Consider the following 72,089-nt stretch of genomic DNA (forward strand, 5'->3'; position numbering starts at 1 on the left):
TCCCTTCTTGGACTTGATTCTTTCTGTCTTGGTTTCAGCTCCAACTGTGCTTTGGATATTATTATTTTGATAGATTCTAACTCTAACTGCCTGATTTTAAAATTTATTGTTTGCTGAACTTTCTATGTACGCATCCTTCAAATTTTATTTTTCCACCTTACCAAATCTAGATTTTCCAATTATTTTCTTATTGCACACAAATGAAAACTTTATACTTGCTTAATCAATACACACATACATTTGTATTATATTCAAATATGTATAAAAACGTGAATAGATATTGTTGAGAATGTATGTATTCCTTCTGACTATATAACCATATGACAGCCATTTACAAATAAGACGTATTTTAAAATTGCCAATTTCCTGTCACTTTTCATTTGATGATATTTTTGTCTACAACAACAGAAATAATTACTGAAAACAATATCATTCATAAAAAGTAGCATCTTAAATTCCTTCAATCTTCACATAGTATAAGTTCTTCATAATACTATTATAGTGGTTTGAATAATAATAAGCTGTCTTCCATAAGTTAGGCATTTGAATACTCTGTCCCCAATTGGTAGCTCCTTGGGAAGGATTAGGGAAAGGCTTGTTGGAGAAGTTGTGTCACTAGGGAAGGGCTTAAAGTTCAGAAGCTTCCCACCATCATCTGCAGTGCACCTTCTGCTTCCTGTTTGTGGGCAGTGATTTGAGCTCTCAGCTGCTGCTTCAAGGCTATGACTGACTGCCTGCACTCATACTCTGGACCATGACATATCTCTGGAATGGTAAGCTTCAAATAAATCCTTCTTTCTAATAAATTCCCTTGGTCATTTTGCTTTATTGCAACAGAAAAGTAATTAAGGCTACAAAATATTATTTTAATGAATTTTATGTATTTATTAATCAAAATAATTAGCATACTTCTAACAAAAAATCTTATCACATCGCATTGCATGTTTCCTCACTTCATATTATCCTTTAAGATACAAATATGTGCAACCACTGTAGAAAATATAATAGTAACAGTCTGTTGTCTTGTTACTTTTCTATTGCTGTGACATTGCTGAGTACCGAGTAGGCAAAGTTTATCTGTATCGCTGCATATTATTATACTTCACTACTGCAGTATACTCTAGTATTTCATTGTGTGAATATTCAACAATTTATTACATAGTCGCCATTTTAAGAAAACCAAGTTTCTCTTAGGCTTTTTCACAGTTGAAAAAATGTTTTTCTTACACATGAGTGTGAGAGTTTCCATAAGATATTGGTTGCTCACAGATGCAATTTATAAATTATGAATTTACAAATTCTGACAGTTGTTCATAATTGAAGATTTACTTTACCTAGAAAGGAAACTTACTCCCATTTTTCTAGTGGACTGTCAGATATTATTGTCAAATTTTACTGCTTGCTTTACTTAAAGTGGATGAGTTACCTATTAATAAAATAATTCAACATAACAAAACTGTGACTAATCCTAGCATCTTAAAACATTACTCCTACTTATTCATTCTTGATAAACTATGGTCAAGGTGTCAAGGCTCAGCCCATTTATATGACTTTACTCTAGAGGTAGGGTCCAGTGGATTCTCCACATCTCTCATCCTTGAGTTAGCAGGCTAGCTTTGATCATTTGACTTTGTTTGATTCATGTTTTTAGGGCATGTTAGTTATGTATAGTCTAGGTATGCTGCTTACAGAACTTGTCTTTTTCACACATTTTCTACACCACTGACTTGAATTGCTCATAACATTCATTGAAGTGCACTCTAAAAGATCTGCCTGCCATTACCTGTTCTCATTTTCCCATGTTAATATTGAATAACTCGAACTGCTTTCCTTTTTAATTGATACAGTTTTTTATAATTGTCTATTTGATTACACTGTAGATTCAGATCTTGGTATTGCTCTTATCATTTCTTTGTTTTATATTTAATCAACTTATGTTCCTGTCTTTGTTATCTCCATTCACTATCCCATTGGGATTTGTTCTATTATTCTTTTACTTATTTCTTAAGACAAATGCTTCATTTCTCTTCCAATAATTGCCATTTATAGTTATATATTTTTCTCTAAGAATCCCAGCATTCCATTCTTCATGTTTTCTATGTGTTTTCCATTATTGTTTCTACTTTGACCGTGGTACATTGAAACAGGGTGTATTTCCTTCACTTGTTTTGATGTTTGCTTTGAACTTCATTGCGTAAATATCAGAGAACGTAGTTTATATAATGATTTTGTGTAAGTTCTGAAAACCTGATTTTTATTTGATTTGTGTTTACTGTTTGAAAAATACGATACTCTATGCCTCAGTTAAAGGTCAGTTCTCTAGTTTGAGAGTTTTATGCTTTTTAAATATCTATTAAAATAGATTTTTATTTTTACTGTTTAGATTTTTGATACTTTGATTCTTCACCATTGTCCCACCTGTGCATGGAAGTTTGTCTACCAGTAGTTGAGAAAGGCAGACTGAAGTCTCTGAATAATAACCACTTTTTCCTGTAGTTACATCTGCTATCTCTTAATTTTTTTACTGTGATAAAATACATAGCATAAAATTAACCACTAAATCATTTTCATGTATGTGATTCAATTGTGTTAGTGACATTTACAGGATTGTGCAGCCATCATGAACATCTCTGTGAAACATTTTCATGCTCTAAACACACTCATATAACCACTAAGCAATTACCGTCTCTTCTCTTCCTCAATTCCTACATTCTATCTCTATAAGATTTTTCAATTCTGTGTACAATGTATGTCCTTTTGTGACTGGCTTGTTTTATTTAGCACGTTTTTCATTCATTCATGTCATAGCATAGCCAGAATTTTATTATCAGTGTAGTTTAATAATTTTCCATTGGATGTAGACAGCACAATTTTTAATTGTTTCATTTTTTAATCTGGCCACTTGAATTGTTTCCATTTTTGGAATCAATCACTGTCAACATGGACAGTGACTGCAAGAACCATCATTTTACAAACATCTGCTTGAGTCCTTGCTTTCAGTTTGGGGGGTACGTAACCAATAGTAGCATTATTGCATCATGGCAATTCTCTGAATATCCCTTAGAAGAGAATTCCCACCACCAACGTACAATGATTTCAATTTATCCATCTCCTTCACAATCCATTTTACTTTCCTTTATTTTGAAAAAAAAAAACTTATAGGCACATCAGTAGTCTGAAAATGATATCCTATTTTAGTTCTGAAACAGTCACCGTGTCACCCACCGTTTCTGGTTCTCTTCCACCCTCTACAAGAACCGTTAAGTCTTGCAATGAGGGATGTGTATTAGTTATTTTTCTGTTGTTCAGATCAACAAAAGTTATAGAAAAATGTTTTATCGAGGGTTATGGTTCCAAAGGGGAGTTCCATGAGACTATCATGGTGGGGAGCACTGACACACTAGGCAGTCATAGCACCTGGAACAGGAAGCTGAGAGTTCATATTCAACTGAAATCACAAAATTGAGAATGAACTAGAGGTAGGGTGAGGATATATAAGCTCAAAGCCCCACCCAGAGGGATGTACTTCCTCCACCAAAGCTGTACCTCCTAAACTCCTCTGAACAGCATCACCAACTGAAGCAAACATTAAAATACCTCTGCCTTTGGGGGCCATTTCTCATTCAAACCACCACGAGGTATGACATAGATGTCCCATTTAGGACTGAATACTCTGCTTTTGCTTATTCTCTCTACTTCACTCAGTTGAGGATTTATGTGTTCATCACTACCTACTATACAAAGAAGCCTCTCTGACGAGCGAGGGTTGAAGTGATGCAGTGATCTATGGGTATAGTGAGAAGTCATTCGGACTCAGTTTGACATTGGACATTTAGCACAGTAATAGAAGCCGGTTCTGCCCTAGGGCCTATGACTTCTCCAACCAGAGGTTCTTGGCCCTGATAGTGGTGTCACTTATGAATTCAGTCTTGTAGAGTTTACCTTAAATTCAATCAAGAAGTCGTTGGTTACCCCCCTCACCATGACATTCATGTCACTCATGCACCAGTGGGTATTATTTCCTGCCAAACAGATCTTTATCAGGATTCACAAATAAATAATTGATGATTACTTTCCTCCTCTGAAAGCTAGCCACGAGGGATGAAGATCCCAGCTGAATACCAGCTTGATTTTTTTTCCTGCTTCTGTGTCTCATGTGTGCCATGGGACAATTGTCTATAGTCTGTCAATTATGTTTTAAATAAATGCTGATTGGCCAGTAGCCAGGCAGGAAGTATAGGCAGGACAACGAGACAGGAAGTAGAGGCTGGTCAATGAGAACAGGAGAAGGTTTGAGAAAGTGACTGAACAAATAAAAGTGATTACTTTTAAGAATGAAGGACTGGGTTCAAATAACCAGACAAGTAAAATTTTAGGGTGAGTGCATGTACTTTCAACCCCAGTATTGGATGTGGAGACCAGTAGATCCCTGGAGCTGACTAACAGTCATCAAAGTCCAATGATAAGCTTCTGATTGAGTGAAAGACACTGTTTTAAAGAAATAAAGCAGAAAACTACAGAAAATACCCAAAGTCTTAATCTTGCATCAGAGCGCATGCACATCCTATTTGTTCTCATATATACAGGTGTGCAGGTGTGTGTGCATGTGTGGACACATGCGTGTACACACACACATACACGTGTATAATGGAGGGGTATGCCTAGCACAGTACTTTGAGATTAGGCTCTCTTCTTTCACCATGTGGGTTTAATGGGTGAAACACAGTTATCAGGCTTGGCAGATAGTGCTTCTAGCTGTGGAATAACCTCACACCCCTCCCCTGACACACAAAGTTTTAGAATAAGTGTATATTCTCAACAGTAATATACAGTGTCAGCATTAAAATCAAGACCCATTACTTTTTTGACAGAAAGAATGCTTACATTTCTTTCACTTAAATAAGTCCAGTGTTCTAGATTCTACAGGAATAATACCATCAGCTCAGAAACCTTAGATTTGAATGAATATATAAATAAGGAACAAACATGGTCAATCACTGAGACAATCAAAAAGTACCCAGAAACTAATACTCTGCCTGACTCCATAGGAGAATGTACACTCTGTTTGTGGAAAGACACTATAAGAAACTGATGGGCTGTTTCCCATCTGCTTTTCTCTGGGGAGCTATAAACATCCAGCTGGCAGAATCTCTGTATTTTATGTGTGCACATTTTCATTTTCCCCTGGAAAACAGAGTAGCACAAAATTTACAAGTGATAATTTTAGATTTACTGTGACTTCAAGTAGCATTATTAGCTGGGGTAATAATAATAAATAATATCATTATGTAGCCAAATGTCATTCAGTCATCTTCTCAGCTTCAATATTGATGCTTAAAAGAAATCAATTTGGAAAATATATAATAGTTTATAATGAAGCTAAACATGCCTTCCACATAGTAAATATAATAATCACTGATGCTGTTTGCAATACATGACTTTTTAAAATAAGAACTCTCTCATCTATTTTTCATTTAAATGTACAATTGAAAATAAAGACTATTAAAAGGTAGTTTGCTTTGCTTAGTCATGGGTTGTGACTCATGAATACCAACAAAGATCTGCTATTTATTTAAATAAAAGTCATTATTGCCACCGTAAAATGAAAAAGGCACTCCACAAAATGTTTACTTGGGACAAATGAGGAGCTCTGGCTCGTTTGCAAATGCAATGCATTAAAACATCATGAGCTCTTGGGGAAAGACATTATTCTGGGTGTGAAAAACAAAACCCTGACATTTTGCTATTTAAAGAAGAAATGTACTGATGCGACATGGCAGACAATGCAAGGAGAACTCATTTTGCTTTGTGACTTTTTTTTAGGTTTTAGATCAGCATTAGAAATTACAGTCTTCTCCCAGCAGCCCATTCGTCACTGGTCCGTCTGGTTTATTTCACTGTGTTGATGATTCCTGTCTTGAATTATAGCTGTTCTTTCTTGCTTTTGCTGTGGTTTTAAGAACAGCTTCAAGGGCACGTATGAAAAGAAATTTCTGAATGGGTTACTTAGTGCATGGAAAGCTTCTTGAGACATAAAACTGTTGACTCTTTTGAAACACACCTTAGGTTCTTCCATTGTTATAATTAACACAATCCTTACCTGTTCCTTATATAATGGCACAGGACCAGTTCAGGTATAATTAGAAGAAGAAATGGAAAATCATAAGCTCATCAATTTCTTCTACTCAATTAAAAAAAAAAAGCCAAAGTATTGTCAGTAAATGTGAATGGTCCTTGTCTTGACCTTGTCTCTTATAGTTGCTTGTGTTTGAACCTTTGATGTAACTCAGAAGACAAATGTCTGGGGTTTGGGTGAAGGTTCAGTCTGTAAAGTACCCACCAAAGAAGCATGAATATCAGAGTTTGGTTCTGTAGCACACACATGAAAACCAAATGTGGTCATATCTGTAATTATAATGCTGAGTGGGTGAAGACAGGAAGATCCCCAGAGCTTGCTGGCCAGCCAGTCTAGCCTTTGCCAGGTTCTAAGTTCAATCAAAGATGCTGTCTCAAAAGACAAAGTGGAGATTGGTAGTGGAAGACATCCAGTGTAATCTCTGACCTCCATACACACATGCATATGTGCACATACATGCACTAAACATACACTACACCTACAATGAATAAAACAGTTATCTAAAATGTGTGGATGCCTCTAGCACTACTCAGCTCTCAAGGAATGTTGATGTCGCACTTAGTCTTTAGTTGAGTGTAATTAGAAGACAGTTTCAACATTGTCCTTGAGCAAAAATTTTAGTGATTTGCATTTCATTTCCAATTAAACAAAATTAGAAACTGAAGCAAGGTGCTGTCACTGTTTGTTCATTCTGTTGTACTATTTAGTTTGGTTTTCTGAGGTTGGAATTTAAGGAGGTAAATGAATGATCCATCTGACATTCTCCTAAAGCTACACTATCTCCATTGGTATGAGTTCATTCTTTTCTGAGAGGACAAAACTCTGGTTTAAAAAAAAATAGTGATCCATCCACAATTATACTGGATCCTTTTTCAGGATGACTTTGGATCAGAACTCCAGAGAAAAACAAGAAGCTACACATTAGTCAAAACCAAGTTGTAATGGTAAACAACATATATTTCCTGATCTAATTTGACTGTCATTTCATTCTTGCTGATGCCATTATTAAGCCTTCATCTTCAGTATATTTTCCTCCCACATTTAATAATGGGTTTCAGCTCCTTAGAGGATTACACAATAGGATCTACTACAATAGCCATAATTTTCCACTTGGGAGTCTGCAAAATCGAAATGGATGAACTAGATGAATTAAAAGGATTTCGAATGAGAAGATTCAATCTAATACAAGGTGAAAATTGAAAAAAAATAAATCTAATGTATTGAATGACATTAGCGGTCTTCCGTTTTTTTGTTGATGTTATGTTGTGAGGGTGAAATGTTCCCTATGAGCTCATCCATTTGAAGTCCTGGTCCAATGGTGTTAGAGGAGATTAGGAGTCTTTAAAAGCTTGGTTTAGATTACAGAAGTGGATCCTGAGGTTCTGAGCCAAGACTCCTGCTTTCTGATCTCTCACAATGTGAACAAGCTATACCACATTCTCCAGTATCCATGAACCCTACCATGCTTTCTCTTGTGATAGGCTGAAGCTGTAAGACAAAATAAACCCTTAAGTGTCTTGTAGCAAATATCTTGTCAAAGGATCAAAATACTGAATAATGTAGATTAATATTGTGGTTCCTTCCAAAGTCATCAAAGTAATGTGTACCTGATCAGGAATAGCTTGAAATGTATGCTTATACGAGTTCTGAAGGGAAAATTTTGCTTAGTTCTATGATGATCTGGTATTTAAGAACCTGCTTAGGTAATGAGAGTAGTTTTAAAACTACTACTGAGTCACACTTTTCAGATCTCAAAATGAATTTATTACTGTTGAAAACTTAGAAATTATTAGAATGATTTTGTACCCAGCTCTTTTATAAGAATCAATCCAACTTGAAACCTAAGTCTAGCCCTGCAGTTGACAGAATGATTAATTCTAATAGATTTTAAAAAATCATTTATTGGTAACATTTCCAAAAAGATAACCATATTGTTAATGAAACAACATTACCTAAGTAATATTATATCCTTGTAGAGTCTTTGATCAAGTTAAAGAATAGATATATAGTTATAGTTTTCCTTTATTATGATAAAAGATAAAATAGATCTAAATATTTTAATTGTAATTCTTGCTTGATAACTGCTTTGTTATATGTAATTTTACTATGTTAAAGTTAAAGCCTTCTTTTCTGTTTAAACAGAAAAAGGGGAAGTGGTGTAGGAGGTCTTTCTGTTTATGTGTTGTTTTCATTGGTTGAATAAAGAAACTGCCTTGACATTTTGATTGAGCAGCCCTTAAGTGGGTGGAGTAGACAGAACAGAATGCTGGAAAGAAGGGAAGTATGACAGATGTCATGAAGCTCTGGCCAGGGACAGACATAGGTTAGAATCTTTCCCAGTAAGCCACGACCTCGTGGTGAAATACAGATTATTAGAAATGGGTTAATCAAGATGTGAGCATGAGCCAAGAAAAGGCTAGATATAATGGGTCAGGAAATGTTTATTAAATACAGTTTCTGTGTTGTTATTTCAGGTGTAAGCTAGCTGGGTGGCAGGGGCAAACAAGGGGCCCGCACCTCATACTACAGGTTTAGAAGTGATATAGAATGAAGAACAAGGAATCAAGAGTTTTCTGAATAATTCAGAAAAGTGGGCAGCCCTATAATGCTTCCTGGCTACAACTCAGTAAACTGCTGTCATAGCAAATTTTTAAATGCTAGCCATCAGGAATGAGTAACAGGCAACCTACACAGTAGGTTACTAGCATGCTAGGATGCTAACATGTGGATGACATTCAAAACCAGCAGAATACTAGGGTCTCTAGCATGCAAAAGAGGAAAGTTGCTTGGTATCCAGTAAATAAAGTATAATAAAAACTTTCAAAGTCTAATAAAAGAGATAAGAGAAATAACTCAGAGAGAGGAGAGTTCATGAAACCCAAAGAAGTAGTTTATAGCACCGATTGCTCTGAGAGATTATTCTAGAAGGCATTCTCATGATAGTCATGGACCTGAGATTACTGCTGAAGCAGTACGGAGCTGAATGGAAGTGAGTGGAAAGTCTAAGGAGAGAAGGCCAGTATATGAACTCATGAGTTGGCTGACAAGAGGGTGGGGCAGAACAACCTCCAGGGGTCACTCCTGGTAGAGAAGGGAGTGAATTATGAATGTTGGGAGTAGGTAAGCATGGTGGTGTGTGATCATAAGTGTAGCACATAATGGGTACAGGGAGGAAGGAATTCAAAGGCCTTCTTGGCTATGTAACGAATTTGAGGCCAGTCTGAACTACATGACATTACACTGGACAAACCCTTGGCTTTGAGACTAGCAAAATTGGTAGGATGAAATACCTATGGACAACCACAAAAGTTTGAGCTCAAGAAGCTGATAAATGTAATGCTTGTGAGTCTTAGATATGGCCACTCTCTAAGCATCTACTGATACGTAGCTGGTCACTGAGGTTTCAGTGGTGCATTCCTGAGGGAGAGCCCATTTCAGTCAGTGTTCTACTGCTGGGAAGAGACATAATGACCAAGGAAACTCATGCAAAAGAGTTGACAGGAGACAATGCAGGGCATCCTCAGGAAGGGTTCTTCCCAGATATATGCAAGAAAGAGTCTAAGGACACTCATCTCTAACTTTGACCTTCTAAATGTCTTTAAAGTCTTCCAACTTTTATAAATTTCCATTACCAAGTCTATTTCAGACTCCACTCATCCTCTCTGCAGATCACAGACTATAGACACACCTTTATGTGGTCTTTCCTATGCTATCCATTTAGACCCTCTATTCTAATACTTTACATGGTAGCTGTACCTAACTTTAGAAATACAAATCTGATTATCTGTTCTGAAAAAATATTATCATTATATTATTTTCAAGATAAATAAAACATTAACATGGAAAAGCTTGCAGTGATGGTTCATATGTAATACCTAAGAGAATATAGATATAAAAATATCCTGGACTAAAGAACAAGTTTCAGTGCCAAGAAAAATCCCACTTAAAAGAAAAAAAAAGGTAGATGGAAACTAAGACATGAACCCCAGGTTTTACTTCTGGTCTTTGCATGAAAACACACACCCACATACACACACACACACACACACACACACACACACACACTCAAAATTCAAAAATAATAAAACATGGCCCCTAAAGATTTTATCTTCACCTGTTCTTTCTCATCTCATCCCATGCCTCCTTCTTGTCTAATTTCCAACCAAGTTAACCTTTTTCAACGTCACAATGCATACAAGTATTGTTCCTAACTCATATTCTCTTTACCTGCTTTCTTTTTCAATAAATCAGAATACATTTAGAATTCATTTATGTATAATTTGTACTTTCAAACTCATCAAGATTTATGATTACTGACTTTTGTGATTTGTTGAGTAATGACTATCTCCATGACAGACCATAATTCTCTTGGAAGCGGCATTCTAGTCCAATCTTATTTATCATTTCATATAAGCAGAAACATAACACACAGAATAGACACAAAATAATAGTTTTGCATGCATGATTGAGTTCATTAATTAGTGTTAGCTCTGCAAATTTGGCATATTTCTTGCCTGTGGAAAATCAGAGCTTAAACTCTATTAAACTGACATCTTCTTTAAATAGATCAAACACCATATATATATATATATATATATGCATATATGTATATATATGGCTTTTTATATTTTATTGTCTTTACTGTGGTTGTAGGGGAGCCATCGACAGAAATGTTTACCTTGAGAGAAAGAAAATTCATTTCTAATGGACGAAACTGTGACATGCTGTGGCCTCTCTCTCTCTCTCTCTCTCTCTCTCTCTCTCTCTCTCTCTCTTTCTTTCTCCCTCTGTGTGTGTGTGTGTGTGTGTGTGTGTGTGTGTGTGTGTGTATGTGCACTTTTTCTCTTTGTTTCTTGAAGCATGGAGGCAAGAGAAAGTGATTGATGGCTGCATTTTCTGCACACATTCTGACTGAATAAAAATGTTTCTTGATAATATCTAAAGAAGTTTCTTTTAGCCCACTGGCATAGGAACTCAGAATAATTATAGTCCCCAAGTGAAGTAAACTTTGGTGTATCAGACTTGTGTTTATATTATATTCCATGTAATTAGAAGTGGGTAAAAAGAATGTGAGACACTGTGACGGTATTCTCTTGAAGGCTGTAGAACAATCATTTATGTGATGCTGTAGCTGTTCAGAGACACAGTCATCAAAACATCCTCATCAAAGCCTTTGAGTGAAAATAAATAAATAGGGATGAAAGCCTTAAATCCAAAACATGTAAACCATTCTCTATATGATTTTCTACCTCTTCTGTTTTGATGTTATAACCCTAATAGGGATAGGAAAACTGCAAAAAGAAACAACTTAGAAGGTACAATTTCAGCCATACAGTCTGGGCAATATGAGTAGTAGGTTATTTATCTGAACACCTAATAAGCACATTAAATGGTTACTCACCAGAAAAGACATAAAATAAAATACCCTAGTGTATCTTTTGGTCTATCATCATAAGCTGCAGAAATATTACCAGGCTAATCAGGAGATAAAAGCAAAGAACAAGGAAAAGAGTGAGCTATTTAATTTGTAGTTCTAATAGGCTGTACCCTAAATGTATTCATGTGACATTCTGTCTTCTGATATTTGCAGACTTAAGACATATTTCTAAGACCATCCTTTTTATCCTAAGTCTCAGGTCCCCACCTTCCAAAAATGAACACAGTAAATTTCTTTCTGACTTGGGAGAAAATGACCTTCAACTGTAGCTGAGTAAAGAATAGATCGAGAAGTCTGTCATCAAAATTACTGGGTTGCAGTTTGTGTTGATGAGCCTTCTGTCTTCTATCAAATACCCTTAATTCTAATTAAGCTGAGAAACAGAGAAAACACCTAAAATTCATTCTTTGCAAAACACCAATAGACATAAAGGAGAGAAAAGCAACATATACTACCTTCATTGAAAGCATTCATAGTGTAGAATTATCGTGCGATTCTCCTGGATTTCTGTGCAAGACAATGTTAATGGAGCAGCAATGATGATTGGATAGATCAAGTTTGGCTTGTGGGGTATATCAGGTAAGTTATCTATGTAAATTCTGCTTACTGAGAAAGTATGATTGAGGATGCTGAAATAATGGAGCAGATTCATCAGGCAGTTTAATGAGGTGTATTTCTTTTGCGGCAATAATGAATGATCCATATGTTTTTGTAGTAATAACTCTCATCACTTTCCCAATACTCCCACATACTAGATACTGTAGTATGAGCCACTCACATTGACATGCAGATATTGAGTGGTTTAGTGATTTAAAGAATTAGACTCCTGATACAACGGAGTCATCACAACAACCACCAAAGTCAATGTGGAACAAATAAAAGATCTTCCAATGATTTTAAGGTTTCAATTACAAATCTAATATTCCTAAGGATTCTTCGGGGGATACAATGTACAGTCTAAGAGGATAAAATGACAGCCTACAGAATGGGAAAAGATGTTCACTAACCCCACATCAGACAGAGGTCTGATCTCTAAAATATAAAAGAACTCAAGAAATTGGACAACAAAATATCACATAATCCAATAAAAAATAATGGAGTATCATCTGCAAATAACGAGAGTGTAACTTCTTCCTTTCCAAGTCAAATCCCCTTGATCCCCTTATGTTTTCGTATTGCTATTGCTAGAACTTCAAGTACTATATTGAAGAGGAATGGGGAGAGTGGACAGCCTTGTCGTGTTCCTGATTTCAATAGAATGGCTTTGAGTTTCTCTCAATTCAGTTTGATGTTAGCTGTCGGCTTGCTGTAAATAGCTTTTATTATATTTAGGTATGATCCTTGTATCCCCAATCTCTTCAACACCTTTATCATAAAGGGATGTTGAATTTTGTCAAATGCTTTTTCAGCATCTAATGAAATGATCATATGGTTTTTTTCAGTTTATTTATATGATGGATTACATTGATAGATTTGGGTGTGTTGGATCAGCCCTGCATCTCTGGGATGAAGCCTATGATAGTGTACATAAGTGACCCCAAAAACTCTACCAAAGAACTCCTACAGCTGATAAACACATTTAGTAATGTGTCAGGATACAAGATCAACTCCAAAAACTCAGTTGCCCTCCTATACACAAAGGATAAAGAAGCAGGGAGGGAAATCAGAGAGCCTTCACTTTTCACGATAGCCACAAATAGCATAAAATATCTTGGAATAACTCTAACCAAGGAAGTGAAAGACCTATTTGAGAAGAACTTTAAGTCTTTGAAGAAAGAAATTGAAGAGGATACCAGAAAATGGAAAGACCTCCCCTGCTCTTGGATTCGGAGGATCAACATAGTTAAAATGGCAATTCTACCAAAAGCAATCTATAGATTCAATGCAATCCCCATCAAAATCCCATCAAAATTCTTCACAGACCTTGAAAGAATAATAATCAAGTTTATATGGAAAAACAAAAAACCCATGATAGCCAAAACAATCTATATAATAGAGGATCTTCTGGAGGTATAACCATCCCTGACTTCAAACTCTATTACAGAGTTACAGTATTGAAAACAGCTTGGTATTGGCATAAGAATAGAAAAGTCGACCTATGGAATCGAATAGAAGACCCAAATATTAACCCACAAACCTATGAACACTTGATTTTCGACAAGGGAGCTAAAGGTATGCAATGGAAAAAGGAAAGCATCTTTAACAAATGGTGCTGGCATAACTGGATGTCAACCTGTAGAAGAATGAAAGTAGATCCATATCTATCACCATGCACAAAAATCAAGTCCAAATGGATTAAAGGCATCAACATTAATCTGACCACTTTGAACCAGATAGAAGAGAAAGTGGGAAGTAGTCTACAAGATATAGGCACAGGAGACCACTTCCTAGGTAGAAACCCAGTGGCATAGACAATAAGAGAATCAATGAATAAATGGGACCTCCTGAAACTGAGAAGCTTCTGTAAAGCAAAGGACACCATAAGTAAGACAAAAGGGCTACCTTCTGACTGGGAGAAGATCTTCACCAACCCCTCATCAGACAAAGATCTGATCTCCAAAATATACAAAGAACTCAAGAAACTAGACACTAAAACTCTAATTAACCCAATTAAAAAATGGGGGTACTGATCTGAACAGAGAATTCACGACAGAAGAACTTCGAATGGCCAAAAGACACTTAAGGTCATGCTCAACATCCTTAGGGATCAAGGAAATGCAAATCAAAACAACTATGAGATACCATTTTACACCGGGCAGATTAGCTAAACTCAAAAACACTAATGATAGCCTATGCTGGAGAAGATGTGGAGTGAGGGGAACACTCATCCATTGTTGATGGGAATGCAAACTTGTGCAGCCACTGTGGAAATCAGTGTGGCGGTTTCTCAGGAAACTGGGAGTCAACCTCCCTCAAGACCCAGCAATTCCACTCTTGGGAACATACCCAAGAGATGCCCTATCATACCCCAAAAGCATTTGTTCAACTATGTTCATAGTAGCACTATTTATAATAGCCAGAACCTGGAAATAACCTAGGTGCCCCCTCAATAGAAGAATGGTTAAAGAAGGTGTGGAACATATATACATTAGAGTTTTACTCAGTGGTAAAAAACAATGATATCTTGAATTTTGCATGCAAATGGATAGAAATAGAAAACGCTTTACTGAGTGAGGTAACCCAGACACAAAAAGAGGAATATGGTATGTACTCACTCATAAGTGGATTCTAGCCATAATTAAAGGTCTTTGTGCCTATTATTCGTGATCCTAGAGAAGCTAAATAAGAAGGTGAACCTGAAGAAAATCATGTAGTTATCCTTCTGGATATTGGAAGTAGACAAGATTGCCAGGCAAACTTGGGTGCATGGGGGTGGGGGTGGGGGTGGATGGAAAGGGAGAGGGTTAGAGAGAAGGGAGTAGGAGAAGATTGGGGAAAGCTTGGGGGATTGGGATGCGGGGGAGGGAGGAAGGATGGATATGGGAGCAGGGAAGTATATATCTCAACTAAGGGAGCCATTTTAGGGTTTACAAGAGACTTGATTCTAGAGGGGTTCCCAGGTCCAAGGAGAGATCCCCAGATTGTTCACTGGACAGCAGAGAAGAGGGTGCCTGAATTGGCCTTGGCCCATAACATTACTGATGAATATTTTGCATATCACCATAGAATCTTCATCTGGCGATGGATGGAGATAGAGACAGAGACCCACATTGGAACACTGGACTTAACTCCCTAGGTCCAAATGAGAAACATAAGGTGGGAGAACGTGAGCAAGGAAGGCAGGATCAGAGGGAACCTTCATTCGATGATGGATGGAGATAGATACAGAGACCCACCTTGGAGCACTGGACTGAGCCCCAAGGTCCAAATGAGGAGAAGAAGGAGGGGGGACATGGACAAGGAAGGCAGGACCGTGAGGCGTGCGTTCACCCACTGATATAAGGGGACTGATCTAATGAGAGCTCACCAAGGCCAGCTGGACTGGGACTGAACGAGCATGTGATCAAACCGGATTCTCTGAATGTGGCTGGCACGGGGACTGTCTGAGAAGCCATTGATAATGGCACTGGGACTTGTTTCCTCTGCATGTACTGGCTTTTTGGGACCCTAATCTGTTTGGATGCTCACCTTCCTAGACCTGGAGGGAGGGGGAAGAACCTTGAACTTCCCACAGGACAGGAAACCCTGACTGCTCTTAGGGCTGGAGAGAGAGGAGAAGAGGGAGTGGAGGGAGTGGGAGGGTATTGGGAGGAGGGGCGGAAGTGGAAGCTCTTATAAATTAAAAAAAAAAAATACTGGAGTACAGACCTAAACATAGAACTCTCAACAGAGGAATCTAAAATGGCTGAAAGACACTTAAGGAAATGTTCAACATTCTTAGACATCAGAGGAATGCAAATCAAAACACTCTAAGATTTCATCTTACACCTATAAGAATGGCCAAAATCAAAAACACTGATGACAACTTATGCTGAAGAGGTTGTGGGGAAAAGGCAACACTTCTGCATTGCTGGTGGGAATGCAAGCTGGTACAACCCCTTTTAATGTCAGTGTGGTGATTTCTCAGAAAATTAATAAACAACCTTTCTCAAAACCCAATAATACCATTTTTTGGGTATATATTCAAAGGATTCTCAATTGTGCCACAAGGACATGTGCTCAACTATGTTCACAGCAGCTCTATTTTTCATGGCCAGAACGTGGAAACAACCTAAATGCTCCTTAATCAAAGAATGGATAAGAAAAATGTGGTACATTTAAACAATGGATTACTATACAGCAGAAAAAATAACAACAGCTTGAATTTTGCAGGAAAATGGATGAAACTAGAAAATATTATTTTGAGTGAAGTAATCCAGACACAGAAAGACTATTATCGCATGTACTCACTTATAGGTAGTTTTTAAACATAAAGCAAAGAAAGGCAGCCTATAAACCACAACCCCAGAGAACTTAGACAACAATACAGACACTAAGAGAGACTTACATAAATATAATCTACATGGGAAGTAGAAAGCAGAAAAAGACAAGATCTCCTGAGCAAATTGGCAGTAGCGTTGAAACCTTGGGAGAGTGTTGAAGGGGGAGGGGAGAGGCAGGGAGGAGAGAAGAGAAAAATGTAGAGCTCAATATATATCATGTGTTCTGTGGGATAAAAATAATAATAATAAAGAACACATATACATTAAACAAAATTGACCTTAAATTTGTATCAATAAATCAAGATCCATACCAATGTAAATTATTCATATCTATATCATATTCCCCTTTAAATGTAAAGAAACATTTACAAACAATATTTGGGAATATGGATGCAGTTTTTCTCTAAATTGCTTCCTGCTATTTATTGGGTGAAGTAATTTTTTGAGGGGTGTTCAAAGTGACCTTTCAGGTGATCTTGGTCCATTAAACCACATTAGTCTGGAAGGATTCCACAGGTTCTCATGCTATGTTGAAACAAAAGAAGAACCTCTTTTCCAAAGCAATGTATCCTTAGACCCAAATTTTAAAATCAAGATACCTTTATGTTGGTTTAGCTTAGCAGCCTGTACAATGGAATATCTCTGAATAACCTCTTCACAAACATAAAATTCAAAAAAACACAATAATATACATAATCCAGACTCTTTGTGAATTTTCCATCTTTGTGAGGCTTATTTATTTTTATTCTATTACTTTTTAATATTTATTTTATTATCTTTACTCCTTTAATCTATGACTGCCTGTACTCTGTCTCTTTGAAGACTTTGTTTTATTTTTTAAAAACCATTTACTTCTTTATAACTTTCTATACTCTTTTTCTTTTCTCTCCCAAGCCTAAATACATTTATCCAACACTGTGGCCAATTTAGAGGTGTTTTATGTCTGAATCTGTCTTATTGTGTATCTGTAATTCTTTACTGTCTTGAAGAGCTTTTAAAACGGTAAACAACTGGGTTGCAGCTGCTCTGGATACTGTCTCCTCCTTTCTCCATTTTCAAGATGGTGGAGGTACCATTACTTCCAGCTCTGGGGCTGCCAGGTAGGAGCCATACTCAGCACTTTCACTCTGAGAATGATGCAGCACATAAACCCTTTTTATCTGAGTAATACCTAAATCTGCCATACAGAACACTGCGCAGCCAGGAAACATCTCTTTGTATGGCAGCAGAAATCTGCCATGCTCTTCTGCCTGTACATGCCAAGTAGACCTGATCCTGTCCCCTGCCCAGGGAGCACTGAGTCATGGGCATGGTCTCTGCTACTTTCCTCCAGACCCTGAGTGGACACACAAACACCTAGGCCCACAAATGCCACTCAAATGCTCCATAGTCATAGTTCACACTGGCAGCACAGCCCAGGATACTGCAGTTTTAAAAACCACACAACTTTTTCTCTGCTATGGCTAAATCAAGAAAACCTCTCTTAAAGGAACCATGCTTCTGCTTGCTTCTAGCAAACAGAGTTTACCCAAGAAAATGCAGCTACCAAACCATGCTTAATTCTGTTCTTTTGTGCCTAGGATTATTTTTAAGCTTTCTGAGGCTTTTATTTGGGTGTAGTTACCCATGTTGGCACACCAGTCTGTTAGAGGAGAGGTTGCTCATTGGTTCCTGGCTGCCCAGCTAGCTTAGCCTCAAAATAATCACACAGAGACTCTATTAATTAAATCACTGCTTGGTCCATTAGCTCTAGTTTTTATTGGCTAACTCTTACATATTAATTTAACCCATTTCTATTAATCAGAGTATTATCAGGTGGCAATGGCTTACTGGCAAAGTTTCAGCATGTCTGACTCTGGCAGTGGCTCCATGGCTTCTCATCAATCCTGCCCTTCTTTTTCCCAGCATTCAGCTTAGGTTTCCCTGCCTGACTAAGTTCTGCCCTTGTATAGGTCTGGATCAGTTTCTTTATTCATTGATGGTAATTACAGCACACAGAGGGGACTCCCACATTGGGAGGATCTGCTTTTGTTTCCACAGAAGATGAGAACCTGTGGATTTGTTTGAAACTAATGTGTTTTGATGGACCAAGATCACCCAAAAGGTCTCCGCAAACACCCCCAAAAATTACAATGTCCAACAAAAAGCAGGAAGCAGTTTGGAGAGAGCTATGCCCAAATTCCCTAATATTGTTTATAAATTTTAGTTTACATTTAAAGGGGAATATGCTATAGAGATTTGAATTAATATGGATCTTGATTTAGTGATACAAATTTAAGGTCGATTTTGTTACATGTATATTTTTGCTGTTAATTAAGGTATTGTGCTTGTGCAACTCATTTAAAAATGTAATATATAATTAAGAAATTTAGGTTAATAGATAATCATCCATAATAGTCAAGCTTGTAGACATGTTAGTTAGGTTTTCTAGATGCATAGAGATATATTCAGTTAGATAGGTATTCTTTAAATCTTTCTGAGACCTTCAGAAGATGGCATTTAAAATGTTTTAAGAATTTAGTACTTTCATGGCATGAGACATGTCTGCTCCTGGCAGCCCCAATCTACTTCAAAAGGATGATGGGCATTGAAGAGGCTCCTCATGGAGTTTGTTAGTCGTTTGGGGAAGAAACTTCTCTTATTTAAACTGTTTGACTGGACATTCAAGACTCACAGAAAAATGACTGCTGAAGTTGCCTAAAGAAGGTTACACAGTACTTTGGGGTTCCGATTCATGAAAGAGTCTGCTAGACATTCTGCAGGACACAGAAGAAAGTAACTGACAAACTGTCAATATACGTAGAAATTTCTTTGAAATTTCCTGCTTTATGGAAAAGTTTGCCAGATACTATGGGCCTGTAGGCTGAAGATTGGATGCCCCAATGTTACAGAGTAACTTTGGGTAACTGTCCAGGCAGTGAGATGTCAATTATAGAGTTTTGGAAGTTGCTTACAGTGTACTTTCTGCACTTTCTATTAACCTGTTAATACTATAATATATATAATATTGAATAAATAAATATATATTAATTTAATAATCAATAAATAAATATTGAATAAATGAATATATATTCATTTATATAGTCATTCTTCTGGGGTCTTTGATGGAGTTGAAGAATAGATAGTTATAATTATAGTTATAAAGTATAAGTAAATATTATAACTGTAATTCTTGCTTGACACCTGTTTTGTTATATGAATTTTTCTGTGTTAAAATTAAAACCTTCTTTTTTACTTAAACAGAAAAGAGGAAATGGTAATAGAAGTCCTTATGTATATATGTTGCTTTTATTGGTTAATGAATAAAGAAGCTGCTTTTGGCCAATAGTTTAACAGAATATAGACAGGCTGGAAAAGACATATACAGAGAGTAGACAGAGTCAGGGGATGCCATGGAGCCACAAGAGGAAAAAGATGTGAGCCACCAACCAAAACCTTGTTTGTAGGTCACAATTCTCATGGTAAAATATAAAAAAATAGAAATGGGTTAATCAAAGGTGTAAAAGCTAGCTAGCAATATTGATTAAGTGATTGGCCAAGCAGTGATTTAGATACTATAGTTTCTGTGTGATTATTTCAGGTCGGAGATGCTGGGAACATACAAGCAGCAGCTTGTTTAAGGAAATGTTCAACAACCTTAGCCATCAGGTATTGTAGGGGTCCACTTGTTTGTTCCCAACTGCTCAGCCCCAAAATAAACACACAGAAACTATATTAATTAAATCACTGCTTGGCCTATTAGCTCCAATTTCTTATTGGCTAGATCTGGCACCTTAATTTAACCCATTTCCATTATTTTATATTTTACCATGAGGCTTTTGGCCTACCTGCAAAGTTCTAGATGGCAGCTTGCGTCTTTCTCCTCTGGCAACTACATGGCATCTCTTGACCCTGCCTTCTTTCTCCCAGCATCAGTTAGTTTACTTTGCTTAACTCTACTCTACCCTACACAGGCCAAGACAGATTCTTTATTCACTAACCAATATAAGCAACACATATACAGAAGAACTTTCCACACCAATCAGGGAAAATCAAAACAACTCTAAGATACTGTCTTACACTGATCACAATGGCGAAGATCAAAAACACTGATGACAGCTTATGCTGGAAAGGATGCGGAGTAAGAGGAACACTCTTCCATTGCTGGTAGGAGTGCAAACTTGTATAACTATTGTGAAAATCAGTATGGTAATTTCTCAGAAAATTAGGAATCAATCTACCTCAAAATCCAGCAATACCATTTTTGGTCATATACCCAAAACGGAACAATCACATCACAAGAACATATGCTCAATTGTGTTCATAGCAACATTATTCATAATAGCCAGAATCTGGAAACAACCTAGATGCCCCTCCACCAAAGAACTGATAATGAAAATGCGGTACATTTACACAATGGAGTACTGCTTGATGATTACAAAAAATGACATCTTAAAATTTGCAGGCAAATAGACAGAACTAGAAAAAAAATCCGGACTGAGGTAACCCAGAAACCAGAAAGACAAATATAGTATGTGCTCACTCATATGTGGATACCAGACATAAAGCAAAGAATAACCAGACCACAGTCCACAAACCCAAAGAAACTAGAACCCTTCTCCAGAAACAGATGGAAATCCATGACAAACCACTGAGCCAAGTCCAAGTCGAAGAGACAGAGGAGCAATAATATGAACAAAGGGGTCAAGGCATGATGGAAAAACTCACAGAATCATCTGACCCAAACTAATGGGCGATCACTAACTCCAAACTGATAGCGGAGGAACTTGCAGGGGACTGAACTAGGCCTCCTGAATACAGGTGACAATAGTATGGCTTGGGCAGTATATGAGTCCACTAGTGGTGGTACCAGGTTCTAACTTCACTACATGATCTGACTTTGTGAAACCATTCTCTATGGAAAGGTATCTTGTTCAACCTCAGTCTTGACACAGGGTAGGCTGAGGGCCTTGGTCCTGCCTCAACGAGATGATGAAACAGACTTAATTGACTTCCCAGGGGAGGCCTTAACCTCTCTGAGTAGAGAATGGGGGTAAGGTCGAGGGTCAGGATAAGGGAAAAAGAAGGAGATGAGGGAGGGGAAACTGGGATTAATATGTAAAAAATAAATAAATTTTTTAAAAACCATAGGAGGTGACATTATACTCTAATTGAATGTTGAAGAACTTATTCCTGAGCATGACAACAAAGCCATGAATAGGTAAAGAAAAGAACTTAATGCTGGAAAGTGCATAGTTGACCCTCTGGGACTTTATAAATGTGTGACATTACTCAGGATGGATGAAATAAATTAAAGTGGTGATGGAGAAAGAAGTGGGAAGTCCACTGACACAAGGCATCTCTGTAATATGGTGGCCAAACTGAACACAGTCAAGCCTCTCCTTTCTCATGGTGGCCAACTGTCACACAGCACAACGTCTTCCAGCTTCAAGAGTTGCCTGCTTTGCCAGAGTCATCCTGAGATGAACCTGCTAGAAGTGTCCTCTAAATGACTGCACGTCTCAAAACAACTGACTGTCCTGCAGCTGAGATGACAGCTGGGGAGGCTGATGGCAGGGAGGTGCCCACTGGCTCACTTGCACTCACTCCACCTCCATACCAGCTGTGCCCTTATCCCCATCTGGAAGGAGGAGCATGACAGCCTACTGAAAGCCTGGCCCAGTGCCAGCCTTGCTCCAACTATCTTTATTATTCTATTTTAGAAAAGCACCTTGAAACTAAACGATGGCTGTCACCTGTCATGTGAGTCATTCCCAAAAAACTAGAAATACTTAATAAAAGCCAGTGAATAGTCTGTATCAACCATGACTATTAATGTATTGTTTCATACAACTTGATGTGGAAATTAATAAGAAATTAGCATCTTGAATCTTCAGGATTTTGGTATATGATCATTGCATTGACTTGAACAAACAAACACTAATTCAGATTTGTGGTAAGTAACGCTCTTTATGAATATGCATTGTAAACTTTTGAATATATAATTAGTCTGTAGAGCACAGATTGCAAGTGAACCAGGCAATTAATTTCAGCTTTTTTCTTACCATATCTCATTTAAATGTTTTATTTTGATATTTTCACAACTGACAAAGCACAAAATTTAGAAACAAAGGTCCTACTATAGCTATCTTTTATACTAACATTGTTAAATTAATATTAAAATTACACCGAATGAGTAAAGGAAATTTTCCACAGAGAAGAATTTTTTCTAGTTCATTTACTGTTGTTTCTCTGAGTTTTTAATTTTGAAATTATTTGAGTTTCATATAAGCATTGGAAGACTAGTAGCAAGAACTCAGACAAATAAATTCCTTCTTTATTTCCTTGTACTTTCCACATAAATGTGTGTGTGAAAATATTTGTTTCGATATATACAAGTCACTTTTCTTTTATGTTTGTTTTTATTAAGAATTTTCTAATACAATATTTTCTTTCTTTACATAACTACCCCACTACTCCTCTCCTACTCCTGCCCTGCTCTTCCCTCACTCCATGCCCCACTCACTCCTCAGAAATGTGGAGTGACTCCTGTGGGGAGTCATCAAAATCTGACACTTCACTTTGAGGCAAGACCAAGGCCCTCTCCTTTATATTAAGGCTGAGCAAGGTATCCCTCCAAAGAGAATGTGCTCCTTGATACCAGTTCAAGCACTAGGAATGAATTCTGGTCCCACTGCTCGTGGTCCCACAGACTGCCCAAGCCTCACAACTGTCCTCCATATTCATTGGGCCCAGTTTGGTACTATGCAAGTTGTCCCACTATCAGTTCAGAGTCAGTGATCTCTCACTAGCTCAGGTCCGTTGCTTTTGTGGGTGTCACCATCATGGTCTTGACCCCATTGTTCATATAATGGCTCCCTCAATGAAGATATTTCTTTCCTTTTTATCTTTTAATGTCCTTCCCTTCTTGAATATCCCATTCCCCTCTGTTTGCTGTAAATACCATTGGTTAATAAAGAATCTGTTTTAACCAGTGGTTTAGAAGAACAGAGCTAGGTGGGGGAAACTAAACTGAAACGCTGGGAGAAAGAATGCAAGGTCAAGAAAACCCATGTAGCTCTGCCAGAGACAGATGCTAGAACTTTACCCCATAAGCCACAGCCTTGTGCTGACACACAGATTAATGGAAATGGGTTAAATTAAGATGTAAGATTTAGCCAATAAGAACCTAGAGCTAACGGACCAAGCAGTGATTTAATTAATACAGTTTCTGTGTGGATATTTCAAGAGTCTAGACATTCCAGAGCAAAAAAGTAGCCTCCTAGAACAGAGGTGTTCCTCTCTGAGCAAGGGTATAAGGATCTGAGCTCTCCAAGTGGGAACATAGATTCTTACCTCTTCAGTGGTGGCAGTCTGGGCCAAGGCTCTGGTGGTTACAGATATGGTAGGGCATGGTAACAGGTCTATGGAGGCTGCTCAGGGTTCTCTGAGGGTTGGTGGATGGGGGTGGGGGAGTGGGATGTTCCTCCCTGGGCAAGGATCTAGAGAGCTGAACCCTCCAAGTGGAAACTCAGATGCTTACCTCTCCCACAAGTCACTCTTCTTCCTTTAGCTAGGGTTTTCATTGCTGTGAAGCGACACTATTGACATAGTGTTGAAAAACATTTAATTGGGTGGTTTAGTCCATTATCATCATGAAAAGACATATAAACATGCAGGCAGACATGGTGCTGGAGAAGGAGCTAAGAGTGGAAAAGTATAAGCAGAGATTGTTCATTTGTTTCCCAGCCACTGAGACCTGAATAATCGCACAAAAATTATATTAATTACAAAACTATTTGGTCAGTGTCTCAGGCTTCTTTTTAACTAACTATTACATCATAAATTAATTTCTATCAATCTGTATATTGACATGAGGCTGTGGCCTACCAGTAAGTTTCTGGCATTCTGATGTCTTTCTGCTTTGGCAGCTACATAACATCTCTCTGACTCCACCGACTCTCTATACATATCTGTTTGGGTTTCCCACCTGACTTTACTCTGTTAAGCCATTGGCCAAAACAGTTTATTTATCAACCAGTGGTAATAAAACATATTCACAGCATGCAGAGGGAATCCTATATAATCTCCTCTTTTCTGTCTAAATAAAAAAGAAAGTTTTAACTTTAACATAGTAAAATTACATATAACAAAACAGGTATCAAGCAAGAATTATACTTTACAATATTTAGTCTATTTGTATCTGGAAATTTTCATATCTAATTTATCTTTTATCGTATCTAAGGAAAACTATAACTGTCTTCAACTCCACCAAAGACCTCAGAAGGATATATTATTACCTAAGAAAACAAGAAGTGATTTATAAGCAACTCCTACAACTCTAGAATTGACAGAAACATCTCACTGCCTAAATAGTCATCCAAAGTTGTCCTGTCACATTGGGGTATTCATCTTCAACCCACAGGCCCATAATATCCATCAGACTTTTCAATGAAGCAGGAAATTTGAAAGACTATTTTGCCTCTATTGGTAGTTTGTCAGTTACTTTCTTCTATGTCCCACAAAATGTCTGGCACTTTCTGGCACTTTCTTCTGTGTAGCAGGAACCCTGAAGGATGATTCTATCTTTTGGAAAGTTTATCAGTCATGTTTTTGTGAATCCTGCATGTTGGTGTGGGAGGTCCTTCTGCCTATGTATTGATTTTACCATTAATGAATAAAGAAACTGCCTTGGCTTGTTCATAGAGCAGAATTTAGGTAGGCAGGGCAAACTAAATGGAATGCTGGAAGAAAGGAAGTGAAGTCAGAGATGTCATTGACCCACCACCAGAAATAGATGTGCTGGAACTTTCTGGTAGGCCACGACCTCATGGTAATACACAGACTAATATAAATGGGTTAAATTAAGATGTAAGAATTAGCCAATAAAAATTAGAGTTAATGGGCCAAGTGGTGTTTTAATTAATACAATTCTGTTTGATTATTTCAGTTCTGGCTGGCTGGTATAATAAAGCAGGCCCTTCTCCAACAAATTGGTGCCAATGTGGTGAACTAAATCCATGTAAAACCTGAGCAGCCTTGAAACGGAATTCTAGAAAAAAAATACAGAGTTTAACACAGCTTCTAGTTGTTTGCTAGCAGTGTGCTTCAGCTCCTTTAAGACAGATTTTCTTGATTCCACCACAGCAGGAAAAAAGCCATGGCCATTTTAAAGTGCCAGCTTTCTGGGCTGGCTCAAAACTTTGACTTTTTCAGGCAGGAGGTCGAGCTACAGAGCATTTGAGTTGAGTTTGTGAACAGACTGCTGCAGCTTGCTTAATGGCAACATGGACCAGCTTTGTGCCTGGAATTAGGGCGGTGTGCGTGGCTCAGAGGCAGAAGTGGTTCCACCATGCTGGACTGTGGAGGTAGCAGGAAGTACCATATATATCATAGTAATAGTGCAGCTTAAGTTTTAGACTAGGCAGGAAAACAGGTGGTACCATATTACCCCTAACAATGGTGCCGCTGACGCTTTTTAAGAAGAGTTTAGCATTTTAAAAAGTGCTCCTGGGCAGTAAATATTTACAGATATACAAGAACAACAAATCCAGATGAGTCATAGTATAGGATAAATGTACGTCGGCTTGGGAGAGATAAGACAAAGAGTATAAGGAGTCATAAAATAAAGTTAAAAATAAAGTTTAAAAAGGGGTAAAGTCTTTAAAGCAACAGAGTACAGATAGTCATAGATTAAAAGGAAAAAATAAGTCACATAAAAATAAAAATTCATAGAGAGCCTGGATTATGTATATTATTGTGTTTTCATTGAATTTTTGACTATGAAGAAGTTAAGTACAGAGAAACATTTCATTGTATGGGCTGCAAAGCTAAACCAACATGTATATTATAAAGGTTATCTTAACTTTAGAATTTGGGCCTAAGGATATGGTGCTTTGGAAAAGAGGTTCTTCTTTTGCTTTCACAGAAGATGAGAACCTGTGGATTGCTTTCAGACCAATATGGTATCATGAAACAAGACTCCACTGAAAGGTTGCTGTGAACACTCCCACAAAGAAAATACTTCACCCAACTCCTGACTGAGAAGAACCTAGCACACAGGATATACCATGAAAAATCTGATTAACAGTGCCCCCAAATACTAGGAAGTACTATGAACAGAACTATGCCCATATTCCAAAATATTATTTATAAATTTTGTTTACATTTAAAGGGGAATATGCTATAGAGATGAATAATTTGCTTTGATATAGAACTTGGTTTATTGATACAAGTTTAAGGTCAACTTTGTTATATGTATATTTCTGCTCTTGATTGACTTATTGTAATTGTGTAGTTCATTTAAAAGATGTAATGTATAATTAAAAAAATAGATTAATAGACAATCATCTATAATAGTAAAGCTTGTAGTCAGGTTGGTTAGATTTTTCTAGATGTATAGTGATATATTTCAGATGGATAGGCATTGTTCAAACCTTTCAAAGACTACAGAATATGGCATTTAAAATGTTTAAGAACTTAAGACTTTTCATGACAGTGAAACACATCTGCTCCTGGCAGCACCAAGCTACTTCAAGAGGAAGATGGGCATCAAAGAAGCTCTTTATGGAGTTGGCTAGCTATTTGGGCAGAACCTGATGATTTCCTTCACTCCGAAAAGCTTGATTGTCCTGGAACTTGCTCTTTTACACCAGATTGGCCTTGACCTTAGAGATATGCCTGCCTCTGTCTCCTGGGTTCTGGGAATGGAATTAATCTAAGTCTCTTTACTTTAGCCTCAGACAGATTCTTGTAACAAGGGCAAACAATAGCCGTATTCTTTACCAAAATATCACAAGAATGATCTCTAGGCAGTACACTAAAATTCTATTCTTCTCTTGAGTCAGGCTGCCACAGTTCATCAAATAATACTCAGCAACACTGTCTTCTATGTTCCTACTAAAATAGTCCATCAAACAGTACTTAAAGCATATAACTGCTTTTCTAATCCACATTTCCAAGGTCCATATTCCTTCAAATGAAAGTGTGTTCAGGTCTATCACAGAAATACCCCAGTCCCTGGTACCAACTTCAGTCTTAGGGTTTCTGATGCTGTGAAGAGACATCATGAGTACAGTAACTCTTATAAAGTAAAAAATTTAATTGGGTGACTTAAAGTTTCAGAGGTTTAATCCATTATCTTCATGGTGAGACATGGCATCATGTAGTCAAACATAGTGCTAAAGGGGTTGAGAGTTGAAAAGGAGCTACATCTTGAACTACAGGCGACAGGAAGTAAAATGAACTACATATAGTTGAGCATAGAAGACCTCAAAACCACTTCCCACAGTGACACACTTCCTCCAACAAGGTCACAGCTGCTTCAACAAAGCCATACCTCCTAATAGTGCACTTCCAATAAGTTTATGGGGACCAATTACATTCAAACTACCACACATATTCAAGGATAAGTTGCAGAAAAAAAACATAATTTCCCCTTTACTTCTTATTTATAATAAGTATAATTATCAAAATTGAGATTTTAAGAGAAATTTCATTAAATGCTATTATGAAAGCAAAGTCTTTATTTCTATTATATCAGTTGTTCCAGATTCTTTTTTAAATTTATTTATTTATTAAAAATTTCCACCTTCTCCCTTCCTCCCATTTCCCTCCCATTCTACCCACTCCCTGCCCTGTGGGAAGTCCAAGGTCCTTCCCACTCCATCCAGGTCTAGGAAGATGTGCATCCAAACAGACTAGGATCCCAAAAAGCCAGTACATGCAGTAGAATCAAAAGTCAGTGCCATTATCATTGGCTTCTCAGTCAGCCTTCATTGTCAGTGACATTCAAAGAGTCCAGTTTGATCACATGCTCGTTCAGTCCTAGTCCAGCTGGCCTTGGTGAGCTCCCATTAGATTAGCTTCACTGTCTCCGTGGGTGGACGTACCCCTTGCAATCCTGACTTCCTTACTCATGTTCTCCCTCCTTCTGTTCTTCATCTGGACCTTGGGAGTTCAGTCCAGTGCTCCAATGTGAGTCTCTGTCTCTATCTCCATCCATAGCCAGATGAAGGTTCTATGATGATATGCAAGATATTTATCAGTGTGGTTACGGCTTGGGTGAATGGGATGGTTGAGTTGGAGGAAGTATGGGAGCAGAGAAGAAGATATCTTAATTAAGGGAGCCATTTTAGGGTTGGCAAGAGACTTGGTTCTAGAGGGGAGGGGTTTCCAGGTGTCCTAGGAGATGTCCCCAGCTAGGTCTTTGGGCAGCAGAGGAGAGGGCGCCTGAACTGGCCTTATCCCGTAGCCACACTGATGAATATCCAATTTCTTATAAGGCAAAAAAAATCAAATCTTGTATTTATTTTTGGAGTATTTTACTTGTTCTTTGGCTAGTTCTTCAAATCATTTCATTCAATGCATTTTGATCATATTCATCCCTCCCCCAATATCTACCAGATTCATTCCTATCTTTCATATCTACACAATTTTTTGTCATCTTTTAAAAAATCTATGCAGTACAGTCTGTGATACCCATGTGTTCTTGGATGAATCAACTTCACTACAGGGTGGTCAACCTACCAGGAGCATAAGAAAAACTGGCTCTCCCTCTCTCAGAAGCTGACTGCCAACAGCTCTTTAAGAATATGTGGACTCCAAACCTACCTCTATTCTCCGTGCTGGAATTTTGTCTGATACAGCTTTCATGTATGCTGTCTCAACTGTTGAGAGTTCATGTGCACAGCTGCTGCATCCAGAAAACAGTTTCCTTGTATTCATCTATTACTTATGGCTCTTAAAACTTTTTCTCTCCCCTTGTAGGCAAAGATTTCTGAGCCTTGGAAGGAAGGAGTATGAAATAGAAGTCTGTCTTGTGGCTAAATTTTCCAATTTTTTATTCTTTGTACCTTGACCAGTTGGGAGTCTCCATGTTAATCACCATCTATGGAAAACAAACAAACAAACAAAAAAAAGATGAAACAAATCTTTGGGTATAATGATAAGTCATTGTTAGTTTCGTATTTTACCCCTTAAAGTTCTCCCCTACGCCCTATGACCAATTTAGACACACTTCTTTAGACATGGTAATGATTTTAGGTATGGGTTCTAACTTGTGATGCAAACATTAAATCTAATCAAAAGTAGTTGTTTGCTTCCAGAACACCATTTCACCAATAGGCATGTCTTGCCTGACTAATTGATATAGCTTGAAATGTTCACAACTGGGAAACGTTTGGATATTCTTTTCTTCCTCTGATTGTGTCCATAGCACCTTCTAACATCATGAAGATGTTAGATGAAGATGAAGCTTCTATGTAAGTATGATCTTGAATTCTGCATGTTTTATGACATGTACCCAGTGCCTTCAGCAATAAGATCTTACCATCAAGTTCTGGAGAATGAACAAGGGCTCTAGCCTGTAATGTTTGGATGTCAATGAGACCTCAATTGCAAATAACTTCAAAAGAGACAACCCAATCTTGGAAATGGAGTTTTTATTTGTTATTCTATGGTATGTAATAGGGGTATTGTTATATCATTATAAGGTAACTCCATCTTAGCTCTTTTGTGTGTGTGTGTGTGTGTGTGTGTGTGTGTGTGTGTGTGTACATATTTTAGGAAGTTTCTAAAGTAGTTGGTTTTAATATGACCTTTTTGAAATATCTGTAATGTTAATTATTCTTCTTGTAGTCTCTCATCTAACTTACTCTCCCATCCTCCTTCCTCTTAAACATTTCCTGTATCATTATGTCTTAACTGCAAAACTCTACTATCTAAAATTAACATATGAATACGATATTATATAAAACAACATTCAGTCAGACATCATTGTAGGACTATTAACATAACTTATATTAATCAACATAATTATTCAATTAATAAATTCATAATATATAATGATTCTTGTTCATTAATGTGTACTTAGAGTAAGTGAATTAATGAAAACACAGCTTGTAATGTAATGTAATAGTGACATTAATTTTAAACATTCTAAATTATCGTTCATCTCTAAAAGCAAGTATACAAATGTGTAGCAGGTTGAGAATGACTGCAAAAAAGTTACTTGGTCAGAAAGCCATTGAGGAGGGTGTCACATAAAAATAGGCTAGCTTTGATCTCTATGGAATGATTCCTCCCAGAATGTACGATTGCCAAAAGCAGATTATCTACTACCAAAGAATGATGGAAAATATGATAGACTCATGGCACAGGATAATAAGTGAATCGGAAAGCATACTTTGATTTGTGTGACAATAGAATATGGTGTAAGATTTGTTTTGTAATGAATTCCTTATAGTATGAAGATGTAATTTTCATCAGTGCTTTTAACACATGAATTATTATGTAATATTCAGGTGAAATTTGCAGTAATTATTCATCAGCCTCATCCTATAATGTAGAAATGTATTTTATTCTCAGCACAACATTGAAAACAAAATGCTAAATATAGCAAAAAGCCTTATGTGCTAAGGTAATCATTACATCATGAATCAATATAACAACAATCAAAAATTAATATCTAGCAATATAAAAGTACTAGCAGTCTAGCAATATAAAAAATAAAAAGTGAACTATTGCATATCACAGACCTGGAGATAAAGCTCATTTGGGATAAAGTATGCATGAAGCATTAGCATTATACAAAAACGGGCATTGTGATACACTTTTCTACTCCCAGCACTCAGCAAGACTTGCTATCTTTGGTCACATATCAAGTTTGAAGACAGTGTGAACTATTTAATATCCCATCTCAAAAAGAAATTTTTTAAAAATAAAATCATGTATTACTAAAATATAATAATATACAGTTACAAATAAATATATTAATAAAAGCATAATTGCAATGCAAAAATACATGCTGGAGAATATAATACAATACAGAGTTTGGGAAGTTAAAATATATGATCTCACACAGACGAAAACAAAAACATGGGAAACCTAAGTCGCTCTGCTAATAGATTGCTGAGTCACACAAATTTTGTGCTGGAAGCAAGCAGCCTTGAGATCTCTGCCCAGGGTCCAGTAGCACTCTGCAAATCTAATGAGAATTGATCAAACCACGGAAGCCAAGTGAATCATCCCATTTCTGATCTTGTTTCAAGCTGTCCCACTCTCCATTCTGTGAAATAAGACCCAAAACAGCAAATTATACACTAGCAAGCAGGGTTTAGGATCCTTGTGGTCACTACCTCAAAGGACAGGGGGACTTTCTGACATGATCAACGGCTGCCTTGTGGGTGAAGGTTCTGAATTTAGTATAAAGAAAGGCTCCTAATAAACAACTTTGCTTTATTATTACTTTTTCTTGTTTTGCTCACTTTCACATATTCCATTTTTAGTAGTAATCTACCATTTGGAAAAGATGAACCCTTTGAGAAATATCTTATATAACCCATAAAATCATTTGAATCAAACCAACAGAAGACAGAAAATATTTGAGTTGCTGTGTAGTTGGCATCCCTCATGTCCTCAGTTGATCAGCTAGGACTTCATACGAATTCCACTTCTTTTCCAGTTTTTTAGATCCTTTTCATCTCTGCTTGGCATTCCTTATCCTTTGACCCTGTTTGATTATTTCTTATCAATGCTACACAAGAGACTAAGTCTGAAATCTTGGGAGCTCTCCCTCATGGCTGTCTTCAACACTGGGACTCAATAATACAATGTACTTCTGACTGATACCTACCATTCAGAGTGTGACCCACCATTTTTCAAAAAAGATTGTAGAAATTACAGTCACCTTGGTATTGTATTGTTTGTAAGGTTAAATTAGGAAGCGACAAGGTTGACCCAGGTTAGTCACAGTTGCACGAGCCTAGCCTAAATAAATGAAGACATAGCTACAAGAAGAAGCTTCTAAAGTTTTGGATTTTGTTTATAGTGCAACATTTCCAAGAAGTAACCTAAATTTATTTTTTTTAAAAAAAAAAAAGGTCAGGGAACTCGAAACACATAGGCTTTCAATGAACATTAGTGTGTTTGCCACGGTCTCCAATGCATTGTCTCAAATTCCTGTCTGCTGTGTTTGTTCTGAGCATCAAAATGCAAACTGATTGTGCAAGTCTTTTCTGGGTTTCAAATGTGCTTTACATAACTCTGTATCACAGATAGCAGACACTTTTGAACAATTACTGATATTGAGCTGTAATACAAAGATGTGTTTTATGACATTTCCTATATCAAAGTTCATATGAAAAGGAAAGGTACAATGTTCTCACTGCCCAGCTTATATAACTGTTGAAGATTTAAAACTCAAGCTATTATCATTTTACTTTGGTTATATAATTGACATTCGAAGCAGGACTTTATTATTAGGACAAAGAGAAATGGCCATGGTAAATTCAAAGTCCTGTAAATGGGGAATTACAGACAACAGAGATGTATTTTGGTGTTGGAGGTCCTTCTGTATTTCTGTTGCTTTCATTGGTTAAATAAAAAAGTTGCCTTGGCCTTTTGGTAGAGTAAAACTCAGATAGGCGGGGAGACATTACTGAACGCTGGGAGGAAGAAAGCAGGGTCAGAGAGAGCTGCCATGGAGCCAGCTGCCAAGTTAGACATGCTGAATTTTTCCTAGTAAACTAGGACTTCGTGGTGACATACAGATTAATAGAAATGGGTTAATCAAGATGTGAGAGTTAGCCAATAAGAGGGTAGAAATAATGGGCCAGGCAGTGTTTAAATGAATACAGTTTCTGTGTAATTATTTTGGGGGCTAAGCTAGCCAGGCAGCTGGGAGCCGGGTGGGACGCAGCCTGCTCCTCTCTTACTACAGTATCTGTCACTGTTCTGAACATCAGAATCCCAATATCATTAGAACGGGGGTTCACTTCAAGGTATGAATTGGGGGAACATGAACATTTCATTCATCACAGGAACCGCACAATTTTTTTAAAAAATAAAAGGAAGCCTATACCAGTAGGCTGAGTGATAATCAGGTCCAAGTCATCTCCATGGTTTTGAGTGACCTTGCTTCAGATTGACACCTACGTACGTTAATCCCCAATGAGTGAATCCTCAAACATTTCTCCAGAGAAGAATGTCACCTTCTCTAGAGCAATGGTTTCTTTTCTCATCCTATTTTACCCTTAAAAAAACCTACAAGAATTTAAAGACTTAGATCAGACACCATCATTTTTAATTCTCCAGTGTTCGCAATGCATTCTAACTTTCAAGTTATAAAATTTCATTCTGCCTTATTTATCAACAGTTATCTCTTTTCCTTAAATTGTAGTCCAGAAATGAGCATAGCAGTCTCCTAATCTATTTATATTTTGGGCTAAACTGCTGAAATATTCATCCTGACATATTCAGTTACTCGACAAAATTTCAGTAAACACCTGTCTTATTCCAGGCACTGTTCACTGCACTGTGAACCCAGGACTGAATCAGGCAATTCCATAATTGTTGAGAATGCTAAGCATAAAATGGTAATAATCCTAGACCAAGGGATTCTCCACATCATCATTTCCACTGTGTACAAGTCATTTAATATCTGAAAATTATTTACTGCCGACAGGAGTTTTCTTGTGGTTCTCACATTTTTAGAGGCAGAAAAGGACATACCAGGAATTCAGAACAAGTTTACACAGATATCGCAGAAAAAATATTTGTTGAAATATTAATGCCACACTACCTATGGCATAAAACACTCCAAAAGCCAGGAGACCACTTTTTCCCAGAATTATTTACAAACAAGTTTGTATAAATGAGGATATTTTTTCTCTGATCAAAATTCTTTTGTGCTTGGGGTGATATCAGAAACAAGTCTTTGAGTTTAGGCATCTAGGATGATGTATTACATCTGCTTAAACTTGAAAGTAATAAGGACTTGATTTCCAAAAGAAAGATAAATGTGGGTGGCCTGTATAGAAAAGCGTTTGTTTAAAATATGAACTATAGCTTCTAGGAATGAATTATCCCCTCTGTCAGCATCTGCCCACCTTCTCTCTTATCTAATTAGATCACCATGTCCACTACTGGGAACCCTAATCACCTATCACAGGGTTAAGTCAGAAAATGAACTGGCTACGACACAATAACACTCACAAACCTAACAAACAAAACAGTATTTCTCTGTCATTTGCTCTATTCAATGGATTGACAGGGAGCTTATTTGTGGGAGATTTGTCATCTTGCTGCTAACTTGCTGGAGCACATAGTGGCTGTTATGGGGAAGAGAAAAAGGCAAGATCCCAAACCTGTTCTGAAATGCCTCTGCCTAAAAATGTCACTTATTATTATTTCTGTTGTCGTTATTCCTTGTTATTACAATGAGACCAAAAATTATATGGCACATGGACTTTTGATGAGCATAAAATACTTCTTCCACACAACTAGATGCAATTGCCTTGCAAGAGGACATTGGTATTCTCCAGTTCTCCCTCCATGACATCACATTGCCCCTAAGCTACATAGCTCATGCTGAAACCAACAAACACCAGGAGTGCGATAGTGAAGGAAGAGTCAGATAAAAAGTGAAATAATCGACAGCTTCTACCAACTTGTACGAGTAAAAATAGCACAGAGAGTGTGCTGGAAATGAATGCTAGATTACTAGACCAGAGAATAACAATGCCCCATTAGGTCAAAGTGATTGCTACATGCGTACTGAATGGAAATAATAAATTTGTTGTGTCATCTGTATAACACAACATGTTAACATATGTTAAGCAGCTATATGTGTTTTTTAACAATTAATTACAACAGTTCTCTTCACCTGAAACCTAAACATCACCACATTCCCTTCAAAAATTAAACTAATACTGTTCAACTGGGAGAAACCTTTCTCTCTCTCTCCCTCTCCCTCTCCCTCTCCCTCCCTCTCTCTCTCTCTCTCTCTCTCTCTCTCTCTCTCTCTCTCTCTCTCCCTCTCTCTCTCTCTCCACCCCAGGGGACATCCATAAAAGTCCAGAAACCTAAGACAAAGTCACGCATATAGTGGATTCTTCTCCTAGTTTTTCCCAAGGGGACCTGAATCCATTTACCTCAGCAACCACACCCAGGGATGGAAAATTACTGCAACCTTTTGAGAATTTCAAATCATTGGTTTGGAGTTGACACCTACCTTGGGGTCCAGAGCTACTGACCATCAGTCAGAGAGAGAGCAAGCAAATAAATTATTTGTTCATGTGGTGTTCAGAGAGGTAACACTGGGAGGTGATACCTTTAAGAGGTCCTTACAGACAACTGAGTACTTGGAAAGGGTATGGAATCACAGCGTCTCAGTATCTTGATTGACAATAACATCTCTTTCTCCAACATGTGCTTCTGTTACCTTCCACCATGGGGCATCACTAGGGATGTACTGTTTTCTTGTTAACTTCCAAAACTATAAGCTAAGTACACCTCTATTCTATAAGTTGATCTGTCTTAGGGATTTTACTATAATAATGATAAATACTGCCCTTCTGTAACAAGATGATCAGCCCAAAATTACCATCTCTAGAAATGTAGTGATTATTGCCACCATCTAAAACTTGTGAGGTGCAGAAGTGCCAGTTTCTAACCATAGTTGCAGTAACTCTTAAGGTACACAAGTCTTTGAAGTTAGTAGTGAAGAAGCACAAACCCAGCTGGGAGGTGAACATAATTGGAACTATAATTCTCAAAGATGAGTCTTGTTTAAAGCAACTAGTTTGGCAAGTAATTGAACATGTAGCCATGGGGAATACTTTAGGGGCCAACTAGCTTGGACATCTAGAAGCTTAGAGAAATTAAGAGCTCAGCCAGTGTGATAAAATTACAGAGAATTACAGGCTGACCCTTAGGATGAGCATGGGGATAGGAAAATGGAAAGCAACTATGAGATTGTTCTAGTATATTTTCTGTTGCTAACAAAATAGTAGGATTTTGGTTAATTTATTAACAATAGGTACTTATCGTGGCTTTAGCTCTAGAGTTTGAAAAACCCTAGCCACTGTTTGGGTTATGGGGCCCTCAATTCAAGTGGAAAGCAGAAGGGCAAATGGGCGAATGCAAAAGAGGCAAAACACAAGAGTGGGGCCATCTTGGTTTATACCAGCTGCTCTTTTGAAAATAACACATGTAAGAAAAGCATTAATCCCTCTTGAAGACACCATTACTCCTAGAAGCTCCATCATTTTTTTGACACAATTATATTGTGAATTAAATTTCAACATGAATTTTGGCAAAGATGAACAACATTCAAACCACAGCAAGGATTCATAGAACTTCAAATTTACATCTCCATGGCAACCAGCCTTTTAAAGCTGTGGGTTGTCTTAAGTGAATCCTCTATAGCCAGTTCTTCCAGATCAGTGTTTCTAAGTATGCGGATTGCTGTGGGTCTCTCAGAAAATAATATGGCCAAAGGAGGAAAATGGATGGCAATGTTGAATCCCAGGAACCTAAACTTCAGGTGGATTTAATCTCTCATAAAGGGGTTTAGTAGAGTTTCCTTAATGGAAAAAACATGGGAATTCTCAAAGGGATCTGGCAGTCACGCTTTAAGATGTTCATTCAAAACTCAATAGGGGATTTTGAGGTATTACTTGTATTCTAATGGTCACTACAGCATTCTTTACAAAAGGTACAATACATAAACAACCAAAATACCCAACAACAGATGGATGTGTAAGGAAAATGTGATATACACACACACACGTGCGCGTGCACACACACACACACACACACACGGAGGGAGAGAGAAAGATTCACATTTACACAGAGAGATATTATTTAGTCATATAAAGATACAATCTTGTCAGTGTAGGTGATAATATGTATAAACCTCAAGAATATTCTGCTAAGTGAAATATTACAGTTACAGAAGGATAAATCCTATGGGATTTTCAAGTATTTTAAATAATCAAATTATTAGAAATAGCAAGTACCATGGTTCTTACCAGGACCAAGGGGGAAGAAATACGTTATGCTCAACATATAAGAAAGTTCTAGATGTTTATATTAATTCATAATTCTGCACTATTCATACAAATTTCTGTTAGAAGAATGATTTCATGCTATATGTTCAAGACACAAAAATAGAATAAAAAAAGCAAAATAGTCACAAACAGATTGCCATGATAAAGAATAGCTAATGGAGCTTGGAGACCCAGTTGTATTTCATAATACAAAATTGATCAGAAGTAGCTTTCTAAAGACATTATTATTTTCAAATTACTGATTATCACAGGTAGAATAGCTTCAAAAGGTATAGTATAAGGACTATTTTTTAAAAAAAGCAGAAGTATCTTATCTCTGTCACGGTAAGAAATTACCGGAATTAGATGATTAGCTGATTATGTATGCTAAGTTCAGCGGTGTCTGGGAAGGAGAACGATGAAGACCTGTGTGGAGAATGTCATTTCTGGGAGTCAGGCAGGCACTTAAAGACACAAATTAAACAGAAACACCATAAGAGCACAGTTCATAGAATCAACTAACTGGGATTTACCGGAGCTCACAGCAATGAGGAAGCCTCAGGGATCTCACTTAGTTCTCTGCATATATGATCTAGCCAAGTAGATTGGTCATCTTGTGGTATTCCTAGTAGCTGGAGCAGGGACTGTCTCTGACATTTTCCCCACATTGTGTGACCCTTCTCCTCCTACTGGGTTGCCTCTTGTCTAGCCTTGAGTTGATAGTATGTGCCTGGTCTTAATGTAGCTTGTTATGCCATGTTTGGTGAATGTCTCTGGGAGACCTTCTCTTTTCTGAAAGAAGTCAGAGGGGGCTAGATCAGTGGGAGAGGGGACAGGAGGCAGATATGGGGAGAGGGGAAGGAGGAGAAACTTCAGTGGGGATAAAATACATAACAGAATAAAAAAGTTCAATATTGTAGAATATTATTTTAAAATATGTTGCATTTGTTTATGCTATGGAATATTTGCTTAATGATGCAAATATACACTGCATTCTTTTATGTTATAATTGTTTAACTCTGTGAAACTGAGTTACTTTCCAGTCTAAAACACCTGATTGGTCTAAATAAAGAGCTGTGTGACCAATAGCTTGGCAGGAAAGGATAGGTGGGGCTGACAGGCAGAGAGAATAAATGGGAGCAGAAATCTGAGAGAAGCGAGGAGCAAGAGATCAAGGATGAAGAAAAGAAGGACCAGCCACACAACCAGACACAGAATAAGAAGGAAAGAAAAGATATACAGAAATAGAGAAAAGTAAAAGTCCAGAGGCAAAAGGTAGATAGGATAATTTAAGTTAAGGAAAGCTGAATAGAAATAAGCCAAGCTAAGACTGGACATTTCTAAGTAAGGAAAAGTTTCTCTGTGAGATTTGTTTGGGAGTTGGCTGTGGTCTTCCAAAGAGCAAAGAACAAAAACAGTGAAAATAAACTACAACAGTTCACACCCTCTTAAAGAGAAAGATGTGCTGCCTGCAATGTTAGTGAATTACCATGGATTCCAATGTTTTCTCCAATAATATTTTGCATTACAGTACTGTGATTAAGGTTGTTTTGAGAGGGGATGGGGTTGAGAGCATATTGTGTCAGTTTAAATTGGCTTAGAACTCATGTATAGCTCAGAATGACCTTGAATTCCTGATTCTTCTGCCCCATCTCCTTAAGTGCTAAGACTGAAGATGTGTGCCACCATGCCAAGGTCATGATTCAGTGTCTGTACTTGGACCAAAATGCGCAAAAATAAAAATCAGTGCTCAGTTTAGAAAAACAAACCAGACATTATAATCTTAAATAGGGAGATTCCAAAGGCTACTTCATTTGATGAATCCTTATATTTTTTTTGTCATCATAGTGTAGAGATAAAGTTCACAGTCCATGGCAGTAATGCAGTGTTTCTCTATGACTTGAAGGACTTTGCAAATTATTTTAAAAACCTTGGCTTGCTTCTAGAATGTGACCCAAGCACAAAGTGAATATGGGTACTCCTGTATTGAGTCAAACTTCAGTTATTGACATCTCAGTTGCTTACATTTAAAGTTCTTGGTTAAGACAAAGGATAGAAAACTATTCTGTGTTCTCAGAAAGAGGAGAACTTTAGCTGATTCCAAAGAATTGAAGGAGAGATTCGCTTTATTATTGAGGTGATTTGTTTGGGGCACTTGAATTCTCAGTCGTCATTCCATAAATGGACTCATCTTGTCACCTAATAACATTCTACCATTCAAGCTGCCTGGCTATTTCTGAGGAGGGATTAATCCATTTCAACAACAGCTGCAAGATGGACACTCCAGGGGAGCAGATGTGCACTCTTCTCTGTAATTACTTTCAGCTTTTGCTTTGCCCTTTACTGTCTGTTTGAAATTTAACTTTAATGGAATGAGAATGGCATTTACCCAGGAATTAGCTCCAGACTGTGGGCAACTCACAAAATAAAGGTTATAACATAGTAAGTCTACTAATCACTTTTTTGTGACAGAATTGGCCAATAGTCTGTCTACCTTTGAGTAAGGCAATCGTGTTATCCTAAGGTAAAAGTAATTAATCACGCTCTTCTCGAATGCCTGCTCCCTCAAGCACAAGTGTAGTTCAGGTTAGAATTCCAAAATAACAATCCAGAATTCTGACAGGGCAGTGAGCAACTCTCCAATCTGTTCTATCAGTATGTGAGACGTAACAGAGAATTGGCAACCACAAAAACCCAACAGCAGAAGTGGAGTTGACAGCTGGAAAGGTGTGTCTACAGTGCAGAAGGAAGTATAAGGGTTGATGCTCTAATTTTGCATTACAAAGAACTAAGAAATATTCTAAAGCACCAGAACTCAGCTCTGGTTAAGACTTGAATACTTACTTTCCTTTCTGTTGTAAGAACTAGATTTGCCTACTCAATTACTTTAGAAATGTCATGAGGTAATTTTATATGTTTATCATTTAAACAATTGGCTCCCAAATTCCTCTAGGAAGAATTACCGTTCCTTAAGGCAATATCTTGATAATCGATTAAACGGAGGTATGGGGGGCGGAGTTCTACAAGGACTTTCTGTTTTAGTATCTTCTTGATTGACAAGAACAGAGAATGTTCCTCTTCCAGGTTTGTTATGGAGTCCAGAAAGTGGAGAGAGAGGTGTGGAGAACACCTGAACTAGGAGACAGTGAAAAGTAGCAAGAAAGATGAATGGATAAGGCAAATGTAGCATACGTACACAGTAGAGCTTATTCAGCAGGAGAATAATGTCATGTCATTTGTTGGACAGAGGCTATTTGTTTAGTAAATTGTAGAGTAAGATTGCAGTATCTCTTTGACCTCAAATCATGATCTCAAACAGTACAGAATGAAATGTTACGTTACAGTTTTGGACAGTGATGGTTCATGATCATTGCTAACCTAACGGAATTTAAAACCACCTAGGAAGTACATCTGCATGTTCTTGAGGATATTTCAGGGAGGAACACCAGCCCATGAGTCCTAATTCATTATTTGACTCTTCCTTCCACTGCAAGCCGAGAAAGTGCTGTTATCCATCCAGTGTGCCTAAGGAAAAAAGCAAGGCCATCCAGTCTCTTCCATCCCTTACCAGCAACATGAAAACAATAACATCCATTGCTGATTAAATCTCTTCCATTTGTATTTTGAATGATAGTCATTCCCCAGTCCCACACTCATAGACTAACATTTATACCCTCAGAAATAAAAAGTTAATTTTTGTAGCAATGTTTTAGCCTCTTTGTTATGGCTTCATTTGTTCTTAAATCGGTGTTCCATGTTCCTGTTGAGCTATTATTTCTAATCTGCTTAAAGTGTTTCCATGGATATGTATCATTTTCCCCATGCAACCTGTTCTTCTTAGCAAAACTAGTCCGCATTTCCCATTGTGAGTCTGCCCGTCTCCAGCTCTCTCATTCTTTGCTTCTCAGCGCGCCACACATAACTAGTGGCCAGACACCTGTGAGACCCTCTGTGTTTCTACAATTCGGCCTTAGCAGAGACCTTTATTTTTCAGGCATGTCCTCTCATGTTTCCTCGACACACACCTTCTCCTGTTGCTTCTTTAGTTTGCACTTCATTCACCTCAAGCATGCTTTCCTCCAAAAGCCTTCTTCAGAGTTCTTAAGACTTTAAGAACTTCACCTGAGTGCCCTTCAAGCTTCCTATCCCTTTCCATATTGAGACATTTTTCATGTTGAGATTGTTTGTTTTCAGTTGGTCTTTCCTCTGATGCGTGAGGCTGTCTTCACAGAACTTTGTTTTCCAGTTGAACTTCCTACAGTTCTTAACACACTTTCAAAATGCAAGATGGGAAATCAATACAGATCTTCTGGATGAATAACTAGCACTTAACAAATCTTGTCTTTACTGCTTCAGCTATGAGTATACATCCTGTCGTTCCAAAAACTTGAAACGTCTGCATGTACAGGTGGTTTTTGTAGTTCCCAGCATATATCCTGGCTTGTAGATAACACCGAGCTGCAGACTGTGTGGGTAGCAAGAGTCGGACCCAATCAAGCCAGCCAACCTGGGGTCTACTAGGTTAGAGAGTGGCTGAGAAAAGATGAGAACAGTGCATAGTGATGTGGACTGGTATTTTAAACTTAGAGTGAACATTTGGCTCTCGTTTCTTTCCTTAGTTGAAAAAAAAATACTCTTTGCATTAACTCTATATAGAACAAAAGAGCAAGAATATTTGATGACCGAGATAAGGTCTACCATTCTCATATGACATTTTCTCTTTTTCTTTTAACAGAATTGGTAATATCTTTACATGACATGTTTGATAAAAGATTTCTATGAATGGTTTGTTTGTTTGTTTGTTTGTTTTACTGCTGAGTGGTACTCAATTGTGTCAATACACCACATTTTCTTTATCCATTCTTCAGGTGAGGGGCATCTAGATTGTTTCCAGGTTCTGTATAATAGATGTAAAGCAAAGGATAACGAGCCTATAGTCCACAACCCCAGAGAAGCTGGGTAACAAGGAGTAGCCTAAGAGAAACATACATGCATCCCCCTGGGAAGGGGAAAGAAACAAGGTCTCCTGAGAAAATTGGGAGCATGCAGATGAGGGGAGAAGGGAGGGCTAATGGGGAGGAGGAAAAAAGAAAGGGATGGGGGAGAACTTGAGGGAACAGGATGGTCAAGATGGGGGAAGGACAGAGAGGGTAAACAAGAAATTGAGGGAGCCATGATGGGGCTATTGAGAAACCTGGTACTAGAGAAATTCCCAGTAATCCACAAGGATGACCCCAGCTAAGACTCTAAGCAATTGTGAAAAGGATGCCTGAACTGGCCTTGCCCTATAGTCAGATCGATGACTATCTTAAATGTCATCATAGAACTTTTATCCAGCAACTGGTGGAAGCAGATGAAAAGATCCAAGATTGAATACTTGGTTGAGTTCCCAAAGTCCAGTCAAAGAGAGGGAATAGTAATAATATGAGAAAAGTGGTCAAGACCATCATGGGGATACCCACTGAAACAGCTTACCTGAGCTAGTAATGGGAGCTCACTGACTCCAACCTGACAGTAGGGGAACAAGCATGGGACCAAACCAGGCCCTCTGAATGTGGGTGGCAGTTGTATGACTGGGGCAGACTGTGGGGCCACTGGCAGTGAGACCAGGATTTATCCCTGCTGCTTGTACTGGCTTTCTAGAAAATATTCTCTTTGGAGGGATACCTTGCTCTGCCTAGATATAGTGGGGAGGGCCTTGGTCCTACCTCAATGCAATGTGCTAAACTTTGGTGACTTCCCACGAAAAGTCTTACCCTCTCTGAGGAGTGGATGGGGAGGGTTGAGGGAGAGGGAGGCGGGGAGGGTGTGAGAACTGGAATTGGTATGTAAAATGAGAAAAGATAGGTTTTTTTAAAAAAAAAAGAAAGAAAGAAAAGAAGGAAGGAAGGAAGGAAGGAAGGAAGGAAGGAAGGAAGGAAGGAAGGAAAGATTTCTATGAATGAAAAACACCATGCAAAATAAAGCAATCATCCCTTTGGGATTTACAAATATAAATAGATTGAACTCTCTGACTTTGATGGCTGCCCACTGCTGCAAGCCACCTTCACTCACTTGGTCAAATGTCTTCAAATCGCATCTAACCAGCCAATTCGGGTACTGAGATGCAATAGCAGATGACATGAATACACCAACCTCCATCTTGAGCTCCCTGTATCTGCTTTTTTCTTGATCAAAAAGCACCCAAGGATTCCCACAGTAGTATGAAGTAGATGAGGACAATCTGGGATGTTCCTTCTAAATTATCAAATGGAAGATGTGATATGAGACAGAGGGATAAAGTCATGGCTGATTCTCACAGATTAATATCTGTAGCTCTGTTTACTTCTACCACTGCCTTTGACTTGGAGTTGGTACACACCTGGTTTTGAAATGTGTTTACTGGAGACAAATAGCAGAAGAAGTTATTGAAAGAAAAATGTGTTAAGCTTCCAGTTTAGAGGCAGGGTCTTCCCTCTGCCTCCAACTCACCAACCATACTACTGGGCCAGTTATTCATCCCCTTGAGCCAGAATTTCCTCATATATAAAATAAAGATTATATCCTTATAAATGGCTGTTGTGAATAGGAGCTGAGATCACACATGTAATGTGCCTAATAAAGGCCTTAGCAGAGCTGCCAATCAACAAATACCCATTCTCCCAAGGAGTTTAACAATTCACTTGGGAAACAGAAATTTACATAATTAACCGTAACAAAATGTTATAAATACAATTAAGCAAACCCTATGGGACTAAATACAAGGACATAATTAATTCTGCTGGAAGGGGATAGGGGAGGAGGGAAAGATTTCACAAAGAAGTCTCTGAGTTTGCTGTTGACTTTCTTTTCTTTGCCTCTATAATCATCAGAAAACACATATGCTCTGGTCACCCACTATTAAAACTAACCTTCCTTTGGTGCCATACCTCTCTCTAGTCAATTATTCCTTTTTTCCCTCCTATTTGAAGCACAGCATGGAAAGATTTGGGTATATATGTGCAATGGGGGTTTTAAAATTACTATATGATCTGATGGGTATCCTGTCTACTTCATTACCTTTCATCTTGTTGGCCATTCTGCAGATATCTTACAGAGCTCCTCTTCCTGGGTAAGCACCTAGCTTAGGCTTTCTCTTTTTCTCTCCAGATTCTTCCTTTTTTAAAAATCTCATCTATCTCTTTAACTTTAAATATAATATTTTCAACTTTTCTCTCCTTCCTGAGAACATAACATATTGTATATTCAACTGCTGATTTGACGTGACCATATGTGTGTCTAACAGGCTTCCCAAACACAAGTCAAATGTATAATGATTTCTCCAAACTTCCCTTAACAAAACAAGTACAGCAAAAATAAAACCTCTTCATGGTATAGCATTTGCCTGGTAAAAGCAAGAACTCACTTTCACCTTCATTACTAAGGAGGAGGAGGAGAAGAGGAAAGAAGAAAGGAAGAGGAAGGAGGGAAGGGAGGGAGGAAGGAAGGGAGGGAGGAAGGAAGGAAGGAAGGAAGGAAGGAAGGAAGGAAGGAAGGAAGGGAAGGAGGGAGGGAGGAGGGAGGAGGGAGAGAGGGAGGAAAGAAGGAAGGAAGGAGGGAAGGGTGGAAGGAAGAGGAAGGTCTATTCTTTATTTCTCAGTTTGTAAATGATGACATTGAGAGTTGCTGTTAATTCCCTTTGTTCATACACCCTTTGTTCACACACTAGATGTTTCTGATTCATCACTAGGCCCTGCCAGTTCTACTGCCTTCTTTCTTTCCTCCACTTCCCCTGCAACTGCCATGGTTATCTGTCACCTCACTTCCTTGCAAGAGCATAGCATACTAGCTATGTTTCTGTCACTGCAATGAATACACACAAGCAAAAACACCAAGACCAGGCAGTGTAGAGAAGAAAGAATTTATTTTGTCTTGTCGTTCCAAGAGTCCATCAAGGAGCATCAAGCAGCAGGAGTAGTGCCAGAAATAAGAATCTGAGAACTTACATACTAAACTGTAAGCACAAAGTAACAAGAGAAATGTCAAGTGATGAAAGTTCTTTAATCTCCAAATTCTCTACCCAGAGCTGTACTTTCTCCAGCAAAGATGCACTGCCTAAAGCTCTCATTATACACGGTAATCATCTCAGCCTCCAACTGTGCCTCACCATCCTCTAATTGTCACAAAGCTGATGAAATTGTCTTCATACTTGACTGAGGAGATGGGTCAGTGGTTAAAAACACTTAGATTGTATTTAAGAACCACTCCATAAGATGGACCCTGTATTTAACACTGCTAAAATATCAAAACACCTAGGTAGGTTATGGGCCCTAGGATAAAAGCTACTACTGCTATTCTGCTACATGAACATATCTGTTCCTAGACTCACATACATGTATACAGACAGACAGACATGTATGTATCAATAATAACCACAGAAAAAGAGGCTATTAACCTGACAGTGGAGGAGCAAGAAAGGATAGACAGGCTGGACTGAGGAAAGGGAGGGGCGAAGTGATGGAATTCTATTTCAATTGAAATTAGTAAAACTAAATTCTTTTAAAAAAAAATAGGATATTTTGAAAATGAGATTTTCATAAAATACAAATCATGTGATATACTTCCCTGTTTTTAGAGCTTACATTGCCTTCTCATTTTAATTGCAAAATGAATGCTTTACCTTCACCTAGAAATCTGTACCTCATCATACATATCAGCTTGGGTTTTTTTCTTCACTTAATTGCAATTTTACCTCCAGTCCTTACGGATTGGGTCTTTCTCAAGCTTCTCATGTTTCAGAAGACTGCCCCAATGTTTTTTCCTCAGCAGCTGAGTCATGACGCCCTACTCCAGGATCACTTTCTACCCTGTCATTAAATTCTACAGCTTCACAATGTGTAGTCGCTTTTTAATGCATTCTACTTGCTTGCTTGTTTTTATCTCCCTCTTCCAATAATTGGCTCACAAGAGACAGCATCTCTTGCTGTGTTGTTTACTGTTGTGTCTCTGGCACTCAGATCAGTGCATGGCATTTGGTAAGAACTCGCAGACTGTTGGTTCAGTGAATGAATAAATATGCGAATGGAGTTCTGGAAGCATTAGGTAAGCAGCATTGTTGCATATATTAAATTAAAAACAAAACATAAGGTTCTTTATGGTTTTATTTATCTATGTTTTTATTTCAGTAGCAAATGTATTTGAGACTATGCCATTGGGAGAAATTGTTGGTGAAGCTGGGGGCTCTTGCAAGAGTAATTCTCAGGTAATGTTAAGGAAAGAAGGCATAATTGGGTCTGCCAGTGCACATCACCATTTCCAGAAGGCCCTGTTCACAGAATGGCACTTGAAGCATTCATTTACCTTGAGCAAGAAAAAGAACAAACCTTTCTCTCCTAAATAGACGATAAGGTTAAAGTCAAGGAGAGTGCTTGTATCTCTCCAAATGTTAAAGGTAAGTGCACCCATTTTACAGGGAGGTAGTTCTATCAACGTCAGGGACTGGGTGAAACTGAGATACAGCTTACAGTAGGCGTCATAGTGAGGCAGAAATGAAGAATTCCCCAGGGGATACACACACGCGCACACACACTCACTCACATACACACACACACACACACACACACACACACACACACACATGGGGGGGAGAAGTGAGGGAAGGAAGGAGAGAGGGAGAGCAGAGAGAGAGAGAGAGAGATACACAATGCATACACACACACAGTAATGCCATGGCAAGAAACATTTGCAAAAAAACATTCAGGTCATAGTAAGCCCAGCAGCCAGACCCTCCGTTGCTGCATATCCATGACTTGGTGAAGGCACTCGCACATTAACTAAGCTCCATAACTCTCCAGTGAACGGGCTAGTCCTGGAGTTCTGATGTTATCTTCCTTCTGTGGAAGAGTCTATGTATTTATGCTCCTGAAAATGGTAGGAAAACCCATTCCTCACAAAAAGGCATGTCAGTACGACATCCATTCGCCCCTGGGCCCAGAGATGTCATAGGTGATAAGTGCACTGCCTGTGCTATCGAATCTTTACCTAGAGCTTCCTCTAACTCAGCAGTGCCAAGAGCACTATCATCTCTAGTCCACGAGTCTAATTCAACTTTCGATGGTCACTGACACAGTTGAAAGGACACTGCATCAACACTAGGCTTGTGATGTTGTTATGTCATTATGGGCCATTTTATACAACTATCATGATTCATACACTCCCTGCCTTCACCTGCCTTCCAGATAATTCTGAGTTCCATATTCAAAATGTCAGCAACGGAGAAGGGACAGCTTGTGTTTTGTGGCTCCTTCCATTGAACCATTTCTGTAAATCAGGTAATAACACACACAGAGAGAGAGAGAGAGAGAGAGAGAGAGAGAGAGAGAGAGAGAGAGAGAGAGAGAGAGGAGAAGGATACATACATGCATACACACAAGCACACACATGAAAGAAAAAAGAAAGAGAGAGAGATACACATACATGCCTATAACAGAGATAGAGAGAGAGATACACATATGCATACACACTGGCACACATACACCAGACACATGTACACACATACAGAGAGAGAGAGAGAGAGAGAGAGATTAACTCTAGACCCAAGAGTAAGTACCATGAAACAATCTAGGCAAGACCCTAGAACCATTCTGAGATATCTGTGCTAATGTGTCTATAAAATGTTCAAGGTGGAAGCTTCTTTATTAAAATTTGACAATTCTCAAACAAATTGAATACAATTCAAGGTGACACTTCCTGTCAAGAAAATCTCACTTCCAGGGGAGGACTCTTTTAACATTATGCACACTAGAACCATCTGAGAAGTTATTTTTAAAACTACATCAAGAGGTTATGAGTTAATTGGCTTGAGATAGGAGCTGATGATAGACAAATTTTTTAACTCTCTAGAATGTTTTAATGAGCAGTTACAGTTGAAAATGACTACTCCTGATGGATGAGCAGGAACCTGGAACTTCCATGGAGCCAAACTAAGAGAATAGACTCAGGCTTTGAAGCAATGACGTCTATAGCTGATAATACACAAACAGGGTGATGCACAAAAAAAATAAATGAAAAATAAAGGAACACAGCATGCTTAGCTGGAAATAAGTGAGGTAAGGAAGATGCACTGTGGCTGAACGCCTTAATCACCATTGTGCTGTGCCCGTGGTTGCTGGTAAGCAAAGAGGCATTTAAACACTGCTGCTGTGTTGGTTTTGGTTCTTCTGGTGTTGGTTTTGATAACTTTACTTTGTGTGTTTCACTTTTTTTATATCTATCCCATAGGAAAGCGACTCCGTGTGTCATTCTTCTGCTTGAAAGCTCACTTTGATATATTTCAGTAAAGGAAGAAATCATTTCAATTGAATTTCCACACGATGTCAAAGCCGTTTAAAAGCCAGAAAAACAATATTGTCATAAAACAGGTAAAATCAGTAGGGTTTGGGAATTTTTCAGCAGAACAATGAACAGTTGTAAGCATCACTCAGCTTGCAAGCCACTGGCTTTCCTGGGTCATCAACTGGGAACCTTAAAACAGCATCTCTACAACTGCCTCTCGGATCTTTGCCAATAGTTCTTACTGCATCCTTACTGACATGAAAACTGTCAGAATGTCCACTTACAAAGCCAACAACCATCACCCAACCTTCGCAGTCATCGAGTTCTCCTTGGCAGTAAAGTGAGGTCGCAAAAGTGACTATGTTTAGTCCCTTGTCTTTCTTGGATCTGTGGGAATAAAGAATAACCGAATATGGACATTAGAGGCTCTTTATTCTGAATCTGCATTATTGATGGAATGGGTCACCATTATTTGTGTTTTAAAAGAGATTCCAAGGTAGGAAGAAGAGTCAAAAGCTTTATACTGAAAGAAAGCTTCCACTGTACCTTGACTAGAGACTGTTGGCCTAGGAAGGCTGTGGCCAAGACAGGTGGAAGGCAGGAATTGAATGGAAGCGGCTGATGAGAGGTGCTTAGCTGGTTTGATCCTAAATTTGTTATGAGAACAGAAATTAGGACTTACGTGTTTGTTGTTTGGTTTTGGTTTTGACTTTGTTCTTGAGACAAAAACTCATGAATCCCAAGTTGACTTAACTCACTGTGTTTACAAGCACATGTCACAAGGCTCCTAATATGTGGTGCTGAAAACTGAACCCAGGTCATCTTGGGCCTTACGTGGGCACTCTGCCAAATGAACCTATCTCCATCTCCAAGGATGAAAATGAAGAATGCCATCAGCTATCAACTAAATCCTGGCCACTTGTTACCAGGAGTCCTGTTTGGCTTCTGAGGTTGACTTCTCAGATGGGCTACTATAGATAAAGGTAGATTCCTAGGAAGAGTGCTATAGGTTATGGGTCAAAGTTGAGTATTGATATGTGATCTGTTCATTATTCATTTGTGTATTTTGTTTCTCAAAACCATTAAAAATGGGCTAGAGTATTATTTAATCCTCTGTTTTCTAATCTGTTCCACATACCAACCACACTGATAATTCACAAACACATTTAAAGAAGCACACTTTGAAATATATTTTAAATATTTACCTTTAAAAGTATTTCATAGATATGTACATTGAACGCCGAGAATGTTTGTTGCCCATATCTACTTTACTGTTCTCCCTCCTCCTTAGTGCCCCTTGTTCCCCCAGACAGTTTCCTTTCTACTCTTGTGTTTTTGTTTTGTTTTTGTTTGTTTTTGTTTTTGGAGACAAGGTTTCTCTGTGTAGCCCTGGCTGTCCTGGAACTCCCTCTATAGTCCAGACTGGCCTCAGACTCAGAGATTGTCCTGCCTCTGCCTCCCAAGTGGGATCAAAGGCATGCACAATCACTACCCTGCTAATGTTATAATATATATATATATATATATATACACACTTACATTCATGTACATAGTTATATGATTTTATGCACATATATAAAAATCCAAGAACAACAAGCAAAAGAAAGCATATAATACTCATTTATTAAATATTGGCTTAATTTACTTAGTGATATTATTGCCACTTTCTTGCAAGAAACATAGCTTCATTCTTTACGGCTAAAAAGGAATTTGTGTCAGCTCAAGCCCGAGCTCTGTTAGAGACAATGTTTGTAATCTGTGCAATCATACTTCCTAAACAAAATAACCAGGCCTTAGAGAGGCCCAGAGAAGCACAACGATTACAGTGCACAGCTTCAGTCCCTGGGCTCAGAGTTCTTAATGAAGGTCGTACGGAGTCCAGAGTTGCAGAGACAATTCAACTCACAGGCCTGACAGCATTTGTACTTACAGGAGCGATTTCCAAGCTGCCTGGAAAATTCTGTCTGTTCCCCTGCTCCTTCCAAATGGTGACATGGGGTGCATTATTATAATACAGGGACATACAACAAATGTCTTCACACAAACACAGATCATATCCTGCCTCGGGGAATAATGGCCTAGTACAGGTTTATCGACAGTGAATCCTTAACTGTCACTCAGGATTCTGCGGTGCCACACTCTCCACCTTGGCTTTAAATCTGTGGCTAATTTGAAATCACATTCTTGCTTTTGTTATCTCTGGTTCTCCTCCAGGGATCTTATCAGTAGGTGTTTATATGTAATAAGGATTGGGAGTGTTATTTTCTTAGTAGCTGATGGTAGCATTTGTCACAGAGGTGGGTGATAAACTAAAGCTCAAAAAGAAAAATCGAACTCCTTGTTGTAATAGAATAGAGACTTTCGCAGGCATAACTAAATAACCAAAGGCAGGTGGGGAATTATTTTTTATTATGTTATGAAGTGGGGGAAATGCTGGCAGAAGACAGAAAGCAAGAGAATTCCTGCTAATGTCTTGTAGCTTTCCAAAACACTTATCAGCCTAAGAAACAAAATCTGTGTTGCTATTGGGACTTCTGTGGAAAGCAATGAGCAAGTTATATTTTTGGTCCGGGTCTACAAGGGAAAGAGAGAAAATGGCAGCTCCCTGTTGTTTTGTGGTCTATTCTGATGCTTTGATTGTTGGGGTCTTAGGGACTCTCTCTTCTGAGGTCAGTTCCCAGAGATGGTAAATAACAAGCCCACTAAGTGTGGTTTTCAGAATCAAACCATCCAATCTAGAGTCCATGTGCCTAACCCTCCCACCATCAGGTTCTTGAACTGTGGGTATTGTACCTAATCTGTCCTTAAGCATCCAGGACTAAGAAAGAACTATGCAGCCAGTTATAGAGAGCACCCCAGACTGTCAAGTCAACTTATCCAGCTTTGCCTGGTCCTTCAAATTGAAATCTGACCAGAACCTTTGATACAATTTTCCCACTTCACTCTGCATCTGCCTGGCCTTAGTGCTTCCCCATAGGCCTGCAGGGTACACGGCCATCTTCTTAGGTTCTATGACTAGCATAGCATCTTTCCCATGACAATCTCTCTCTGAACCGCTGGCCTTTCTGTACCCTGAATCTTTATATTAACAGAATCTGAAAGTACTGGTGGAAATTGTCCAGAGAAAAACAAATAGAAATATATGTTGACTGTTACTGACACTGCTGAATTCTCAGAGCAGAAACTGGGCCTGGCCAAGTTTACTTTAACCCCTGAAGGGGAAGGAAGGCTCACACCAGGTTCAGAAAAATGTTCCTTTGCTTCACTCTGTGCATCACATGCTCCCCTTCTCCTTTTTCCTGGAGTGAACGGCAAACCTAGCAAAACAATGCCTAACATTTTCTATCACAGCACCAGAGATTCTCACACATACATGAGACTGATGCATAGGGATCCTGACTTATGCGGGTTCTGTTTAAGACTGGCTGATTCCAGCGTAGTACAAGAATGACACACATGTAGTAAGAATTGGACTTTCATTCATCTTTTCCCAGGCCAGTATTATGGCATACGGTCTCTCAAGAGTCTGGGCAAGAGAAAGAACCAGAGCTGGGTTACACAGAGGGAAACAGCTGATGTCACAAAACACCGTGTTGCTAAGTGTGACGTTCAAGAGGCTACTTCAGGTGCATTAAATGTATTTGCTACTTGATATTTTCAGCATACATGGGATGGATGTGTCCCATAGAAGTTAAAAAGCAATGGTAGGAGGAAGACATTTGAAAGGTCACATCTCTAAAACACATCACAAATACTTAACCCTGTGGTTTATCCCACTCTGATTAGAACTGAGTGATGGAAAAGGATACAGAATTTAGCTCATAGAACAGTTTTCATTTAGTAATAATGGAATACTTAATAAAATAAGCTTTACATTCAAGAAGAACTATAAAAAGGTGGTATAAAAGTATTCATTATTTAATAACATTCATTGGCATCTAGGTAAATGTTTTAGCTGTTATAAATTCCCTTTATACACATCTCAAAACCTTTCAAAGATAGAGAACCCTAGTTCACTTAGGGTTTTATAAATTCCTTTTATCATATCTCAGAGCTCTAAAATATGAAAAAAAAATCAAAATTAAAAATATGAGTATGCTAAACCTAGAGTCCCAAGTCTCTGACTTTAACAGTATTGTATATGACAGAAATTACCTCCAAATGCCATTTTTAAATGAGGTGAAATTTAGAATAACAGCAATTATGCAACATCTAGTGTGATTTTTGATACACTACAAAATGAAAAACAGACAACCAAGTACAAACTGTGTGATGTAACTGAAAAACATGTAGACTGTATTTGGGGATGTAACACCTCAATCACAAAATATTTGCAAACACATATATGCACAAGACCAGTATTTTTCTAGTTTTAAAAGTATTGACATATGCCTTTGACAGATGAATTAAGCACATATGAAAACTGTTTCACAGAGAAATAAAAATATTAATATATACCTACATGCATTCATTCTTTCTTGTTATCAGTCATTAACAGTAAGCTATTCAAACAGAAGAAAACATGTGGGTCTATTTTTATTTACCAAGCCAAATGTTTCCGGCATGAGATTTTTATATAAAGTATGTTATTTAAGCTTTTCCAGAAGTAAAGATTCTGCAGAAAGATACTGTGTGTTGAGGTTCTTGCCTGTCATACATTTAATACCAGGAGTCAGGGAATGATAGCAGAGGAATCACTGAGTTTTAAGACAGCTTAAGCTACATAGTGGTATCAGTCCAACTGGAGCTACAGAGTCAGATTCTGCCTCTGAAAGCAAAAAATAAATAAATATTAAAAGTTCTGTGAGTATTAGCCCTAGTTTTCAACATATACTCAGTGCATGTCAGTTAGATTGACAATAGGTGTCAAGAAAGAAGTCTTCCGTTTTTGCTTGTGTTTTCTTGGCATTGGTGGTGTACTGAAGAAGGAAGTGCAGGTTGGAGAATTAGATTTCAATGTCTTCATTAGATGCCAAGAATCTTCCAGAGGTAGAAATTACACAAATAATTTAAGTATCTCTATCAGAAGACATCCTTGTGCACAAAACCCACCTAGACAATGTAGAACTTGGGTTGGTTTCTGTGTTTTGGAAGTCATAGAAAATCATATAGTAAAATGCTGTGAGCTAATGCTCTTGTACCATATAAAGATAAAATGCTGATTGGCCAACAACCAGGCAGAAAGTGTAAGCAGAGTGACCAGACTCAGAGAATTCTGGGAAGAGGAAAGTCAGAGTCAGTCAACAGTCAGATGCAGAGGAAAAAAGATGAGAATGCCTTACTGAGAAAAGGTACCAAGTCATGTAGCTAAGTATAGAAAAGAATTTGAGTTAATTTAAACAGTAAAGGGTAGTTGATAGTAAGCCTGAGCTAATAGGCCAAATAGTTTATAACTAATATAAGTCTCTGTGTGTTTCTTTGCGACTGAATGCTTGTGGGACCTGATGGGACATAAACTTCTGTCTATAAATGGCACCCAAACATTTGACAAGAATTTTCACATAGAGCCTGAGAAAGCTTTGAATAAAAGGGGATTCCAGACAGACAAGAACAGAGTCAAGTGCAACTTCTTCATTGCTGTCTTTACTCTGGTAAGCTCTGTTTGCTGTTGGCCAGCAGATGTGTGGCTCCTTTAAAAGAGGCTTCCTGACTTAGCAACAAAAACCTCACAACTCTTTTAAGAGACTCTGCTACCAAACACTTAAATGGTGTTTATGAGCAGCCAGCATCAGGCTTCTTGATGGTGGCATGGACCTAGAAACTCCAGAATTGTGATAATAAGTGTGGCTCCCACCAGTACCTCTGTCATGAAGCTAGCTAGACTCCCAAAAATCTAAGGAATGAGGTGAAGCCAGCGGCCAAAAGTAACGCTTTAATCCTAGCCATGCTGATTAGCAGATTAAAGACTCGTGTGGTCAGAAAAAGAAATATACAGTAACAACAGATTCAGACCAAAAAAAACCCTCTAAACAGTTTACAGTGTGTTTAAAAATATATGATGGCTTGGGAGAGAAACAATAAGGGATAGAGAAAGTCCTTTTAAAAAAAGAAATAGAGTAGTTGGGTGTGATGTCACACATTTTTTACTTGGGAAGCAGAGGCGGTAGGATCTCTGTGAGATTGAGGCCAGACTAGTCTACAGAATGAGTTGCAGGACAGTCAAAGATGCACAGAGAAATCCTGTCTCAAAAAACCAAAATTAAAAATTAAAGAAACAGTAAAAAGAAATGCCACATAAAGTTGGAAAATATACAGTGAATATGGATTCTGTATATTATTGTGTTGTCTCTGGATTATTTGACTGCTGAGGAAGGAGTAATAGCTACTAACAGACATTTGAACAAAATGCTGCTGAATTAATTTAACCTATGTATTTTAAAAATGTCTTGACTTCAAAATTTAAGTCAAAAGATATGTTACCTTGGAATAGAGGTTTTTCTTTTGTTTGCACAGGAAATGAGAGGCTGTCGATTCATTCTGGGTTAAGGAAAATAAGGTTTGATTGAGGAAGATCACCTGAAAAATCTCCACTAGGAACAAATGCCCCAGATGATCCAACATTTCAGAGCACCTCTGTTGCAGTTTCCTCTGAGTTCTACATCCAGAATATCCTCAAGACTGCTGACTGAGATGATCCAATTTTGAAGAACACTCCAATCAGGACTTAACCATAATCTTAAATTTTCTTTGGATCCCCATAAAGTTATCAGCACCCCCAATCAGCAAGAAGTAGCTTAAAAATCTATGCCCACATTGCCAAAATAATGGGTTATGTATGTTTGTCATTGTTTAAAGTGTTGCTTACAAATACTATAAATAATTGTCAGAACAAAAGTCAAAAAAAGGAGATTTAGATTCTGAGTTCTTGTTCTGAAAAAGAAAGGGGGGGTGGAAATACTATGAGATAATGCTCTTGTACATTGTAATGAAGTCACTCATATTACTTTAATAAAATGCTAATGAGTCAGTAACCAGGCAGGAAGAATAGTTGGGGCAACCATTTTAAGAGAGTTCTCAGAAGAAAGGCAAAGAGTCAGTCGCCAGCCAGACACAGAGAAAACAAAATGAGGATGTCTTACTGAGAAAAAGTACCAAGACACATGGCTAAGCATAAATAAGAATTATAGGTTAATTTAAGTTGTAAGAGCTAGTTAACAATAAGCTTGAGCTAATAGGCTAACAATTTATAATTAATATAAGCCTCTATGTGTTTCATTGGTATTAAACTGCTACAGGACCAAGTGGGACACTACTTCCATCTACACAGTAAGATCTTGTACTTTTAAAACTTCTACTTTTCATATGATATTATAGAAAATAAATCTGAAGTTCCACAAATAAATCAAAAGAAAATTGGGAGCATGAAGACCATGGGAGAGAGTTGAAAGGGAGGGGAGAGAAGGGGAGAAAAGCAGAGAAAAATATATAGCTCAATAAAATCAGTTTTGAAGGACTGGAGACCAATGTGTAACTAGTGGAAAGAATTACGAGTTTGCAATTATAAAACAAATAATTGAAAGGAAAACATTGAGTCCCAAAGCCAAAGCTCAGTCTCTTTATGGAGATTAGTGAAGCCTCTGAGTCCTATAAGACTGAGAAGCACAGTAGAGGCACTGGAGTATCCTGGTCCTCAGCTAGTCCAGTACCATCAGGGATAAAAGAAGTGAAGTACATTCCTCCTTCCTGAATCCCAAGGCCAATACAAATTGAAAGTAGCATCATTCTTTCTTCCTTAAAAGGAACTCAGGGTTTACAACATTCTCCTTCTAATAGATAAATGGATTTCAGGCTTGAATGAGCATGTGTCCTGAACTGTGGCCGCATAGTCATCTTCTGGAATGCCTTTCAAGATGCTACTTTAAGGAAAGTGAAGGAAACTTGCAGAGGAAAGCAATAGAGGAGAAAACAGAAATAATAAAGTCCACTGAAGAAGCAACAATGTTTTACTGAAAGCTCAAAACAGCCTGGAAATGCAGCCATTTTTAAAAAGTTAATCAGGTAGTCTCCACATGGCTTCAGTCTGTGGGTGATCCAAAGCTAGCATCTTCTATCCAACCCTATGGGCAATTAACTGCTCTGAATTATTTAGTCTCTGGCATTTCACTTTAATTTTTAGCTGTTTTCATGATTTGCTTGCCTTGTCGATCCTTGCATCCTACCTTGTTTATTTTATGTGTATTTCTCAGCAATTTTAATTGCTATATTAAAATTTCTAAGATTAAAAGAATAAGATATACAGCCTCAAAAAAAAGATACAAGCAGAATGGAGGCAAAAGACACTCCTGCTTCTTATCATGAAAAAATGAATGACACTGACAGTAATCAATACAGTCAAAATAAATTACTGGAAGGTCAAAGGATGATGACAGAATCCTGAGAGAGATTTACAAAAACAAAAATAGTGTGAAGAAAATAATGCAGCTGGGGTACTATTAACAGACAAGCCACAGAATGAAGAACAGGGCCCCTTGTCAAAAAATTACCCAGGAAACCCTGTTCGCTTTCCAGATGAGAATTCCATAGCAGAACTCCACAGCTCAAAAGTGCTGAATGGCTTGCCCTAGGCTAAACATTGGTCAGGCAGAACCAGAACTAAAATCAGTCTGCTGGTTCCACATCCCTGGCTTTTACTATTGAAACCATATTTTTAATAGATGAAATTTAGAAGAAAGTAGTTTAAATTTGCAAAGGGCTTTCTCCAGTAACATGGGAGAAAAAAGAATGCTAAGAGCATATTTCAGGAATCCATGGTCTACTAAGATATTTATTATATAGACAATACAGTTTATAGATTTTTGTATCACTTTGATTTTTGTCATATTCTTCCCTCGTGCATGGTTGTGTCTTTACTAGACTTCCAAGAAGAGCAGGGAAAAAAAGATCGAAAAAATAACAGTACACATATAATGTGTGGGAGTTCCTTCAGCTCCTTCAGCCAATCGCCGCTGAGTTACCAGCCCATTGGGGCGTGGTCTCTCCCTTTAAAAAAAGCAGCGGCTGTCCTCCACTTTCTCTTTGTCTTCCGGCTCCGTTTCCGGCCCCTGGACTCCTTTCCTGTTCGCGCGGAGGGGCTGTTGTCTGGGACGGTAATCTGTAAGTTTTTTCCCCTTTGAATAAATAACCATTCTATTAATCATAATTCCAAACTGGTGTGGGATTGTCTGTGACTTACGCCTTCATCTGGCGCCCCACGTTTGGTTGTAGAACCCCCCCTTCCCCCCCACTCAACTGCTTGCTACCAGCTCGGCTAGTCACGAGACCTCCCTCAGCTGCGGCCTGTGCCCTGTGTGTGGAGCCAGCAGTTCAGTTAAACCCCACGCCTCCCAAGCTCCACAGGCTCGGGACAGTCTCTGCCTGCCTGGTTTGCTCTTTTCTGAGTTGTTTTCAAATTTCCCTTGTAAGTGCAGCGCTTTAGTGGTGTGAATCAGAACGACTCGGTCACGTGGAGGCATACGCGGCTTCCGGGTTGCTCTTTTCTACCCCTGGATTCTGGGTTTCTGGTTCCGTGTATGGAATTGATTTAATTAAACTTTCTTTCTTGAGCAACTTATATTTCCTAGTTTTTAACAAATACTAAGGCAGACACTGAAACAGGACCTGTTTAAGTCACCTTTGCAGTGGTTCTAGTCGCAACTTGGCAACAGCGCCACCAACTAGACAAGAGGTAATATGGCAGTTTTTGTTTCCAACGCCAATTTTACTGTTTTCTTTATTAATACAATGGATTATGTCATGCAAGGTTTATATGACTATGGGAATATATTAATTTACTTGTTACTAGGTTTCAGTTTTCTTTTCAATATTTTATCATTAAGAAAGATACGATTTTTACGGACTAATATTGAACAACTAGTTGAAAGGATTAAAATTATTGAAAATCAGGGGTTAGCTGAACAAGTGGATACTATGATAGACAAAATTGACTCCATGTCCAAGGGTACTAGGAAGTTACCTGAAAGGGTACAGGCTGTTGAATTTGACGTTCAAATGTTACCACGAAGTTTTGATAAGGTAACAGATAGAATGAACCTCCAGAATGGGAACCAAAAAACTGATACCTTAGTGAAATTACTAGAAACACGGGTAGGTCAGGAGATTCAGGATTTAAGGGATACAATGATAAAAAGATTAGAAATGATTGAAGAAACTATTGGAGCTGGTGAACAGAGTAAGAAGGCACAAGGACAGGATACAATGCCACCACCAGCTGTTAGAACTGGCTTACCCAGGGTCCTAACAACATACCCTGTAATTTATTCTGACAAAGGGTTAACTTCCAAAGGCTCAAAGGGAGTTAAAGAAGCTAGATGGACACCAATAGCAATGAATGATTTAAAAGAAATTAAGCAAGCTGTCGTTAACTTTGGCTTGCACTCTGCATTTGTTAAGGAAATGATAAGGACTTGGGCTTCTAATGTCAGAGCTACCCCCCATGATTTCTCTCAGCTAGTGTCTGCAGTTTTAGATGATGGGCCTTCCTTGATGTTTGGAATTTATTTCAGAGAAGAATCCAAACATATGGAACAGCAAGGAAGAGCAAAAGGTGTGGAGGTTTCCCAAGATCAAATTCTTGGTGTAGGAGCATATGCTGATCCACAGGTCCAAGCTCTTTATGATGAAGAAGTGCTGTCCTTATGTCACAAAGCAGCCTTGAATGCTTTGAATAGAATACAAGATCCAGCAAAAAGGGTCGAATCATATACCAGGGTTAGGCAGGGACAGAGAGAACCCTTTACTGACTTTGTGCAAAGATTAATTAAGGCTCTGGACATAGGGGTAACAGACCCAGAAGCTAGACGAATACTTCTTGAATCTCTAGCTTTTGAAAATGCAAATACTGAATGTAAAAAGATAATTGGGCCTTTAAGATCTAGATCAGCACCAATGGAAGAATGGATACAGCATACAATGAATGTTGAGATGTTTAGCTATAACGATGAATCCTGGGTAGGAGAAGCGATTTCCAAAGCTATGAGGAGACATCAAACTACCAGGTGTTTTAATTGTGGTAAATTAGGACATCTGAAAAGGGATTGCAGGCAAAGAAATCCTAGGAATAATATCTCCTCTGGGAATGACAAAAGTAGGAGATCTCAGCCTTCAGGTATATGCAGAAGATGCGGTAAAGGCCGACATTGGTCCAACGAATGCAGGTCAACAACAGACAGACAAGGCAACCCGATACCATCGGGAAACTCCTTGAGGGGCCTCTCGCAGGCCCCCAAGCCAAAAGTGGCCCAGTCATTCCCAGTTACAGTCGAAAATGTGTCTCACCAAGAAAATTAAAAACTCCAATGTCTGCCGTAAAAAGTAATACTGGTCTAAATGATGAATTACATGTGGAGAATGAGTCAAAAAATTCAGGAGGACAGAGTAAACGTATATTTTGGCAAACGTATATTAACGATCAAAGACCAAAGCTAAGAGTCTGTATAAATGGCATTTTTATTGAAGGCTTATTAGACACAGGTGCGGATGTAAGTATAATTACTCCAGAATCCTGGCATCCGAATTGGCCTCTTCATGAGGTAGATGTTCAGTTCCTGGGAATTGGAACCCTATCTCGTGTAAAACAAAGCACAAGATGGGTGGAATGCATAGGGCCTGAAGGGCAAATAGGAAGATTAAGGCCATATATAGCAAATATTGCAATAAATTTATGGGGCCGTGACCTGCTACAGCAATGGAATACCCAGATTAACATTCCTGTAGTTCCAGGAACTCACAATTCTGGGAAGGATATAATGAGGTATTATGGAAAAAGGTCACCAGCCATTCAGGCTGTACAAGAACACACAGCCAATAGCAAACCTTTAGAGGTACCAACAGCCTTACCTTTAAAATGGCTAACTGAGAAGCCAATATGGATCAAGCAGTGGCCTCTAGCTGAAGATAAGTTACAGGCTTTGGAACAGCTGGTACAAGAGCAACTAGATGCTAACCATATTGAAGAATCAACCAGCCCTTGGAATTCTCCTGTGTTTGTTGTAAAAAAGAAATCTGGTAAATGGAGAATGGTGACAGATCTAAGAGCTGTCAACAAGGTAATTCAGCCTATGGGTCCGCTACAATCTGGAATTCCTTTGCCTTCTCTATTACCAAGAGGATGGCCTCTTATAGTTATTGATTTGAAAGATTGTTTTTTCACTATACCTTTGCAAAAAAAGGATAGAGAAAAATTTGCCTTCACAGTGCCTACTTATAATAATTCTCAGCCTACTAGGAGATATCAATGGACTGTCCTCCCACAGGGGATGCTCAATAGTCCCACATTGTGTCAATATTTTGTTAATAAGCCACTGGAAATAATTCGTAAGCAATTTCCCAAGTCCATAATTTATCATTACATGGATGACATTTTATTATCTGATTCAAATAAAGATATTTTGGAAAGTATGTTTGAAGAAGTAAAGAAAGTTTTGCCTAGGTGGGGATTACAAATTGCCCCTGAAAAGATTCAAAGAGGAAATTCTATTAATTACCTAGGCTACAGAATAGGGTTAGAGAAAATTCGAACACAAAAGGCACAAATTAGGAGAGACCGGTTACGGACTCTTAATGACTTCCAAAGATTGTTAGGAGATATTTCCAGTCTACGACCAGCTGTTGGGATAACACCTGATCTAATAGTTCATTTAAACAAAACCTTAGATGGTGATAAGGATTTGAATAGTCCCAGAAAATTGACAGTTGAAGCAGAAAAGGAACTGACAATGATTGAGGAAAAATTACAGGAGGCACATGTGGATAGGGTCAACCCGAATCTTAGTTCCATCCTAGTCATACTGCCTTCCAGAATTTCTCCTACAGGGATTTTAATGCAGAGGGAAGATATTATTTTAGAGTGGATATTTATACCTCATAAACCAAGTAAAAAATTAAAAACTTATGTAGAAAAGGTTTCAGAATTAATTATAAAAGGTAAACTGAGACTTCGCCAACTAGCAGGTATAGACCCAGCAGAAATTATAGTGCCTTTTACTACTGAGGAAATAAGAAAGTTATGGGAAGATAATGAACCATGGCAAAGAGCTTGTGCTAATTTTTTGGGAGAAATTAGCAGCAACTATCCCAAAAGTGATAGACTTAACCTCATAAAGAGAACTTCTTGGATTCTTCCTAGAATTGTACGTGATGCTCCAATAACTGGAGCTCGGACATTTTATACCGATGCAAATAAATCAGGGAAAGCAGGTTATAAATCGGAAGAATTGAGTAAGGTGGAACAAAGCCCTTATAATTCTGTCCAGAAGGCAGAATTATATGCCATTCTTATGGTGCTAAGGGATTTTAAAGAACCTCTTAATATAGTTACAGATTCACAATATGCAGAAAGAGTTATCTTGCATATTGAAACCGCTGAATTCATACCAGATGACACAGAGTTGACTTCATTGTTTATCGAGGTACAGGACATAATTAGGAATAGGCTTTGTCCAATGTACATAACACACATCCGGTCCCATACCGGTCTGCCTGGGCCTCTAGCACAAGGTAACGCTGAAATTGACCAATTATTGATTGGAAGCGTTCTGCAGGCCTCAGAATTTCATAAAAAACATCATGTCAATAGTAAAGGCTTAAAGAAAGAGTTTTCCATTACATGGCAACAAGCTAAGGACATTATAAAGAGATGTCCTACTTGTTCTTTCTATAATCAAACACCATTGCCTGCAGGGAGTAACCCAAAGGGTACTCAAAGGAATGAAATCTGGCAGATGGATGTGTTCCACTTTATGGAATTTGGTAAATTAAAATATGTACACCACACCATAGACACGTATTCAGGTTTTCAATGGGCAACTGCCCTGAGCTCAGAAAAGGCTGATTCGGTAATCACACATTTATTGGAAGTTATGGCCATCATGGGTATACCTGCACAAATAAAGACAGACAATGGTCCAGCATATGTATCTAAGAAAATGAAACGCTTCTTTGCTTATTATAATATAAAACACGTTACAGGTATACCAAATAATCCTACAGGTCAGGCAGTTATAGAAAGATCAAATCGTACTATAAAGGATATGCTAAACAAACAGAAAGGGACGAAAGATACCCCCAGAAATAGATTGCATAATGCTTTATTAACCTTGAATTTTCTTAATGCTAATGAGAAAGGAACAACAGCAGCAGAGAGGCATTGGATAATGGAAAAAACTTCTGAACTAAACCAACCTGTTTATTTCAAAGACGTGCTGACCTCTCAATGGAAGCCAGGAGATGTGCTACGTTGGGGAAGGGGTTTTGCTCTTGTTTCCACAGGAGAAGAAAAATTGTGGATACCATCAAAATTAATAAAGGTTCGATTTGAAGAGGAGAAACCTCTTGGAAAGGAGAAATGACAGCATCTACAATGATGATAACCATACAGGTGGTAAGAAAAGCATATAGAATGGGGGCAGGGTTCTGTTCTTATCTCCACAGGAAAACACTGATCTTTGAAAAGTTCAAGGGACCCTGGATATTTGAATACTGACAGATGGAAAATAACGGCCCAATAGGGACTATCAAGAAAACTGAATAGGTTCTGTAAGTACCATATACTAAATCATATTTCTAAATTTATAGAGCTGGTTTTAGAGTTGGACTCTGGCTCAGTCCCTCTCTAATTCCAAGCCTGTTGTTTAAAGAAAAACCCAGAGTTTCTGGAGTTTCTGTCTCATGTCAAGAGCCATGATATGGGACAGAAAGAAATATGAGTTTAGAAAACATCTTTACTTTTCTTCATATCTATCATACCTTCATTAAATATATCTATCATGTCTCTCATTGAATATAGGTATTCATGTATATGTCTATATAATTAATGTTTAAGTTTTCCACAATGAACAATGAGTTTTTCCTACAGTGACATTTGAAGTTTCCAGGAAGAAGATGGGGCCCCATAACAACAACTCCACCTGGTTGATATGACGTCATGATACTGATAGCGCTACTACAAGACCTGTTTTGGGTACCAGCTGCACAAGACGGTTCCAACGTGCTGAAATGGTGCACATCTTGTACAACATTCTGGCCAGACCTCCACAAAATACTCAGAGACTATTTGCAATTTTAAAAGACATTGATCTTGAAATTTAACCATCATTTTACTTTCACAGGATCCCCCAGAAAGAACGTCGCCCCCATGACAGCTGGAAGTAATTCTAGAGAACGACGTCCCCTCTCCCAATAAAGTTTGTCCTTGGGTTTAGGGACATCATTTAGGGGTTGGTTATAATTAGTATACGGTTGAGGGTTGGGGGAGGAATTTTATAAGCACAGGAATCTTAAAAAAAAAAAAAAAAAAAAGGAGGGATAATTGGATTATGGGATAAATAGATTTGTACTTGTGAGTTATTGCTTTTAGACAAACATATTGGTATCGATTCTTATATATTGATACAAAGTTAAATTATGTTGACTATTTTATGCATGCATGCTTCATGCTTCTACCTCTGTTTAAAACATTTTTATGTATTTGTATATATATATTGTATTGATATATGTATATTTACCATATTGCATTGTACACTTCTACCTCTGATTAAGATACTTATATATTGTTTATGTATTGATATATATTTACCATATTGCAATGTATACTTGCACATTGTTTATATTTGGAGGTCTCATTGTCCTCATTTATTGCACACTTGTTTATTATCTCAGTCTTTAAGTTAGATAGATATTGAGAATTATATAGATCAACAGTCATCTAAGTTTGTCATTTATAATTAGACTAATCAGGTTCTTTAGATATATAGAGATTATATTCAGTATAGATAGATAATCTTCAACCTCTTCAAAGAGCTGTAGAAAATGGCCTTTAATCTAATTCAGAGTTCTATGGTAGGGAGACACAATCACTCCTGGCAACACTGATCTATGCCCGAGAGAATGTTGAGCACCAAAGACACTCCACCTGGAGCCTTTCTTCTTGGCAGAACTGGCCTTTGGGTAAAGAAATGCTCATACCTCAACTACTGACAGAGTTACAGAATATCCGTAAATGGATAAAACAAGACTGTCATATCCTGCCAAGACAGGGTAAGATAGTTTTGAAGTTTCTTGCCTTTGAAAATGGTATGTCAGTTACATCAGGCCTTAGCCAAAGTTGGTTGCTTCAACGCTGCAAATGTGACTTTGGGTGTTTGTCCAGGTAGCCAGTTGTCTCTGCGATTTGTTACATGTTCTGGAAGTTGTTTGATTGCACTTCCTAATTACTCAGATAACATTATTTCCCTTCTCAGATCTTCGATGGGATTGAAGATTATATAAATGTAGTTACTTTCCTTTCATGACTTGGCCAAGTTATTTGTTATACAAGACTTAAGCTAGTTAGAATAGGATATTTGTATTTATTGTATATAATTTCGTAGGTTTGTACTTATTGTATATAATTGCGTAGTAGGCTTAGAACTCTCTTACTTAAACAAAAGGGGGAGATGCTGTGGGAGTTCCTTCAGCTCCTTCAGCCAATCGCCGCTGAGTTACCAGCCCATTGGGGCGTGGTCTCTCCCTTTAAAAAAAGCAGCGGCTGTCCTCCACTTTCTCTTTGTCTTCCGGCTCCGTTTCCGGCCCCTGGACTCCTTTCCTGTTCGCGCGGAGGGGCTGTTGTCTGGGACGGTAATCTGTAAGTTTTTTCCCCTTTGAATAAATAACCATTCTATTAATCATAATTCCAAACTGGTGTGGGATTGTCTGTGACTTACGCCTTCAGGAAATCTCGAAGAAACACTGAATTTAGAAAGCTAAAAGGGTGTGTGGTACTGAACTTCACCAACTTATAAGACACTTAATTAACAGCTGTACCTAACTGTCGTGGTTTTGAGATGAGGTCTCATGCTGCTCAGGTTGGCTTCAAACTCACTAATCACCAAGGACAACCATAAACTACTCATCCTCCTGCCTCCATCTTCAGGGATTGGCATTACCGATGTGCACCACTATTCCTCGTCGACATGGTGTTGGACATAGAAGCTGGAGCTTCATGTGTGCTTGTCAAGCCCTCGACCAACTGCGCTACATTCCCAGCCTGACTATCCCGACTTCCGTCAAACAGTAATGAAGTTTCACTGGTTGTAGTGGTTAAATTCATCCACTGAAAGGAGAAAAAGAACAAATATTAAGCTGGAGCTGTATCTAGAAGAGGCAAGTCCAGCAGGTAGAACCTAGAAAGTGAACCCAATAAGCTAAATTGCCTGATGATGGGTCACACATGAGTTTGAATCACTAACCTCCACTAGAAAGACCACAGGGAGCTGGCTGTCCACAGATGGTTGAGCCCTGAACTACATGGAGACAATATTGAGGCAGACTTCACATGAAGTCATTATTTTCTGGAGTTCACAAGCCCTTATTCTGCACAACTGAGCTCCATCCCTTTATTGGTTCTATATGTCAATGAACCACACTGATGGCAGATCACTGACTTCAGAAGGAACATATTTCATTGCTTTCTTAGAAAAAAATCAGTGTAAGAATTACCTGGCCAGGAAATTGGGGGGGGGGGAAGCAGGCTGTAAAGTTCAGGTACCAAGGATGCCTTAGGCAGAGAGGCTGGCAAGCATCCTACACTTCACTATAATAAATCAAGCTGTTCTGTTGATGTTGTTATTGTTACTGTTGTTGCTTTGTGGGAGTGAGGGTTTATTGCTTCTGAGCAGCAGCAACTATCATGCCTGTGGCAATCTCAGAGGCTTAACATAGCTTGATCCCCCATTGTCAATAGGAAAAGCCTTGCACTGACCAACAGAGTAGCAAGTTTTTGAGGTTTAGATTGGTATTATTCCTTTCAGAATAGCAGTAAATGATCTCAACTTGCCTCCACCCCAGTGAATTCCTAGAACTATTTAATTTTTTACAAAAATAATTACGTTCATAAATACATGGAATAGTATACACTTGAAAGCATTGGAATTAGTCAGTCATTATTAGGATTCTATAGATAAACAATTTTGCCAAGTTCTTTGGCTTCATATTGTTATTTATTTTACCTTCACACAAATGCCTCCTTGTGACCATTTCCAAACATGTCTAGAATATATTCGATTTTTTACTACTTTCATTGTTATCTTCCTCCAATCCACGAGTACTTCCCACCTAGATCACTAACCTTTCCACTTGTATTCATTATTAACTCTAGGTACTTTAGAACAAGCGTCATTTTTGTTTGTCTCAATTGCTGTCTGTGGCTAGCTTACATCAGGTCTATTCTGAGTCTCAACAAGAAACTCATGGCTCCCTAGACATGTTATGTATATGACTAACGCAGAGTCAACAGGCCAAGGAAAACCAGGCAAGCACTTCTAAACACCCTAATCAGGATCCACTTGCCATTGGCCACACTAGTCACATGACCAATCCTAATGTCTATCCCACAATAAGTCATATTGCCCCAATGATCTACTGGGAGACGGTGCAAACATGCAAATTTAAGGCTAACAGCTTACTGCCCCAAACCAGAGAGAGTTTTTCAGTGAATGTGCTGTTTTCTTCTACTACTATTTCGTGGCTTCATTATCACATAAATAAATATGCTCAGTAGGGTTCTCTCAACAGGAGTCAACTCTGCTAGCCACTCCAGCCTTATCCCTTCCCTTATTCTGCCCTTGCCAAACTCTAATCATAGCAGTCTTGTTTTAACAAACTCTGTCCAAAATTAGATATATGATCATAATCTCTTCACTGACTAGAATAACTAGCATCCCTTGTGCCTTTAGCCAAACAGAGCTGAAGGATGTCTCTTCAGTAGGAAAAGGACAGGAAAAAATCTTCCTTTAGTTCACTTACCAATCTATCAACTTGTGCTCTCAAGAGAAACGAAACCAAAGCCTAAAGAAACAAAGACATATGGCAGAGGATTTATCTTGGATCATGTAATTATGAAGGTTGTTTTAGTTGGGTTTTTGTTGTAATGAAACATTGATCAAAATCAGCTTCTGTAGGAAGGGTTTATTTCATCTTACAAGTTGTAGTCTATCATTCTGGAAAGCCAGTGTAGGGACCTGGAGACAGTAACAAATGCAGATGCCATGGAGAAATATTGTTTACCAGCTTGTTTCTCAAGACTTGCTCAGTCTGTTTTCTTATTTTTTATTTTATTTTTATTGTTTTTATTGTGTTGTACATTTTCTCCACTCCCTTCCATCCTCTCTTCCCTTCTACTCTCTCCATTGACCCCCACACTCCCAATTTACTTGGGACAACTTGTCTTTTTTTCCTTCCTATATAGATTCATGTATGTCTCTCTTAGAGTCCTCTTTGTTGTCTAAGTTCCCTGGGGTTGTGGACTGTAGGCTTGTTTTTCTTTGCTTTATTTCTAAAAGCCACTTATTAGTGAGTATATATTACATTTCTTTCTAGGTCTGAGTTGCATTACTCAATATGTTTTTTTTCTTAGATCTGTCCATTTGCCTGCAAGATACCACAAGGACATGTGCTCAACTATGTTCATAGCAGCATTGTTTGTCATAGCCAGAACCTGGAAACAACCTAAATGCCCCTCGGCCAAAGAATAGATAAGGAAAATGTGGTACATTTACACAATGGAGTACTACACAGCAGAGAAAAATAATGACATCTTGAAATTTGCAGGCACGATCTCATTATCTTTTACAGGTAAGTAATACTCCACTGTGTAAATATGCCACATTTTCTTTATCCATTCTTTTGTTGAGGGGCATTTAGGTTGTTTCCAGGTTCTGGCTATTCCAAATAATGCTATTATGAACAGAGAAACATCACTCTTCACAATAGCAACAAATAACATAAAATATCTTGGAATAATCCCAACCAAACAAGTGAAAGACCTATATGACAAAAACTTTAAATCTTTGAAGAAAGAAATTGAAGAAGACTCCAGAAAGTGGAACAATATTTTATGCTCTTGGGTAGGGAGAATTAACATAGGAAAAATGGTAATCTTACCAAAAGCAATCTACAGGTTCAATGCAGTGCCCTGCAAAATTCTTCACAGACCTAAAAAAAAATACTCAACTTCACATGGAAAAAGAGAAAATCTAGGCTAACTAAAACAATCATGTACAATAAAAAAACTTCTGGAGGCATCACCATCCCTGACTTCAAACTCTACAATAGAACTGCAGTAATGAAAACAGTCTACCTAATGTTGGCATAAAAACAGAGAGGAGAAACAATGGAATCAAATTGAAGACCCAGATATCAATCCACACACCTACAAAAATCCGATTTTGACAAAGAAGTTAAAAATATGAAATAAAGAAAAGAAAGCACGTTCACCAATTTGTGCTGGCATAATTGGATGCCAACATGTAAAAGAATAAAAATAGATCTGTATCTATCACCTTGCACAAACCTCAAGTCCAAATGGATCAAAGACCTGAACATAAAACCAACCACACAGAATCTCATAGAAGAGAAAGTGGGAAGTACACTTGAATACATTGGCAAAGGAGACACTTCCTAAATATAACCTCAGTAGCACAGACACTGGGAGAAACAGTTAATAAATGGGACATCCTGAAACTGAGAAGTTTCTGAAAAGCAAAGGACATGGTCAACAAGACAAAATGGCAGCTTACAGAATGGGAAAAGATCTTCACCAACCCCACATCGGACAGAATGCTAATCTCCAAAATATACTCAAAAAACTTGACATCAAAACAAAAATTCAATTTAAAAAAAAATGAGATACATACCTAAACAGAGAACTCTCAACAGACGAATATCCAAAACTGAAAGACACTTAAGAAAATGCTCAGCATCCTTACTCATCAGGGAAACGTGAATCAAAACGGCTCTGAGATACCATCTTATATGAGTCAAAATGGCTAAGATCAAGACACTGTTGACAGCTTATGCTAGAGAGGATGTGGGGTAAAGGGAATACTCCTCTATTGCTGGTAGGAGTGCAAACTTGTACAGCTGCTTTGTAAATCGGTATGGCAATTTCTCAGAAAATTAGGAAACAACCTACCTCAAGACCCAGCAATACCACTTTGGGGTATATTCCCAAAGGATGTTCAATCATACCAAAAGGACATGAACTCAACTATACTCAGTCTGCTTCTTATAGCACCCAAGACCACAAACTCGGGTTTAGAACCTTTCACCATGAGCTGAAACCTCCCGCAACAATCATCCATCAAGAAAATGCACTACACCTTGCCCATGAGCCATACTAGTGGGGGCATTTTCTCAATTGACAGCCCATCTTCCAAAATGACTCTAGCTCAAGTTGACATAAAACTAGCCAGCAGAAAAGTTGAGAATTCCCCCAAGACAATCTATTTGCAAATTAGAAAATGGAAAAAGCCAACACCACAGCATAGTCCAGTTCCAAATCAAAGGGAATTCCAACCCTTCTGGTCTCCTTTGACCCTGTCTAGCCATTTTGCCTTCTGCTAGGGGTTGGCAAAAGCAAGAAAGTTTGTACCAGATGAAAGACACTGAAAGACCAATAAGCAAAAAAATGTTTCTGCTTATTAAATTACCCAGGCTGTAACCTTTTGTTACAGGAGTCCAAACAAGACTGAAGCACTACCTGTGTTCTAGGAGAAATCCATAGACTACCGGTCAGTTGGGAATATCTACCTTACTCACTCCACTGCTTCAAATATCAGTCTTTTAAAAAGCATTTTACAGATGGACTTAGAAACTATGTCTTCCAAGTTACCTGGGTCTCCCTATGTCAGACAAATTAAAACTTAATATATTATTTCATTGCTCCATTTTTTCACAGTATTCAGAAGACATACACACAGGATGAATTAAGGCAGTAAAATAATATCACAAATGCAAACATGAATACAAACATATGGGTATTAATACGACTTCTTAAGCTCCCATAGATAAACACATATGCTTATTCTTTAATGACCTTTTCCCTTCAGTTTACTCTTTCAATACTTCTTTGCTGCTGAAACTAAAGCCCTGTGTTTACATCTCAGCTCTCCCGTTTCCTAGCTATGTGTGTTGATCTTAATCTTTCTATGTCTTCATTCAGCTACAAAATCGTATTTCCTGCTTTTCAGAATGGACTATATAGATTAAATGTTCATGGACAAATATTCAAGCCATTGTCACCTTCTCTATCATTGCCTTCTTGCCTAGCTATCAGGCCTTAATATCTCTATTTCTACTGCAGAGCGCAACTGAATTTTTCAAGCAACTATTGCATAATCAAATCTATCTGCTTTTTATTAAAATTTAGAAATCACATTAAGCTCTATTTTGGTTAACTTTTAATGATATCTGGTTCAAAGTCTGGACTCCATTGCCCACCAGGCTTCCTCTGGCCTCACTCGCCAGCTACACTGCAGTGAACCCCTCTCCTTAGTTCTTTTTAGACTCTCTGCCCTGGTTCCCTATCCTCAACTCCTGACACCTCTTCTGGACTTTGATGGTAATGCCAGGCTCCAGTCGCTGCAATCCAGAATCTTTCTAATGAGACTCGCATACTTAGAGTGGATCCCTAAGCAAAAGTCCTTAGGAACAAGCAGGTGTACTAGGGGGCAGCGTAATGCATGTCCCATGGTGACAGATTTACTTTTTATAAACTTTTATATACAGATCAAAGATATAGAATGTGGAATTTAGGTGTCATAGTTACTGTTAGGGCCCTATGAATCAGGATTCTTGCAAAAAATACCAGGCTAACATTACAAGTGGTCCACCACAACAGAAGAAACACTCATTTCCAAAGCCAGCAGTTTAGTCCCACAGCACAATCTGCACACATGAACTTCCTTTTGTGTTGTCTTTTCTATAAATTTTAATATTGCTATAAGGACAAAACTCATATCAATATTTCTCCAGTTTGCATGGTAAAACCCTATAGCCAAAGACAACATCTATATATCTTGTTGAACACAAAGGAGTCAAGCTGTTACCGCTACTGACTAGTGTTCATGGCTAGAAGATACTCTGTATACAACCAGAGTATAAATGTAAACACCAACCCAGCCACAAACCCTTCAGTCTACAATGATGTCTTGCCTGCAAGATATACTGGTGCAATAATGACACTTAGTTCGTGGGAGTAACCAAGCATATCTGATTTGAGCTACGGCCCAGTCCTTAAGATGGAATCCATTCCCAATGCTGCATAGGTGGCCAAGCACCTGAAACTAATTAGGCTATGAACCATAGGTTTTCCTATGGGGAAATCAAATACTACTTTTATGTTAAAAGAACATAGCAATAAAATAGTTCCTAATAATGTTCTGCTGTGCCAATAGATCAGTGTCTCACTTAGCCTTCATCAGAAAAGTTTCCTCCAGAGGGAGGTGGAAACTAATACAGAGACGCACGAGTGGACAATGTGCAGAGGAGACCTTGGAACAATCAGTCATAAATGGAATGTCTTTATCAAACATAAGCTTGACTAAGGGAGGGCATTTTGGGGCTCAAAGAACTCTGTGGAAGAGTCAGCAGTATGTAAAAGGCAATGGGGATGGAAGGCACCCAGGAACCTATACCTTCCAGACACATCAGGGCCAACACAGGTATCAACTCAGAGAGGC

The sequence above is a fragment of the Myodes glareolus genome, chromosome 1, assembly GCF_982192425.1.
Source record: "Myodes glareolus chromosome 1, mMyoGla1.1, whole genome shotgun sequence".
Classification (NCBI taxonomy): domain Eukaryota; kingdom Metazoa; phylum Chordata; class Mammalia; order Rodentia; family Cricetidae; genus Myodes; species Myodes glareolus.